Source organism: Lactuca saligna, chromosome 2, assembly GCF_052625555.1.
Source record: "Lactuca saligna cultivar CGN05327 chromosome 2, ASM5262555v1, whole genome shotgun sequence".
Lineage (NCBI taxonomy): Eukaryota > Viridiplantae > Streptophyta > Magnoliopsida > Asterales > Asteraceae > Lactuca > Lactuca saligna.
Window position 1 is genome coordinate 26,363,132 of NC_136418.1, and position 60,948 is coordinate 26,424,079.

The following is a 60,948-nucleotide window of genomic DNA, read 5'->3' on the forward strand; positions in this document are numbered from 1 at the left end:
TCTTAGGTAAATAGGGCAACTTCGTCTCCAATGCCCCTTCTTTTGGCAATAAAAGCAAATTGACTCTTTTTGGAACAACACATGGAACTACTTCAGACATCGCCTTTCTCTTATGATGAAACTTTTCGATTACTGCATATCTTTCATTGCCATTGTCTATATCCATAGAGGTGTTGAAGGCAGATTCACCAATCAACTTTGCTCTTCTATTGCGCCAAACCATTGCTGATTCAGCAGCAATAAGCATATAGGTGAGATCTATAAGGGTCACGTCGTAGCTCATCATATAGTACTCTCTTATGAACTTACTATATAAGTTGGGAAGTGACTGAAGAACCCAATCAACAGCCATCGCTTCACCGACAACGGATCCCATTATTCTTAATCTATCAATGTGTGACTTCATCCCTAAGACGTGTGCACACACCGACTTGCCCTCTTTATGTTTACTTGCCAAAAGGGCTTGAGTGATATTGAACCTTTCAATTTTACAATCTTGTGGGTTAGGGAGAATAATTGGAGGAGGAGGAGGAAGTGAAGCATGATTTCTTGTTCCTCGATCGAATCGTGGAATATCATCTTCATGTGGAATACTTGTTCCACGGGATTTGAGAAGACCATAGTTGTCGAACTTTGACATCGGGAGAAAAGAGAATTCAAGTTAGTTGATTGATTGAGTCCTTGGTAAATCACCCAAATGAAATTCCAAGGCTAGGACCCAACACAATATCCTACAACTCGGGAGAGGGATGCCGTAACCCAAATTGCAGAACATTTGAAGGTAAGTGAATGACGATTCACTAATTTCCACAATTGAAAAACGAAAAAAGAAATTTAAGTTTTAAATCTATGAAAACTCCTAGATCCTTTGAGATTCATTGAACATTTCAATGGCATGTTTAAATCTCGATATGCCCCTCTTGTTTGTGACTGGGATGCCGAGGATCACAAAGCGGGTGTGAATAACCATGCAAACTACATGGTGCCCTCACATGTTACAATCACCTATTCGATGTGCCGGTAAACCACACACGCTTCACCGAACTATGACAAACATTGAGTCACCCTTTGCTACCTTTGCTTAGAACCATTTAGTATGCCGGTAAACCACACACGCTCCACTAATGTCTTCACAAGGGCACAAAGTGTAATTTCATGGAATTGCATCAATTCACTTTTGCCTAAGTAACTAAGATTGGGAATTTTGAAAAACATTTAGTTACTTTGTATTTCATTATACTTATAATGGAAGGTTTCGTCCTATCCTACCCGTTCGGCTAACGACCCTCCACTAGTCAAGAGTGCGGTGGGTAAGAGTGGATACCCATTCAATCGCCATATTATAGGCAATTTCCTTAAACACCCCTTATAGACCAGCTTTGTGAATGAGGCCTACTAACGGTAAGACTGACTTTTACTCATACATATATATAATGTTAAACCTTTAATGTTATGTATATAGTATAGGGTGTATTTTACACTTTTAAAATACTATATGGTTAACTTTAACAATTACACTTTTAATTCAATTAAATGGTTAACCTAAACCTTTATGGATTTATTAAATCTCTTTTAATTATACTCCTTAATTAATTAATAAAACCATAAGGGTGTGATTTGAACTTTTCAAAACATTACTAGGGTTTTAGAATTTAACATTTCTAATTAAACTTTTAATCAACTTTTAAATTCCAAAACTTGAGGGCAAGTTTTGAAACATTTTTCAAAACATTAGGGTTTTATCTATTTAAATTTCAAAACTCCAAAACTTTTGGGTTCAAATTTAAACTATAAAACCTAAAGGGGAAAATATGAAACCTTTCATAACAACAAGGATCAAATAACAAATAATTTTAAATTAACATTTAATCACATAATTATCCATATTTGATTTGTTTAATGATTTCTTGCAAAACAATTTATCAATTTACCCAAAATAATTAATCAATTATCTTATAAGGAAACAATTATCTTGTTAATTGATAATTATCTTTAATTAGATCAAGAATATAGTCATATATATATATCATAAAATCGGATTTATATTGATCTAACATGATAAGGTAACTATCCATATGCAAAAATAGCAAGAAATCCCGAGATAAGCATTATCTGACGAGTTGACTCGTCGAGTCAGGCATGGACTCGTCGAGTCTGCATGGACTCGGCGAGTTCAGCCATGGACTCGGCGAGTCCAGCCTCCACAATCCAAAAAATTGAATTTTTTAGTTATACAATGCATCAATACAATTGAAACCATCCTAGGCTTTGATACCACTGATGGGTTTTGGTCATAAGACATCCTATGTGCTCATACAAACCCTAATGCTTGGATCTAGGTTTCTCTATTGTACATGCTTTGAATCCAAGACTATAAACCCTAATTCTAGCATACAAGTAATCATATTAATATGTAATTAGGTTTAAGATCATACCTTGATTGTTATGTAGCAATAACAATCCCAATTCCTCCTTGAATTGACTTTGGAAGGCTTAGAGTCACAAGTGTCACTCCTCTAATGGTTCACAAACACCATAAGCAAGAGGATGAAGAGGAGAGAGGTTGGAGGCTGCCAAAAACGTGTGTAAACCCTTACAAGAAACTTAGCCACGTTTTTGAGCCTTAAGGGGTCTTTATATAGTTGGGCTATTAGGGTTATCTAACAAGGAAACCCTAATTTTGATGCTTAAGCCCTAAGCAACCCATAGACTCCTTTTAATTAAGCCCTTGGACGATTTCCTTATGGGCTTCCCCATAGAATTCGTCCAACCCTTGATACAAGGCAATCCATGGCCCAAATTGCAATTATCCTATAATTACAATTCCAGTCCCTTAAATTTAATTAATCTATTTTAGTCACAAAACTAATTACCAATTAATTATTGACTAATATTAATTAAACAATATGATTTCTCCTTTAATATATTATTCTCATAATATATTAATAAATCATATTTAATCCTTACTCTCCATAAATCATCCTATCATGTTGCTTTGGTGAAGGCAACCCAAAAGGACCATGCACCATCGGGTCAAGTACATACCAAGATAGTTATGGACTTAGACACTAATCCAACAGAAGTTATGTGAAGCACCGATACTTTCTCTGCCCGATGGAGTTGAAGATTTCGCGGTTTACAGTGATGCATCTGGAGTCGGGCTGGGTTGTGTTCTGACCCAAAGAGAAAAGGTGATAGCATACGCATCTCGACAATTGAAAGAGCACGAAAAGAACTACCCCACCCATGATCTGAAGTTGGCAGCGGTAGTATTTGCCTTAAATATATGGAGGCATTACCTCTACGGCACGAAGTGCAAGCTCTTCACTGATCATAATAGTCTCCAGTATCTCTTTAATCAGAAGGAGTTGAACATGAGGCAGCGATGCTGGCTAGAACTACTCAAGGACTACGACTGTGAGATACTTTACCACCCAGGTAAAGCAAATATTGTTGCTGATGCTCTAAGTCGGAAAGTCAATCTTGAAAGGAAAAGGCCAAGAGCATTAAGAATTGAAGTCATCTCGACGATTGTGGAAAGTATCAGAAAAGCTCAAGAAGAAGCTTTAGAGAAGAATGATCGAAAGGAAGAACGTTTGGGCAAAACGTTAGTGTTCGGTACAAACAGTCAAGGACTGAGGGTATTCCAAGATCGAATTTGGGTACCTAAGACGGGAGGAATAAGAGACCTTCTGATGGAGGAAGCACATAAGACCATGTACTCAATTCATCCCGGTAGCACTAAGATGTGTAGGGACCTAAAACCCTACTACTGGTGGCCGAAGATGAAGCTCGATGTTGCAAAGTATGTGGCCGAGTGTGTGACATGTGCGAGAGTTAAGTCACAACATTAGAAACCGTATGGGAGTTTAGAACCCTTACCTGTTCCCATGGGTAATTGGGAAGACATCACCATGGATTTTGTGACTAAACTGCCCAGGACAAAGAGCGGACACGACATGATTTGGGTAGTCGTGGATCGTTTCACCAAGAGTGCACACTTTATAGCAGCCAGTGAGAAGTGGTCTATGGATAAGCTCGCAAATGCTTACGTGAAGGAAATTGTAAGATTTCACGGTGTCCCTCTTACGATTGTATCAGATCGTGATAGTCATTTCACGTCAAGGTTTTGGAGGAGTCTACAAGAGGAGTTGGGTACAAAGTTGTGTTTAAGTACTGCTTACCATCCGCAAACCGATGGTCAGAGCGAAAGAACGATTCAAACATTGGAATATATGCTGAGAGCATGTACCCTCGAATTCCAAGGGAATTGGGACGAGCACTTACCTCTGGTAGAATTTTCCTACAACAATAGTTTCCACTCAAGCATCAAGATGGCACCTTATCAAGTCTTGTATGGACAGAAGTGTCGTACGCCATCTTGTTGGCTTAAAGCCGGAGAGAAGCAGTTTATGGGCCCCGGGATAGTCCATGAGACTGCTGAGAAGTCGAAGGTGATTAGGGAAAGAATGTTAGCAGCCCAGGATCGTCAGAAGAGCTATGCTGACAAGAAAAGACGACCGATAACCTTCGAAGCTGGGGATTCCGTTTTGCTTAAAGTCTCACCGTGGAAGGGACTTATACGATTTGGGAAACGGGGAAAGTTGAGTCCAAGGTTTATTGGACCGTTCAAAGTTCTTCAGAAGATTGGGAACCAAGCATACAAGTTGGAATTGCCCGAAGAACTCAATGGTATTTTTAACACCTTCCATGTGTGTTATTTGAGGAAATTCACAGGAGATGATCCCGACATAATTCCAATCTCAGAGTTAAGGATGGATGAGAATAAGAGGCTGATCGAAGAGCCCGAGGTAATTGTTGACCGTAAGACTAAGAAGTTACGACGTAAGATGGTCAACTTAGTGCTAGTCCGATGGAAACATTCGAAGGGGCCGAATCTCACTTAGGAAACAGAGGATGACATGATGAGTCGCTATCCACATCTGTTTGCTGATGCATGATTCCGGGACGGAATCATCCTTAGGGGGAGAGAATTTTAACGCCCGGGTTTCAGGGCTAAGCATTTTTGTCAATGTAATAGTCTAGGTCAACTTTTGTAACTCTTTTTGAAGTAATAAAGATGAAATATTTGAGTATTATGTGAATTATGTGTGTTTATGTACTTATTATTTAATTATAAATGTATAATTAATAAAGAATAAAAATAAGTGTCAAAATTAAAGTGTGATATAAGCCCGATATCTCTACATAATGTTGTAGAATATGTCTCAAGGTTTCCGTACATATAAGGAACACCGAAATCCGAGTTATAACGAAGAAGTTATGACCCGTCGAAGTTTCGCGACAGAACCGGCACGATACCGGAAAGCGTAAATAGTGAATTTACGATAGAGTGAGATTTAGCCTCAACAATCTATACGAAAGTCGTAGAATATCTTAAACTAAGAACATCGATAAAAAGAACGCCCAAATCTGACTTCGTATGAAGAAGTTATGATTTTTCGAAGTTTCGGAATAGTAGCGTACAACCCGAAATTTGAATATTAGATTGGGTGATTTTTAGCCGACACGACCTAAATGAGAATCGAAGATCTCGTTGAGAGTAGCGTAACGAGAAAAAGATGGGCGAAAACGGATGTCAGATGAAGAAGTTATGGGGATTTAACGGACTAATCCTGTCCCGGCCTGTTAATAATATAAAATTTAAAATCGAGTCAAAATTAGCCGAGGGAGTCTAAACGAAAGTTGTAGAGTACGTTCCCACCTTCGCGTGGATATAAATAACGTCAAAAACGGAGCTCGTATGTGGAAGATACGAATTTTTGAAGTTAGGACTCGAAAATGCGAAACCTGGTGCGAGACTGATGATGTGGCACGATCCCAGCCGTCGCTTGCGGCCCACGGTCTGGTCTTCGGATTCGGACACCTGGCCTCGCTACGCCCCGCGTGCGAGAGGAACTCCCCGTATCCAAGGTACGCCCCGCGTGCGAGAAGGGAGCGCTACGCGTACCTTTTCTACTTGGTCCGAGGAGTGGCCACAACGCACCACCAGCGAGGCGACGCGTGTCATACGGAGCGAGCACTATGCCCAACGTAGGTCCAAGGTACGCCCAACATACCAAGGCCTCGCAGCCTATAAAAGGGGGGCCGAGGCAGCTTCATTTTTCACTCCAAATTTGTAACGCCCGGGTTTTCAGGGCTAAGCATTTTTGTCAATGTAATAGTCTAGGTCAACTATTGTAACTCTTTTTGAAGTAATAAATATGAAATATTTGAGTATTATGTGAATTATGTGTGTTTATGTGTTTATTATTTAATTATAAATGTATAATTAATAAAGAATAAAAATGAGCGTCAAAATTAAAGTGTGAGATAATCCCGATATCTCTACATAAAGTTGTAGAATATGTCTCAAGGTTTCCGTACATATAAAGAATGCCGAAATCCGAGCTATAACGAAGAAGTTATGGCCCGCCGAAGTTTTACGGCAAAACCGGCACGACACCGAGAGACGTAAATAGTGAATTTACGATAGAAGACTTTTTAGCCTTAGCAATCTAAACAAAAGTCGTAGAATATGTTAAACTAAGAACATCGATAAAAAGAACGCCCAAATCTGACTTCGTATGAAGAAGTTATGATTTTTCTAAGATTCGGCTTAGCAGTGCACGGCCTGAAACTCGAATTTTAGTTCGAGCGGTTTTTGGCTTACGCAACGTAAATAAGAGTTGAAGATCTCATTAATAGGAAATCAACGGTAAAAAGACAGACAAAAACAGAGTCCGTATGTAGAAGTTATTAATTTTACGCAGACGTTTAACAGTATAATCTCCTTGTACTGTTAAATTTAAGATCGGTCGAGAATTAGCTGACGGTGTCAAAATGAAAGTTGTAGATCTTATTATTACCTACGCGTGGATATAAAGAACGTCAAAAACGGAGGTTGTATGTGAAAGTTACGGATTTTAGAAGTCGGAAGTGTGCTGTGCGAAAATGGGTGATGTGGCACAATCTTGGCCATTGCTTTCTCCCCAAGGCTTGCCACCAGATGGTGACATGTGGCACCAAGTTCAGCCACATTTCACCCTATAAATACCACCTCTCCCACCCTCATTTTCTTCACACCTTTCCCATTCTTTCTTCTCTTTACTCTCTCTCTCTCTAGAACCTCTCTCTAGCCCCGAAATCCCCCGAAAAGCCTAGGGAACCTCCCTAGCACGAGGCGGAAGCCCCGGAGTGCTCGAAGGCTCTGAGAAGAAGAGCTTTTCGGTTCGGGAACGCTGTTCCAAGCAAAGCCCGGTTTTCTATAAAATCCGCTGTAAGTGAGCTACGCCTACGCTATTTTTAATATAACTTTTATTTAACTATAGTAACGTTATTAGGAACTTATAATAAATACTTGGGCTATTATTATGGGTTATATAAGTATTTTTTTGATGCTTATATAATAATAATAATAATAGCTAGACTATTAATTAGTCTCGACGAATTATAAACTAAACTCTTGTGGTAATAATACTAGGTTTCGTCGAAGAAAAAATTCTTTTTAAGAAGCGAAGCGCTGTCTGAGTTCGGAATCACCACCTTTTCCGGTGAGTGCATAGTTACTTTCAGCTTACACATAGATATGAAGTATTTTATATAAATTACGTGCTATGTGTGCATATTATCTGAATACTTGCTATCTACGTTAGATGAACGTTGTTATACATGTTTTCAATGATTTAAACTGTATATGTATTTTATATCTACGAAAATGTTGGGGTAAAACATGGGTAGATGTAATAGGTGATGTGTGATAAAATGATGAGAGGCCTCGATGTTGTTGTTGTTGATCCAGTCATCTAGCGGAGTATAGATGACGACCACGGACTCTTCTAGACAGTCCAGTGGAACACTAGCAGGCTCGCAACCTGTAGGTGTTGTGAACGATGTGTTCACCGGTGTACTCCATCCCCCACATGGTTGCCTATTAGGACATTTATTGCTGAGGAATCCCCTTAGCAGTAGTGTTCGTCCCGATGATGATCCTTAGGCTAGGTCCCTTATGATAGGTGTTTAGGGACGTAAAGTGAGGATAACGGGAACGGGTAATCGGGTTATTGTTGATTGATGAAATTAATAAACTTATTTATTGTGGGTTGAAAACCCTATGTGCTCACCAGGCTCCCAAGCCTGACCCACTCAGTTTTATGCATTACAGGTAGTGGCGCATGAGCATAGGTGTGATGTTTTGGACGAGGGATTACGGATATAGGCTTGTAGATATGAAATAATGTAGTAAGGCTTATATTGTACTGTTTATACTTTTGATCTGTACGAACATGACATCCCGAGTATTTTAATGAAATACATTTCTATGGAAATGCTTTTGATAAATCTTTATCATATTATTGTTTTGGGACAAATTCCGCAACCCTTTTATTAAAAGATAACTCTGATTTTGAAATAAAGTATAAACAAAACCGGTCTTTTCTGGCCGTGATTTTGGGGATGTCACAGTTGGTATCAGAGCATTAGTTTAAGCGAACTAGGAATTTGTAGGATTTCTAGACTTAAACTTAGAATGCTAAGCGATGATTGTGAGGTGTGAGTACTAGCTTATTTTAGGAATTGTGCCTAAAATGCTTTTATGTGCTAAATGCTTTATGCATGATATGCCGTTATTTTGTTCGGATCTATGGTCTGTTGACGACTGGATCTGGAAACCTTATGTGTTTAGGATTCTAAATGTACGACTACGATATTAGAACTAGCATGTAAACGTTTCGGAGTGATAAGGACGATTGAAAACGTCTCTCCTAAATAAAGATCTGAATTCACCTTATTCGGTGTATAGATCATGATGGCAAGGACCCGTAGTGGAAACGTGAACGCAAATGGAGGTAGGAACCAACCCCCAGTAGTTCAGCAAATACCTATTGTTGAAGAAGTTGCACCTGAGCCAGTTACCATGGCTGGAGTTCAAGCCATGATTCAGGCTATGCTAGCTGAACAAAGGGAAGAAATGAGACGGATGCTCCGCGAGAATAGAGACGAACCTACCATACATGTTGAACCGACGGAGCCAGTTCCCGAGCCATCTGAGGAAGGGAACTATAGCCGTCAAGTGAGTCAAATAGGGACTCAAGGTGAACAAAGGGATGGCCCAGAAGGAAGAAACAACAAGGATGGGCGGATGTACAAAAATTTCTTGGGTGCAAAACCACCAAGTCTCTCAGGAAGCCCAAAGCCTGTTGAGATTATGGACTGGATCTCCGAGATGGAGATGGTGTTTGAGAGCTGCGATTGCAACGAAAAGCAGAAGACTGTCTTCGCTGTGAGACAATTGAAAACTGGAGTCTTGAGTTGGTGGAAGCTATTGGCAGATACGATGCCACGAGGAAAAGCCCCGAAAATGTCATGGGATGAGTTCTTGGAACAACTAAAGGCGCAGTACTGTTCAGAGATAGACCTGATTGATCTGAACAATGAGTTCCAAAATTTGAAGAAGGGGAGAATGAGCATCGATGACTATGCTGCTGCATTTACGGAAAAGATGAAGTTGTTTCCATACCTAGTACCAACCGAACTTTCTAAAATTGAGAAATTCGCAAACGGACTGCCGGCTGACTTTGGCCCAACAGTCAAGATGGCAACCACTCTGAAATCAGTTGTTCGAGCAGCTAAGAATGTGGAGACCCAACAAAAGGAAAGAGGTTTGGAAAGGGCTGAGGTCGGTGAGAAACGGAAGTTCGATGGATCCTCAAAGTCCAACAAGAAGAGTAGATTCTCGAAACCTGGTTCGAGAGGAAGAGGATCAGAAGCAAAGTGGTGTGACAAGTGCAAGAAGAAGCACTTTGGGAAGTGTGATGGAGGGGTCACTTGTTACAAATGCGGAAAGCCTGGGCACTATGCCAATGAATGCACCCTTAACCAGAAGGCCTGTTATGGGTGTAATGAAGAAGGGCACATTTTGAAGGACTGCCCGAAGAAAAAGGAGGCAGGAAGACCCAACATACCACCAAAGCCGAAGGCGAGAGCCTTCCAGATGACGCTCGAGGCTGCAAAGGAGGCAGCAGACGTCGCTTCAGGTACCTTTCTTGTAAATGGTTTGCCTGCAAATATACTGTTTGATTCCTGAGCCAACTACTCCTTTGTGTCGCATAAATTTAGTGCGAAATTAGCATTACCTGTAGAAAAACTTGATAACGCCCTAATTGTAGAAGTTGCCAGTGGCAAATTCGTACCTGTTAGTAATTGTATTAGGAACATCGTCATTGACCTAAACGGAAACGAATTCCAGGAGGAACTATTACCCATAGAGTTAAACGGTTTCGACATCGTTTTGGGTATGGATTGGCTTAGCGCCAACGATGCCGAGATATTATGCCGAAAGAAGATAGTTAGGATAAACCCACCCGGAAAGGAATCATTTATGGTGTACGGGGACAAATGCAGAGTGAGTTCTGAAATCATCTCCTTGATGAAAGCCAAGAAATGTTTGTCCAAGGGATGTGCATCGTACTTGGCATTCGTAATCGATGCTAAGAAAGAAAAGAAAGAGGTGCAGAATATACCGGTTGTGTGCGATTATCCGGAAGTCTTTCCCGAAGATCTTCCCGGATTACCACCTGATAGGCAAGTAGAATTTCATATATACTTATTACCAGGAACAACACTGATAGCAAAGGCACCTTACCGATTAGCACCGACGGAGATGAAGGAGCTCATGACGCAACTTCAGAAGCTGTTGGACAACGGTTTCATTCGACCTAGTTCATCACCCTGGGGAGCTCCGGTGTTATTTGTGAAGAAGAAGGACGGAAGCATGAGGATGTGCATAGACTACCGAGAGTTGAATAAGGCAACGGTGAAGAACAAGTATCCATTGCCGAGGATTGATGATCTATTCGATCAGCTGCAAGGTTCGAGCTACTTCTCAAAGATCGATCTTAGGTCAGGATATCATCAGTTGAAGGTGAGAGAGCAGGATATTGAGAAGACTGCATTCAGAACAAGATATGGACACTACGAGTTCTTGGTTATGTCATTCGGACTAACCAATGCTCCCGCAGCATTCATGGATTTGATGAATAGGGTTTGTAAACCAATTCTCGATAAATCTGTGATAGTGTTCATAGACGACATTCTCATTTACTCGAAAAGCCAGGAGGAGCATGGCAAGCATCTACGAGAAGTGTTGGAGGTGTTAAAGAAGGAGAAGCTTTTTGCAAAGTTCTCCAAATGCGACTTTTGGATACGGGAAGTCCAATTCTTGGGTCATGTTGTTAACCAGGAGGGAATAATGGTTGACCCCGCCAAGATCGAGGCTGTAATGAAGTGGGAACGTCCGAAGAGTCCCACGGAGATTCGAAGCTTTCTAGGATTAGCTGGATATTACCGACGATTTATCCAAGGCTTTTCTTCGATAGCTGCTCCATTAACAGCTTTGACCCATAAAGGAGCTACGTATACATGGAGTGAGAAACACGATGAGGCGTTCGAGAAGCTAAAAAAAGAAGTTATGTGAAGCACCGATACTTTCTCTACCCGATGGAGTCGAAGATTTTGCAGTTTATAGTGATGTATCTGGAGTCGGGTTGGGTTGTGTTCTGACCCAAAGAGAAAAGGTGATAGCATACGCATCTCGAAAATTGAAAGAGCACGAAAAGAACTACCCCACTCATGATCTGGAGTTGGCAGCGGTAGTATTTGCCTTAAAGATATGGAGGCATTACCTCTACGACACGAAGTGCAAGCTCTTCACTGATCATAAGAGCCTCCAATATCTCTTTAATCAGAAGGAGTTGAACATGAGGCAACGACGCTGGCTAGAACTTCTCAAGGACTACGACTGTTAGATACTTTACCACCCAGGTAAAGCAAATATTGTTGCTGATGCTCTCAGTCGGAAAGTCAATCTTGAAAGAAAAAGGCCAAGAGCGTTAAGAATTGAAGCCATCTCGATGATTGTGGAAAGTATCAGGAAAGCTCAAGAAGAAGCCTTAGAAAAGAATGACCGAAAGGAAGAACGTTTGGGAAAAACGTTAGTGTTCGGTACGAACAGTTGAGGACTGAAGGTATTCCAAGATTGAATTTGGGTACCTAAGACGGGAGAAATAAGAGATCTTCTAATGGAAGAAGCACACAAGACCATGTACTCGATTCATCCCGGTAGCACTAAAATGTATAGGGACCTAAAACCCTACTACTGGTGGCCGACGATGAAGCTCGATGTTGCGAAGTATGTGGCTGAGTGCGTAACATGTGCGAGGGTTAAGGCACAACATCAAAAACCGTATGGGAGTTTAGAACCCTTACCTGTACCCATGGGAAAATGGGAAGACATCACCATGGATTTTGTGACTAAACTGCCCAGAACGAAGAATGGTCACGACATGATTTGGGTAGTCGTGGATCGTTTCACCAAGAGTGCACACTTCATAGCAGCCAACGAGAAGTGGTCTATGGATAAGCTCGCAAATGCTTACGTGAAGGAAATTGTAAGACTTTACGGTGTCCCTCTTACTATTGTGTCAGATCGTGATAGTCGTTTCACATCGAGGTTTTGGAGGAGTCTACAAGAGGAGTTGGGTACAAAGTTGTGTTTGAGTACTGCTTACCATCCGCAAACCGATGGTCAGAGTGAAAGAACGATTCAGACGTTGGAAGATATGCTGAGAGCATGTACCCTCGAATTCCAAGGGAATTGGGATGAGCACTTACCTCTGGTAGAATTTTCCTACAACAATAGTTTTCACTCGAGCATCAAGATGGCTCCTTATCAAGCCTTGTATGGGCAGAAGTGTCGTACGCCGTCTTGTTGGCTTGAAGCCGGAGAGAAGCAATTTATGGGCCCCGAGATAGTCCATGAGACTGCTGAGAAATTGAAGGTGATTAGGGAAAGAATGTTAGCAGCTCAGGATCGTCAGAAGAGCTATGCCGACAAGAAAAGACGACCGATAACCTTCGAAGTTGGGGATTCCGTTTTACTTAAAGTCTCACCGTGGAAGGGACTTATACGATTTGGGAAACGAGGAAAGTTGAGTCCAAGGTTTATTGGACCATTCAAAGTTCTTCAGAGGATTGGGAACCAAGCTTACAAGCTGGAATTGCCCGAAGAACTCAATGGTATTCATAACACCTTCCATGTGTGTTATTTGAGGAAATTCATGGGAGATGTTCCCGACATAATTCCAATCTCGGAATTAAGGATGGATGAGAATAAAAGGCTGATCGAAGAGCCTGAGGCAATTATTGACTGTAAGACTAAGAAGTTACGACGCAAGATGGTCGACTTGGTGCTAGTCCGATGGAAACATTCGAATGGGCCGAATCTCACTTGGGAAACAGAGGATGACATGATGAGTCGCTATCCACATCTGTTTGCTGATGCATGATTCCGGGACGGAATCATCCTAAGGGGGTGAGAATTGTAACGCCCGGGTTTTCAGGGCTAAGCATTTTTGTCAATGTAATAGTCTAGGTCAACTATTGTAACTCTTTTTGAAGTAATAAATATGAAATATTTGAGTATTATGTGAATTATGTGTGTTTATGTGTTTATTATTTAATTATAAATGTATAATTAATAAAGAATAAAAATGAGCGTCAAAATTAAAGTGTGAGATAATCCCGATATCTCTACATAAAGTTTTAGAATATGTCTCAAGGTTTCCGTACATATAAAGAATGCCGAAATCCGAGCTATAACGAAGAAGTTATGGCCCGCCGAAGTTTTACGGCAAAACCGGCACGACACCGGGAGACGTAAATAGTGAATTTACGATAGAAGACTTTTTAGCCTTATCAATCTAAACAAAAGTCGTAGAATATGTTAAACTAAGAACATCGATAAAAAGAACGCCCAAATCTGACTTCGTATGAAGAAGTTATGATTTTTCTAAGATTCGGCTTAGCAGTGCACGGCCTGAAACTCGAATTTTAGTTCGAGCGGTTTTTGGCTTACGCAACGTAAATGAGAGTTGAAGATCTCATTAATAGGAAATCAACGGTAAAAAGACAGACAAAAACAGAGTCAGTATGTAGAAGTTATTAATTTTACGCAGATGTTTAACAGTATAATCTCCTTGTACTGTTAAATTTAAGATCGGTCGAGAATTAGCTGACGGTGTCAAAATGAAAGTTGTAGATCTTATTATTACCTACGCGTGGATATAAAGAACGTCAAAAACGGAGGTTGTATGTGAAAGTTACGGATTTTAGAAGTCGGAAGTGTGCTGTGCGAAAATGGGTGATGTGGCACAATCTTGGCCATTGCTTTCTCCCCAAGGCTTGCCACCAGATGGTGACATGTGGCACCAAGTTCAGCCACATTTCACCCTATAAATACCACCTCTCCCACCCTCATTTTCTTCACACCTTTCCCATTCTTTCTTCTCTTTACTCTCTCTCTCTCTAGAACCTCTCTCTAGCCCCGAAATCCCCCGAAAAGCCTAGGGAACCTCCCTAGCACGAGGCGGAAGCCCCAGAGTGCTCGAAGGCTCTGAGAAGAAGAGCTTTTCGGTTCGGGAACGCTGTTCCAAGCAAAGCCCGGTTTTCTATAAAATCCGCTGTAAGTGAGCTACGCCTACGCTATTTTTAATATAACTTTTATTTAACTATAGTAACGTTATTAGGAACTTATAATAAATACTTGGGCTATTATTATGGGTTATATAAGTATTTTTTTGATGCTTATATAATAATAATAATAATAGCTAGACTATTAATTAGTCTCGACGAATTATAAACTAAACTCTTGTGGTAATAATACTAGGTTTCGTCGAAGAAAAAATTCTTTTTAAGAAGCGAAGCGCTGTCTGAGTTCGGAATCACCACCTTTTCCGGTGAGTGCATAGTTACTTTCAGCTTACACATAGATATGAAGTATTTTATATAAATTACGTGCTATGTGTGCATATTATCTGAATACTTGCTATCTACGTTAGATGAACGTTGTTATACATGTTTTCAATGATTTAAACTGTATATGTATTTTATATCTACGAAAATGTTGGGGTAAAACATGGGTAGATGTAATAGGTGATGTGTGATAAAATGATGAGAGGCCTCGATGTTGTTGTTGTTGATCCAGTCATCTAGCGGAGTATAGATGACGACCACGGACTCTTCTAGACAGTCCAGTGGAACACTAGCAGGCTCGCAACCTGTAGGTGTTGTGAACGATGTGTTCACCGGTGTACTCCATCCCCCACATGGTTGCCTATTAGGACATTTATTGCTGAGGAATCCCCTTAGCAGTAGTGTTCGTCCCGATGATGATCCTTAGGCTAGGTCCCTTATGATAGGTGTTTAGGGATGTAAAGTGAGGATAACGGGAACGGGTAATCGGGTTATTGTTGATTGATGAAATTAATAAACTTATTTATTGTGGGTTGAAAACCCTATGTGCTCACCAGGCTCCCAAGCCTGACCCACTCAGTTTTATGCATTACAGGTAGTGGCGCATGAGCATAGGTGTGATGTTTTGGACGAGGGATTACGGATATAGGCCTGTAGATATGAAATAATGTAGTAAGGCTTATATTGTACTGTTTATACTTTTGATCTGTACGAACATGACATCCCGAGTATTTTAATGAAATACATTTCTATGGAAATGCTTTTGATAAATCTTTATCATATTATTGTTTTGGGACAAATTCCGCAACCCTTTTATTAAAAGATAACTCTGATTTTGAAATAAAGTATAAACAAAACCGGTCTTTTCTGGCCGTGATTTTGGGGATGTCACAAAATTCCACTCTCTCTAGCTTCTTTCTCTCCCTAAGTGCCCTAAACCCCCCTAAGCCCTAGATAAAACCCCTAGCACACTAAGGAAGCCCCGAGGCTCCCGGAGTCCCAAGAAAAAGGAGTCTTTCGGTTACGAAACACTGCTCCAATTAAGTTCCAGTTTTTGATAAAATTCGTTGTAAGTGTGCTACGCTTACGCAATTTTTAATATACCTTTCAAATAATTATAGGAATGTTATTAGGTCCTTAAAATAATTATTTGGGCTATTATTATGAGTTATATTGAGTGTTATTAACGCTTATATAATAATAATAATAGTCAGACAATTAATTTGTCGCGGTTATCATTAGACTAAACCCTAGTGGTATCGATACTAGGTTTTATCGAAGGAAAATCGTTGTGAGAGTATCGAAGCGCTATCCGAGTGCTGAGTCACGACCTTTCAGGTGAGTGCATAGTTACTTTCAGCTTACACATAGATATGAAGTATTTTATATAAATTACATGCTATGTGTGCATATTATCTGAATGCTTGCTATCTATGCTGGATGAACGATTTATACATGTTTTAAATGATTTAAACTGTATATGTATTTTATATCTACAAAATGTGTTGGGTAAAATATGGGTAGATGTAATAGTTGCTGTGTGACAAAATAAAATAATGAGAGGCCTCGTTATAGATGTTATTGATGATCCAGTCATCTAGCGGAGTATAGATGACAACCACGGACTATTCTAGACAGTGCAGTGGAACATTAGCACGCTCGCAACCTGTAGGTGTTTATTCGAACTGTATGTTTATTTGAATTGTGTGCTCACCAGATGTACTCCATCCCCCACATGGTTGCCTTAAGGACATTTATTGCTAAGGAATCCCCTTAGCAGTAGTGTCCGTCCCGATGATAATCCTTAGGATAGGTCCCTTATGATAGATGCTTAGGGACGTAATGTGAGGATAACGGAAACGGGTAATCGGGTTCGTATAATTTAATGAAGTTAATAAACTTATTTATTGTGGGTTGAAAACCCTATGTGCTCACCAGGCTCCCAAGCTTGACCCACTCGGTTTTATGTATTACAGGTAGTGGCGCTTGAGCATTGATATGATGTTTGGACGAGGGATTAGGGATATAGGCCTGTAGATATGAAATAATGTAGTAAGACTTATATTGTATTGTTTATGCTTTTGATCTGTACGAACATGACATCCCAAGTCTTTTAATGAAATACATTTCCATGGAAATGCTTTTGATAAATCTTTATCATATTTTGTTTTGGGACAAATTCCGCAACACTTTTATTTAAAATGTTACTCTGATTTTTAAACAAAGCATAAACAAACCGGTCTTTTCTGGCCGTGATTTTGTGGATGTCACACGCCTTAACCCAACTACAACATGTTGGCATATACACATAACAATAACAAGCAAACACAATTTATCATAACAAAATCTTCCTTCCTAACAAATCATTACAACATATCAACATCCTAACAACACAAAGGATACATACTACATTATAAAGTATAGTGAGAAGACTCACTTGAGCTAAACAACAGAAGCTCCACAACAATCTCATCAACAGAACCAACCACCTAAGCTACCTAAAGCCAAACCGGAGCTATTCCTACGTCAAACACTCAGTTCTACCCAAGTTTGACCAAAAGCCAAACCGGTCAAAAGTCAATGGTCAATGTCAACAGTCAAAGTCATCTTAACAGGTCACCACGTAGTGGCAAACTGTTGGATGTTGTTGTTACCAAACGATAAAACAGTCACGATGAGTCCTGCCACCATGTCGTGGGCCTTCCTTGGCCATGTTATGGTTATAGATTGAAAGCCTTTTTCTTCATTAAAAGCTTAATCCATAAAGACCAAGACTCATAACATCAGATCTGGTACCTAATAACTTCTTAATGGATAAAGTTTTGTACTTTATCTATTAGGATTGTCTAAACAATCAAGATCTAGACTTAAAGTCTAAAGTGGACCAAGAATGTATCTTTCTCAACTTAGTCCATTAACTCCAAGTCTCCAACCTTCATATCTGAATTAACATGATGTTTAGATGAATAAAGTTTCCAACTTTATCCATAATAATGTCACAAATTTTTAAGATCTAAACTATAATACACCAAAATGACCTAAAGGACCAAGATAACTTGCATGAATTAAAAGGAAGGGAAAAGATCATAACTTACCTAGCCCATGAGGTCCCATAATTATTTTAAACTTATCAAAAGATGTTGGAGTCCACTTAACTACAAGATCACCCATAAAATGGACTAAAAGTTCCAAAATCCATATATGACAAGATCTAAACAACTAAAGACTCAAATATAAATTTTATACTCACAATAATCCAAAAATGAAGTGACTTTGATGGATCCAAACTGGAAACAACATTCCTTGCAACCAAAAGAACTTTATTGATCTTCAAGCTACATCAAATAACCACCAAAAGCACTCAAAAGAGGTTCAAGGAGTGATGAGGAGCTCAAATCATGAAGAGGGAGGCTAGGGTTGCTCCCAAGGAACTCTAGATATGATGGAGGCTGATAAAATGATCTAAAACATGAAACCTTCCCTTTAAATATATTGAAAACCCTACAATTTATGGGCTTGGGCTGCACAACGACCACTATGTGGTGACCACCACGTCGTGGTGACATGCTCTTTAATTTGTGGTGTGGTTTTTCATCCATTTCATTCCAAATTAAAACAACCATAATTTCTTCATTCTAAGTCCGTTTTCAGTGATCTTTATATGCACACGGAGGTATTAAAAAGACTTATAGCCCAATCTAATTACTTTACACTTAATATATATCGAACTAAAACCATTGATCCATGCAAGAAGCCCAAAATATCATTTTTCTCATTTTACCCTTTGGTTCCAAAGCACATATAACACCCTTTTTCCGCTTTCAGTAGGATTCAATATAAACCGTCATTTATAAAATTCATGTAACAAAACAAATTTTAAAAGAAAATTTTCATTTTTAGTTAATAAAACACATTTGCATAAACCATGAAATCACAAGATAATTGTTTCAAATCCACATTCATTACAACTTTATTTAAAAAAATCAGAGTGTCCCATAACATATCATTGAGAGAGAGAGAGTGTGTGTGTGTATGTGTGTGTGTGTGCACGTCACGCCATCATGCCTTGCTCTTGCCCTTGGGCTCAGATGTACCTAAAACAAATCCATAAACGGTAAACTGAAAGCTTAGTGATTTCCCCAGAGCATACCCACACACAAACCACATACAACATATCATACCAGCTAAGATTGCTATACATAAACCATGCATGCAACATATAAGGAAGCCATGGAAACCTTCCAAGGTCTTACTCCAAACGCCACGGGAAACCCCCACGTGGTCTTGACTAGCCGCCTCTAGAACCCCCACGTGGTCTTGGCTAATTGCCGCGGGAACCCCCACACGGTCTACACAAGTCATGCAATATCATACGGGCTAACAAACTAACATTCTAAGAATCCCCGGAAACCCTCCACGGACTTATACTAGATGCCATGGGAACCTCCACATGGTCTTAATTATGCTCCCTCTGAAACCCCTGGGGTCTTTCATACAAATATCCTAACGACATATCACATAACCAACTATCAATCCATACAACAATAAATGGGCCGACCTTAGTTCCTTAGACCCATTGGTATGGTGAGAAGACTCACCTCTATCTGTTGAATGCGAAAACTGCTCTCCTAACAGTCCGTAACCTCTCGTGCTGAATAATAATATTAATCAATGTTAGGACTTTACTTAATCAAAGGGAACCCAACCCCAAGTCCTTCCAAAAAGGCCCAATTATCCTTTCTTTGTTAATGGGCCCAAACTCCATGTCCAAAATCATTAATGGGCCTTTTGGCTCAATAAGACCATACCATAACACCAATGGCCCAATACAGATACAATGGCCTACTATTCTCAGAATTCAACCAAGTCCAGTAACCAAATGAGGCCGAACAGCTCAAAGGCCCAAAACAGATCCAAGCCTATCTGTGATGTGTACGCTTAGCGTACCACCCTGGTACACGCAACGTACTGGGGTTTGAGGACTTATGTGCAACGAACACTGGCTTACGCCCCACGTACAAACAAATTAAGCACTTTTCCCATTAAGTGCTTAATACTCGATTCTTTTACGTCCAAAAGCCAGATCTAAGCTTATTAAGACGACATAGGGCATAAAGTTGGCAACTTTATGCCTTTGCATGCTTCATATGTTCCCAACACCCCCATTAAGACCTTCCTAAGGTTCTAATCCCATGCATGAGGCCAAAACATTCACCAAAACTCCATTTTTATGTTGACAAAAGACCAAGGGACCTCATATATGTCATTTCCATCCTCTGGAGTTGCTTAACTCATAAGAGGAGGTCCAAAATCAACGAAAGGGACAAAGCTAGAAAACCCTAGCTAAATCAAATGAATAAGATGGCAAGGTCCAAGATTTATACCTCCAGAAGTTTCTCAAGGTCAACTATATGAAGATTCTTGAAGCCAAAAGCTTCGTTGACAACTTATCCTCCTTGAATGAACACTAAAAAGGACCACAAAGCACTCTTAAAGCTCAAAATGCACTCAAAAATGGTATTAGGGTTTCCAGAGACGTTTGAAGGTGAAGGAGGTTGTTTACAGTGAGGCTCAAATGAGTTAAGGATGTATATATATGTCTTAAGTCCGAAAATTGGGGTTTTAGCCCTCTGTTGTGTACGCCTGATGTACCCTTACGTACGCTCCGCATACGCAAGGTTATTTTGCTATTCTTCTCCCATAGTACGCTAAGTGTACCCTTAGGTACGCCCAACGTATGAGAGGGAATATTGTTGCCAATTAATTCATTTTCAAGGGTTTCAAAGGTGTATCTGATTTGTAGTGTTACAACTCTCCCCACTTGAACTAGACTTCATCCTCTAAGTCTGTAGCTGCGAATAGATCGCGATAATGCTCCCACATCTCCTCCTCTGGCTCCCAAGTCCATTCGGAGCCTCTTCGGTGCCGCCATTGCACCTTTACCTCCTTATTCCGAAGACCCTTCGTCTTCCTATCTAAGATGGCCACCGGCCTCTCGATGTAGCTCAGGCCCTCATCCACCTGAATATCATCTAATGAAATGACTGCGGACTCGTCAGTGACACACTTCCGAAGCTGAGACACGTGGAAGGTGTTGTGAATCTGGCTAAGCTCCTATGGCAGATCCAAGTGACATGCCACCTTGCCCACCCGGTCCGTGATCCTGAACAGGCCTATGAACCGAGGCCCCAATTTTCCCCTCTTCTGAAACCTGATAATTCCCTTCTAGGGCGACACCTTCGGTAACACAAAATTCCCCACCTGAAATTCTAGATCTGATCATTGTCGGTCAGCATAATTTTCTGACGGCTTTGTGCGACCCGCAGCCGGTTGCACACCTGCTGAATCAGCCCGGTGGTCTTGAGCACTATTTCAGTGCTCCCCATGACCCAATGCCCAACCTCGTACCAACAAACCGGGGTCCGACACCTATAACCATATAACATCTTGAATAGAGATCGGTCAATACTGGCATGGTAACTGTTATTCTACAAAAACTCTGCCAATAGGAGATACGTGTCCCAACTACCTCCAAAATCCAACAGGCATACTTGTGTGCATGACGCGCCCTGATAAGAAGCACGACACGCTCTGAAAGACCAAAAAAATATCACCATGTGTCACATTTTCATAGGAGCCACATCATCCAGCCGATCGCGTGCACGATGCGTGAACACATCCCAAAAAAACAATCCAAAAATTTTGTTTTGAATTCGTTAATAAACCATAAATAACATCATCAAGTGAACATCATAAAACGTGTATCTCAAAAACATGATATCAACTGTAAAAATATCAAGTATTATCTCAAATATCAGAGTAAAATATCCCAGGCTATAAAACTGTGGTGTGTGCCATGCGATCACCCCGAGCCATTTCCTTTGCTAGCAGAAGTACCTGACACCAAAACTGAAAAATGTAAGCACGAAGCTTAGTGAGCTCGCCTAAACTACAACATAACATACATTAAACACATAATAGCAAATATTGGGCCTTGCTCATTGCATCGAGCCTCGCCCGAGATCGGACGAATCCAACATCGGTCCCCGCCCAGCTTTCAGCCGAAGTTCGGCATCGGGCCCCGCCGGGCATCGGGCCGAGGCCCGGTATACATATATTATAAAAACATACACATAACACATAACCATATAACATATAACATATAAAGCTTCCTCGGGCTTGCCCTGACATTAGACCGAAGTCCGTAACACATAACACATGACATATAACCTAAAACTACATCGGGCTTGCCCTGACATCAGACCGGGGTCCGGAACATACAAACAAACACATGCAGGAATCACCAAGACATCCAGCATACAACATTCCTCAGGCTTGCGCTGACATCGGACCACAGTCTGGAACATATAAGTTGTATCGAGCTATCCCCGACATCGGACCTAAGTCCGACATACACTAACCAACATAAACGGGTCGACATTGGCGCCTTCAACCCGTTCCCACCGGAGGAAAACTCACCTCTAATACTGGATGCTGATCTTGTGTGTGAGGAATCTTTACTGGCTGCTCCCACAACTCCCTGGCTAACTCTATACAATAATACTTAGTCCGAAAGCTGAAAATCCATCTAAGGGTAAAATGACAATTTTACCCCTGGTCAAAGTCAATGCTCTGGTCAAATTCAACATTCTAGGTTGACCAACTCGCCGAGTTCTATAACTCATAAATCCTGGAATCACGACTCAACTCGCTGAGTCATCCTCCGACTCGTCGAGTCCTATCAAGCTACTCATAGTTGCGACTTGGCGATTCAACTCGTCGAGTCCCTATATAGACTCGTCGAGTTCTAGTATAAACTAGAATGAGACAACATGACCCGACTCATCGAGTTCCCTCATGGACTCGACGAGTCCTTCTATTTGAATTGGCCATCTTAACAGAGTAAGCCCTTATTTTCTAGATCTAAAGCCCATACTTTTATTGCTCATTGGAAATGACCTTTCTAAGGGTAAAGTTTCCAACTTTACCCGTTTATAGCCCTTTTTGAAGGTTTATCTAAAAAACCTAATTCCTTTAGGACATAGATCTTGTCCCAACAGCCTTAGAATCTCAAACTAAAGCATGCTAACCAAGATCTAGGGCCTAGATACCAGTTAACCACGAAAAATCTCAAGCTTGCATCCTTGCATGGCCTTTTAAGCTTAAAAGGCCATCATAACACCCTTAACACTTGCATGGGGACTCTAGGGGCATAAAATTTGCACCTTTATGTCCTCATAGCCCTTCTAGACACTAGATCTAGAAGAATACCCACCAAGGTCGATCCTTTCCCAAAAACTATCAATAGTGGACTAAAACCCACATAAAAATGGAAATGAATAGATCTAAGAAAAGAATGATCAAGTTTGAAGCTTTATTACCAGAAACTGCAGCTAAAGGGATGAAGCTTCTGGATCTACTCCTTCTCTCTTGAGTCCTCTACCTTCCTCCTCTTTCACAAGCTTCAAAAGGCACAAAGAACACTCAAAATGGCTATCACACTCTAAGAACACTCTAGGGTTTCGTGGATGAGGGTTTGGGACAAGGAGGATATAAATGAGGCCAATGGGCGGGGATTAGGATGCTTAAATAAGGTGTAAGACCCCGAAATTAGGGTTTTACCCTGGCCAGGATACTCCCCAAGTCAGGGACTCGACTCGATGAGTCGATAACTTAACCTCGCGCATAGACTGCTCTCTACTCGACAAGTTAGGGCCACCAACTCATCGAGGCCTTCTTTCAAAAATAAATAAATAATTAAATTAAATGCGTACCAGGGAACCGGGCATTACAATTCCCCCTACTTGTCTTAGACTTCCTCCTTGAAGTCTGTTGCATCTGGAAACAACTTTGACTAGTGCTCCCTCATCTCCTCCTTGGGGTCCTATATCCACTCCGAACCCTTACGGTGCTGCCACTGCACCTTCACTAGCTTAACCCTCTTGTTCCTCAGCTCATTCATCTTGTGATCCAGAATCGTCATTGGTCTCTCAATGTAATGCAGGCTGTCATCAACCTGAATATCCTCTAAGGGAACAACTGTTGTGTCATCCACTAAGCACTTCCGTAGTTGGGAAACCTAGAAAGTGTTGTGGATTTGGATGAGCTCTGCGGGAAGATCCAATCGGTGCACCACCTTACCCACCCGAGAAATAACTATGAAGGGGCCAATATACCTGGGGCCCAGCTTTCCCCGCTTCCGGAACCTGATAATACTCTGCCGTACTCCGCCCCAGTACGGTACCCAGTCTCTCCTATACAGGGTCAACAATGGACGACTATCGTAATCAATGGAGGCCATCTAGCCTATGATCCGCTCGCACTTACGGTGCTCCTCCTTCAGGCCCTCAAGTCGCGCCTATCAGATATGCTCTAGCAATGGGGTGATCACCATCATCCTCATGTAGATATCTCAAATCAGGGCCGCTACCGTGTTGTGACTCAAGGCATCGACCACCACATTGGCCTTGCCCAGGTGGTAAAGGATCTCACAATTGTAGTCATTCACCACATCTAACCACTGACGCTGCCTCGTGTTCATGTTCTGCTGATCGATAAGGTACCTCAAACTCTTGTGGTCTGTGTAAATGGTACAACGAACCCCGTAGAGGTAATGCCATCAAATCTTGAGGGTGAACACCACAACCCCCAACTCTAAATCGTGCGTCGGATAGTTAGCCTCGTGAGGCTTCAGCTTCCTCGACGCATAATCTATCACATGACCCTGTTGCGTCAACACTGCTCTCATGACTATGATTGAAGCATCACAGTAAACTACAAAATCATCTACACCCTCTGGAATAGTGAGAATCGGTGCCTCACACAACCGCTGCTAGAGCGTCTCGAAGGCTGTTTGCTGCTCAGTTCCCCAGTGAAAAACCACCGACTTCTTGGTTAGTCGGGTCAAAGGAACTGTAATTTTGGAGAAGTCCTGAATAAATCTCTTGTAATACCCTGCCAGACCCAGGAAACTCTGAATGTCAGTTGGAGACCTCAGAACCTACCACTGCATCACAACCTCTATCTTGGCCGGATTGACCAGAATACCCTTCTTGTTGACAAGATGCCCAAAGAACTACACCTCGCGCAACCAGAACTCACACTTGGAGAACTTTCAAAAATTCTCTCCCTCCTCAGTGTCTCCAGCACCTCCCTCACCTCCCTCAGGTGCTCTTCATGCTGCTCCCGAGTCTTGGAGTAAACCAAGATGTCATCGATGAAGACTATTACAGACCGATCCAACATCGGTCTGTACACGCGGTTCATGAGGTCCATGAATACGGCTGGAGCATTGGTGAGCCTAAATGGCATCACCATAAACTCATAATGACCATAGAGAGTCCTAAAAGTTGTTTTCTGCACATCATCGTCCCTGACTCACAGCTGGTGATATCCTTACCATAGATCAATCTTGGAGACCAAGATGCTCCCTGAAGTTGGTCAAACAAATCATCTATCATTGGAAGTGGGTAATGGTTCTTCACTTTCACCTTGTTCATCTCCCAGTAGTCTATACACGTGCGATGTGACCCCTCATTCTTCTTCACAAACAGAATTTGGGCTCCCCATGGTGAACTGCTTGGCCTGATAAAACCCTTGTCTAGCAGCTCTTGCATCTACGTAGACAATTCCTGCATCTTGGGAGGAGCCAACTAATATGTTGCCTTGGCTATCGGAGCCGTACCAGGGACTAGGTCAATCCTAAACTCAACTTGTCTCTCTCGAGGTATCCTAGGTAAATATTTCGGGAATACATCCGGGTACTCTCACACTACTGGTACATCATCAACTGTTGCCTTACCCTTATCCCGGGTTTCCATGATGTAGGCGACGTATGCTGCGCAACCGTGCTAAAGGTGGCGCCTTCACCTCGCTGCTGAACAGAGAACCGATTTACGTCTTGGTCTCTCACCTTGGATCACTAACCCTCCTCACTAGGTGTGCGAACCCTTAGTAGTTGCTACTCGCAGTCAATCACTGCCCCGTTGGGCTTAACCAATCCATACCCACTATAACCTTGTTCCCTCGCAGGGGAATAGGAACCAGATCCACTGAAAACTGCTCATCGAATAACTCTAGAGTACATCCTCGGTGAACCCTAGCATCATGGACGGTCCTGTTATTTGTTATCTCCACATCCAGTGGGTAATCCAGCTCCCCTGTAGGTCTTACAAATCACTTGTTGAGCGCGAGCGACACAAAAGATCGGGTGGCACCCGTATCAAACAGTACCAAAGCTGATATACCATTCACTAAGAACGATCCTATAAAAAAACATATAAACATAAGTAACAAACAATATCAATAAAGAGATAAGAGAAAGATACATACCCGTCACGACGTCGGGAGCTGCTCGTGCCTCCTCGGATGTCAATTGAAAGGCCTTGCTCTTCATCACATGTGCCTCACCCCAGCCTTAACGGCCATCCGTAATCCTCAATATAGCAGGGGCGGGTGTTGCTACTTGCTAAACTCGAGCACTGGGATCGCTTCTGTCCCCTATGATTGCACTGAAAGCAAATCAAATCTGATGTTGTGGTGGTGGTGGTAGTTGTTGTACAATCGCTTCTCATATGCCCAGTTTGGCTGCACTTGAAGCAGCTTGAACTCCCTGCCTTGCACGTCCCCTCATGAAACTTACTGCATTTGCCACAATGGTTGCGACTGTGCTGGCTCCTTGGTCTGTGGTCTGATACCTTGGGCTTCTTGCCCGAACTCCTTGACTGAACCCCCTCGGGCTTCCTCTTCCTCTCCATCTCTAAATCCAACTCCATCTCTCAAGCCCTCACAATCATGTCCTCCAGCATCTTACAGCCGGAGCGGCTCACAAATTGGCGGATATCACTCTGCAACATCTCATGGTATCGAGCATTTTTCATCTCTTTGTCTGCCACATATTGCGGAACAAGAAGGGCCCTCTCCCTGAAGATTATGGTGATCTCAGTTTCCGTCTGGGGCATCTGTTGGAGATCTTGGAACTCCCTGGCCAACTGTTGAACCTCTATTACGGGTGCAAACTCGGCCCTGAACCTGTTCGTAAATTCATTCTAAATTATCGCATCAAGAGCTGCATCATCACCAATGGCATGTCCGACCTCCTCTCACCAGTCGCGTGCCATGTCCTTCAGAAGACAGGATGTAAGTCGAACCTTGTCCCCCTCGGGACATCTGCTAGCACGGAATGTGTTAGTAACATCCACCAACCATCTGGTGCTCGCAATGGAGTCCTGATCCCTATGGTAGTCGGGAGCTCTACAAGCTCTGAACTCCCTGAAAGTCAGTGTGTGCGACCCCATCATAGTCGCCACCTTAGTGCGGAAAGCACTCAACCTCTCATCCAAAAGCTCAAGAATGCCCTCCTTGATTATGCCAAAGATCACATTAGTCTGATCCATGATACTGTGTGTGATCTCAGAAGAAATAAACTCCCTAGTCTGGTCGTCTAGTTGCACGACTCCTGAGTCTGAGTCTGATCCCTCATCGGCGCTTGAACTGCCGACTGGTCTGTTGCGTAAAATCGCCATTCTGAAAAACACATCATAACAAACATCAGAATACTAATCAATTCTCGAGGGATCAAATACAATACAATTTCCTTGGATTCATCTCAACCTTCCTTGACTCGAGTACGGATCCTCTGCTTTCAGTAGTACGGGACCATACTACCTTCCATATATATCCGTACTTTTCCTCAAGAATTGCCTTGATTCCACCAAGTCCCTTCTACTACTACTACCGCTTCACACTCTACTCTCATCCTAGATTTTCCCTAAGGTAATCACCATCCCAATCTCCGCTATCAGCTGCATAAGAAATCCCGATTGTCTTTCCCTAACTAGCTCACGAATACTATTACACATCACTCAGACTAGATAATTCATTGAATGAGAGATCCTACCCTAAAACGGTTGGAATCAAACAAGAGCTGCGAAATAGAGCTAGACCTAACCTTATGAAATTATTTAGTCCTTGCAATATGTAACTTAACATATTCGTTTACTAGTTAGTAAAAGACAACTAGTTAGTAAAAGACAACTAGAACTCCTAAAAGGGAATTTTCAATCAATCAACAAAAAAATGATGATCGATGGTACACTCACTATCAGAAATTTAGACATCGATTGAGGGTTGCTTTGAACTTTTTGGTTATCTAGAATTTTGGACACCCATAGGAAACAAAAAACACAAAAACAAAGCCAAAAAGGCATGCAAGAATCACGAAGAGATCCAGCATACAACATTCCTCGGGCTTGCCCCGACATCATACCGAAGTCCAAAACATATAAGCTGCATCGGGCTATCCCCGACATCAGACCTAAGTCCAGCATACACTAACATATATAAACGGGCTGACATTGGTGCCTTCGACCCATTCCTACTGGAGGAAAACTCACCTCTCAAACTGGATGCTGATCTCGTGCGTGAGGTATCTCTGTTGTCTGCTACCACGACTCCTCGGCTAACTCTATACAATAATACTTAGTCAGAAAGCTGAAAATCCATCTAAGGGTTGCATGACCATTTTACCCCTGGTCAAAGTCAATGATATAGTCAAAGTCAACATTCTGGGTTAACCAACTCGCCGAGTTCTATAACTTAGAAATCCTGGAATCGCGATTCAACTTGTTGAGTCGTCCTTCGAATCGTTGAGTCCTATCGAGCTACTCATAGTAGAGTTCTACTATAGATTGGAACAGGGCAACACGACCCGACTCGTCGAGTTCCCTCATGGACTCAATGAGTCCTTCTGTCTGAATTGGCCATCTTAACAAACTAAGCTCTTATTTTCTAGATCTAAAGCCCATACTTCCATTGCTCATTGGAAATGACCTTTCTAAGGGTAAAGTTTCCAAATTTACCCGTTTATAGCCCTTTTTGAAGGTTTAGCTAAAAACCCTAATTCATTTAGGACATAGATCTTGTCCCAACAGACTTAGAATCTCAAACCAAAACATGCAAACCTAGATCTAGGGCCTAGATACCAATTAACCACGAAAACTCTAAATCTTGCATCCATGCATGGCCTTTTAAGCTCAAAAGGCCTTCATAACATCGTTAACACTTGCATGGGGACTCTAGGGGCATAAAGTTTGCACCTTTATGTCCTCATAGCCCCTCTAGACACTAGATCTTGAAGAATACCCACCAGGGTTGATCCTTTCCCAAAAGCTATCAATCTTGGACTAAAACCCACATAAAAATGGAAATGAATAGATCTACGAGAAGAATGATCAAGTTTGAAGCTTTATTAACAGAAACTGCAGCTAAAATGATGAAGCTTCTGGATCTACTCCTTCTCTCTTGAGTCATCGACCTTCCTCTTCTTTCACAAGCTTCAAAAGGCACAAAGAACACTCAAAATGGCTCTCACACTCAAAGAGCACTCTAGGTTTTCGTGGATGAGGGTTTGGGATAAGGAGGTTGTATATGAGGCCAAGGGGTAGGGATTAGGATGCTTAAATAGGGTGCAAAACCCTGAAATTAAGGTTTCACCCTGGCTGGGCTACTCTCCGAGTTGATAACTTAAACCCCGTGCATAGACTGTCCTCTACTTGACAAGTTAGGGCCACCAACTCGTCGACTCCTTCTTTCAAAAATAAATAAATAATTAAATTAAATGCGTATTAGGGAATCAGGCGTTGCAATGCGCCTCGACCATATGCACGACGTGCATGCTGGAATTTCGCCTACAAATTGCTTCAAACCTCCTCACTTTTCTCCACACCAAAACTTTGTCTCTATTCTGTCTCTGGACCGATTTACAAAGTTTTTGGGAGTTTAGGAAGATTTCACCTTAGTGAAACTTTGGAGCATCATATGGTTTGGGAATTAGAAGCCCTTAGAGTCGAAGTTCTGCCAGTGTAATCTTCTTGTTTCGCTAGAAACGTTGTGTAAGTTAGACTATAGTTACTATACTTTAAGTGTAGCTTATATTTATATTGATAGTCTTTGATTGAATTATTAAATATGATTTATTAGTAATTCCATTCATAATTCTGATGGATCTACTTATCAGAGAGGTGTCTAAAATGGTCGTGTTGGCTTGGTTATTGGATTTCAGAAAACCTATATGTCGAAATGATCATGCCTCCTAACTGTCATGCTTGGCTGATCCTTATTTGATAGAACTATCAACATTAATTGGGATTAGTGAAGGATCTAGCCTTCATTACTAGATTCACACAGGAACTAATGAACTATAGTATTATAGGTTGATCCTCGTTAGGTACGTTCCCACCACCGGGACCGCTAGATAGCTGTTAATCTTCTAAGAAATTATCCAGGTGAGTTATCTCACTATACTATATGCTACAAATATATATATATATATATATATATATATATATATATATATATATATATATATATCCATGTATGTTAGGACATATAAGCTAGTAGAGTAGAACCGATAGTATAAGCTTCTATTTGTTTGTATCAGAAGAACTTAAAGTGTAGTCTCTATGCATGGTTAATTGGTTATGTAAGTTAGGCGAGGGCTTGTCATATATTTTGGGTGGGGCTTGTTACATATGTTGGGTGGGGCCCATTAAGTAGTTTGGGTGGGGGGTCATTATATAGTTTGAGTGTGGTCTGTTTGTATACATCTATAAGCATTATGGTATATGGTATTTTAGAAAACTCACTAAGCTTCGTGCTTACCCAGTTGGTTATAAATGTTATTCAAGTTCTTCAGTGATTTGTGAGAAGGGCAAGGTTCGACTATACACGTGCATTCACAACATGTTTCCACACAATATAATCATACTTTGATATATTTTAATAAAAAGAATGAAAAATTTAGGTTGAATTTGGGATGTTACAAAACAAATCAAGGGCTTAAGTCACTTAACCAATATTACCAACATCCAATAGGGTCTAAAATTTATTCCATTGAGGCCCAAGACCTTTACTTGATCAAATTACGGTCTGGTATCCTGAGATTAGAAACATTTTGAAACTGGATCTTACACATAAGCCCCACACCTACTTGCATTTGTCGTGGTTGCTCCTGTGACATGTCTAAATAGTTTGCAATGATTAGGGAAAAAGCAATATTATATGACTTCTTGATGGGTTTGAATGATGAATATTTGGCATTCAGGACAAAAATATATAGCACTACTCCCTTGCCTAGCTTAGGAATCACATATCACTTGGTTATACTAGATGAACATGAAATTCAAATTGGTATGTTTCGTGCTTCTAACAATGATTCAACAGCCTTCCAAGTTTATAGAAAATTCAATTCGAAAGCCACATGAAAAGGGAATTTTCAATCAATCAACAAAAAAATGATGATCGATGGTACACTCACTATCAAAAATTTGGACATCGATTGAGGGTTGCTTTGAACTTGTTGGTTATCTAGAATTTTGGACACCCAAAGGAAACAAAAATCACAAAAACAAAGCCAAAAAGCCATCACGTTCAGCCATGTCCACTACCAATGATATACAAATGCCAAATTTGAAAAAAAATAAGATTATAACAAATTGCTCAGTCTTTTGTGTATCACCTAAGTTAGCGACAACAATAAAAAAGGGATCTCCACTACAAACATGAAAACTAAGATTTCTAACTTTAATGGTCCTTGGATTATAGATTCGGGAGCTAGTGATCACATATCATATCATGAGAATTGGTTAGATAGTTTGAAAAATAAAATTGATTGTACATCGGCCACCATACCAAATGGTGAAAACATGGCTGTTAAGAAAGTTGGAAACATTTACATGCCAGATAAATTTGAGTTAAAAGATGCATTGGGTGTACCAGATTTCAACTGCAATTTGTTGTCAATAAGCAAAATTGTTCGTGATTTGAATTACTTTTTAACTTTTTACCTGGATAAATGCTTTGTTTAGGACTTACCTTTGAGGGACCTGACTGGGACAGGTAAAGAAAAAAAATGGTTTATAATACTTGGAATCATTTCAACATAAAGATGTGGTTATAACAGGGCAAGATACACATGAAGTTTAACATAAAAGGTTAGGACGTGAATATGATGGTGTCCTTAAGAAAATACAACAATTAGGAAAAATAGGTTCTAGTGGAACACCTAAAAATTCAGGCTATGCAATGAAGTTATTATAAGCCATAATAATGATTTTTAAATAGGAGGTTATTTAGTACATATAATCTTAACCAAGTCGTAATATATGGGATAATGATTCTGGAGGTATAAGGAGCGCTCAAAACGGACTTATAACGTATAAGTTATGACCAGTTGAAGTTTCACATTCAAACCGGTGCGTCAACGATATCGTAAATAGAAAATCGGAGTTAGGAAAATTATTAGGTATAGTAATCTAAAAAAATTGTTGATATCGTAAAAGCGAATTTGTGCGTAGAGGTACCGTCTAGATTTGAATTTGTAAGAGGAAGTTAGGATTTTTAGAAGTTTCAACATAGCAGTATACATCTCAGAAACCGAACTAGAAATTGCTTGATTGTTAGGAAAAACAATCTAAACGAGGGTTAAAGATCTCCTCCATATGGTTTCGTCGATATAAAGACAGTCGAGAACAGATATCATATGAGGAAGTTATGAAATTTTAGTGGACTTTAACAGTCTAATCTTGTTAAAAATATAACTTTAAAAATAATGTCAAAATTAGCCAACAGAGTCTAAACGAAAGTTGTAGATCTCGTCAAGAGATTTTTGTGGATATAAAGAACATCGAAAACGGTGCTCATATGAAGAAAATATGATTTTATATAATTTTCCGAGAAGCGTCACGTACAAGTGAGTTGCACGACGTACATTCTAAAAGGTGGGGTATGAACCGCCATATTTGCGACACATGGCAGAAAATAGGATGAGCAACATATTAGGTGTGCGTGGCATGTACACTAAGCGTGACGCGTAGTTTTTCTATAAATAGGCTTCGACTGATCATTAGTTTCCTCACCCCCATCCTCATATCTCTCTCGAATTTCTCTCAATTTTGGCCTTTGTTAGTTTTAGGCTTCCGTGAAGCTTTGCGATCCTTAAGTAGTAGTAGTAGCTATCAAGTAAAAGCCTTGCAATGTTAGATAGTCGGCGAATAGAAGCTCCCGGATCAGAGTTCTACATGTATAATTCCTAGCTTTTCGCTAAATCCTCTGTAAGTTAAGCTACACTCTATAGTCTTTTCAGTGTAAATTATCTTTATGGTTATAAGTCGTTATTATGCACCTATAAATAAGATTTATCAGTAATTCCATGTCATTATACTAATTAATATACTTACGGGAGAGGTGTCTAGAATAGTCTGGTTGTTGAATTTCATAAAAGTTATTATACTGAAATGGTTCTGCCTCCCAATTGTGCTACCTGGTTGTTACTTATATGATAGAACTATCGGTATTCATTGGAATGATTGATAGGTCTATATTATGTTCAATCTCATAGGATTGTAGAGTTAGTCATAGTGTTAATGATCTGTAACACCCGGTTCCTGGTACATATTTAAATTCAAGTAATTTTGTAATTTACTCTTGGACTCGGTGAGTTGGAGGCCCAACTCGTCGAGTAGACTCGACATTATGCAGGGGTTTTAGTGATCTACTTGACGAGTCGGGAGACTGACTCGACAAGTAGGAGTTGTCTGGACAAAACCCTAATGTTTAGGGTTTGCACCCTATTTAAACACTTTATCTCGTCCCAAACTAGCCTCAATCACCCCAACTCAGAGAAGCCCTAGATTCAAACCCTAAACCCTTATTGAGTGTTCTTGAGCCTTTTGGTGCATTTTGTGTGTGTTTAAAGTTGGAGAAGAAGAAGGAAGCTTGGAAGTTCAAGTAGAAGCAAGAAGATCTAGAAGTTTTACTCCATTCTCAGCTCATTCAAGGTAAAAGTTGGAACCTTGACCATTCTCTTAGATTTTTATTTGGGGCTATTTCTATACTTTTTATGAATATAGAGAAGCTAAAATCGGATTATGTTGGTGTGCTTGGAGTTGCACTTCGGATCTAGAACTATTGGGGGTCCTTATGGCATAAAGGTGCCAACTTTGTCGCCAGCACCCCATGCATCTTGTAGAACTCTTTTTTTTTTAGCTTTTTGAGCCAAAGGCCCCATGCATGTCATCAAGTTTGTAGCTTTACATATAAAATGGACCCTAGGAAATATTATGTGATACATATGTAAGTTTATTAATTAAACTAATATCTATTTATTGTTACATTTATTATAATTATTACATTAAAATATTATGTGAAATTTAATAAAATATAAAACTTATAAACTTACATGTGGAAAAAAATTAATTCAAAATAACCATAAAATGACATTTGACAAATTGAATGAGAGTGTGACAAGTGGCAAAAAAAATCTTCATTTGTTAGAGACGATGAGTAGAATAATATTAAAAATAGAGAAATTAAATGTCCTCCTACTTTTGTTCCTAAAAATCCTTCTATCCAATTAAATGATACATATGTTATTTTAGTATACTTAAATATCATTAAATGTAACACATGTCATCATTTAATTTTGTAGGAAGATTTGAAGCAACAAAAAATAGAAGGATACTTAATTTCTCTTAGAGCATCCGGTACGGGTCCAAACGAGAAGAAACGCGGGTGAGGTGGCACCCCTCAACGACGTCATGACGGGGGGAACACCGCCCCCTATTCGTTTTTGCTCGTCATGGGTGAATCTCGTGGCCAAAGCGACTGGATGTGACAAGTAAAATTTAAACGTTTAATAACGTTTAAATGCAACGGTTTAAAAAAAATGAACTATTAAAAAAAACCATTTACCCTATAAATACCTACCATTTTATAAAAAAATTTACACACTTTCTCTTCTCATCTCTACATACTTTCAATTATCTACAAAAAAAAAATATGGATCCTTTTGACTCGTCCGATGATTCAGATGACGATATTTTCTTTAGGATGATGTATCATTATTATACTACCGACCTGCTACACCCAGACCCAACCCCGCTACTAACAAGACATACGATGTTAAACATAAATCGCGATGAAGGACACGAACATCTATATCATAATTACTTTGCGGATAATTGTGTATACAGGGCGAAAAACTTCAAAAGAAGATTTCGTTTGAGTAGGGATGTGTTCTTACGAATCGCCAACGCCTTGGAAAACCGGTATCGCTTATTTACTATACTTTTATACAAAATAAATAAAAATGTACTACATGTTTCTTTAATTTTACAACATATGCAATATATTTTTAAACTATAGTTAATTTATGTTTAGGTACAATTTTTTCAATTAAGATACGATGCTAGAGGTAGACGAAGGTTTACAACGTTGCAGAAATGTGCTGCGGCCATTCGTTTGATGGTTATGGGGGACTCACCCGACACCATGGACGACTATATGAGAATGTCCGAAAGAACTGCAAGATTTGCAAGAATTGTATACACTGTCAAGGGGTGTTGTTGAAAATTTTGGAGACGTGTATTTGCAGAAACCTTAGTTGCATGATTTGCAAGAATTGTATGCAGCGCATGAAGAACGCCATGGGTTTCCCGGAATGACCGGAAACATTGATTGCACACACTAGAAATGAAAAAAATTGTCCGGTAGCATGGAAAGGGCAATATGCAAGTGGTCATCACGGATCGCCTTCGTTGGTTTTAGATGATGTCACTTCTCAAGATTTATGGATTTGGCATGCATTTTTTGGGGTTGCGGGTTCCAACAACGACGTCAACGTTCTTGATCAGTCGCCAATATTCGACAATCTTTTGAATGGAAAAGCCCCGAATGCTCCTTTCACGGTGAATGTAAACGAATACAAATATGGATATTACCTTACAGATGTAAAATATTCTCAGTATTCCACATTCGTGAAGGCATTCCATCACCCGGTTGAAGAACGAGATAAATTTTTTAAGAGAAGACAAGAAGGAGCACGTAAGGATGTGGAACGTGCTTTTGGAGTGTTGAAGGCGAGGTGGCATATAGTCGAACATGCAGCACGACCATTGGATTTAGAAACTCTACGATATATCATGTATGCATGCATCGTAATGCATAACATGATAGTAGAAGATAAAGGGCGAAATATTGCACACTATATTCCAACGGAGCCCAGACACGTTCAGTTTCAACCAGGAACAATAGATTATTTGCATCGCGTTGTTGACATTCAGGACGCAAATAAACACAGACAACTTCGAGAGGACTTGGCGGATTATATCTTCTATGGTAACAATAACTAACGAATAGCGTTGTATTTTTTTTTTTTTTTTTAATTTGGATGTTATTTCTTTTTTTGTTTTTGGATATTATGTGTAATTTAGTATCTATGTTAATTTTAATCTTTAAAAATTTTTATATGTTATTTATAATTTTAAACATTATGTTTTATTTATTATGTTATATTTAAAAAATATTTGTCTATATTTAAAAAAAAATTGAAAAAAATAAAAAATAAATTATAAAATGGAAAAAAAAAGTTGGTGTCATAACAAGATACAACATGGTGACCATTTTCCTACTTGGTGTTATAACACCATTGATGATGTGATATGTGATGTGGTACCAACATAGTATTACATCTAGTTGCCCACAGCTAATGCTCTTATAAAAATAAGACTATTCTACAATTAATGTGAAAAAGTTTTGAAAGAAAAATGTTTCAATATACCTTTTTCAATTTTCTGTTACTTATGTATCCCAGTAAATTAGATTTCTTTATAAAAATAAATTGCGATAAAAATAAACATTACATTAGTTTTTCTTTTATTTTCTATTTTTTTTAATGGTAATAGTGGTTAATAAAAAAAATCCATTCCCCCCAAAGCACAAATAAATGCCAGATTATCATATGATTGTAAATTTGTATGGATGATGCCATAATTTATTAAAACTAAAATCTCCAAAATAAAATTACGCATTTTGTTATTATTATTATTATTTTGAACGGCAAATACATTTATTGATCGTGAGATTCTAGAATCCCTAAGATTCCTCAACGGATACACCTAGATATATATATAAATCCATAAAACCTCGAAGTTATTTGTAGATAAAGATTTGGAGAGAGATTAAAAGAAGGCATGGAGAACGAAAACAATTCAGGTAAGTACCATGAATGTGAATCTCTTGCGAAGACAACGTGGTCGAGATATGAAGACAAACTTTTTGAGACGGCTTTGGTCGATGTTCCGGAGAATATCGAAGAGCGGTGGCAAAAGATAGCTGACGCCGTTCCAGGTAAGACGGTGGAAGAGGCGAAGGTTCGCTATGCTGAGTTATTGCATGATTTAGATGAGATTGAATCAGGTCGGGTTGAGTTGCCCAAGTATCCAGAAGATTATGATGTAATTAAGGAATCGTTTGTGAGTTCGGATTCTGAGTTTAGAAGTAGAAAAGTCGAACAGAGAAAGAAAGGGACTTCCTGGACTGAAGAAGAACACAGGTACGTAAAGAAATAATAAACTTCCATGCATGCATGCATGCCATACGTCAAGGAAATTGTATTCTGCATGCATGTGTTTAGGGTTAAATCTTTATTAATCAAATAATAATGGCATCAATATTACATTTACATCTCACCTGATTCCATTTGCATAGTTTGACCTACTAGGCTACTAGTGAAATTGCTGGTTGACTCTTGATTATCGAATTGACTTAATAATTTGTTGGGTTTTGGCTTTAGCAGGAAATTCTTGGAGGGGTTGAGGGAATATGGAAAAGGTGATTGGCGAAGTATATCAAGAAACTGCGTGATCACAAGGACGCCCACACAAGTGGCAAGCCATGCACAGAAGTATTTCCTCCGGCAGAGTAATTCGCAGACAAAAGAGAGGAAGAGAGCAAGCATTCATGACATAACCACCATAGATACCACCACAATGGTGGTGCAGCCACCGCAGCCCGCTAACATGTATGGTGGCCAGGGTGGAGCACCACCCCAAATTGGGTATGAATATCAAAATAACTTTGGGTTCCCTAATTAATTGAAGACCAAAATCTAGATGACCAATTTAGTACAAATTAATATACCCCTCCCTTATTGAGTTATTGAAAAAATAAAAAATAAATAAATAAATAAAAAGATTTCCCCTTAGATTAGTATCCTGCAAGGCTGCAACTGTAAAGTTTTATTCTCGTACATGACGTGGAGGTTTTGGATAGTGCCATAGAATTTAGTTTGGTTTTCTATTTATTTTTCTCAAAGCATTATAAATATGTGATGAAAATATCGGTGTTAAATTTGTATGTATCTATGGTTGTTATTGTATCGGGTTAATTTGTAACCGGTTTGTTCTGTAATCTATCCGGTTTAAACGGTTTTCCGACTTCCAAAATATAACCAAAAGCAAAACGAATAAGGCGCCGTATAATTAGTTTGATTTATGTGGTTTGGTTTACGATTAAAGTTTTATTTATTTTAGAATTTTTTTTTTTTAAAGTTCTATGTACATCTATATTGCTTACATGATTAATCATAGGGTTAATGTCACTTTTCAAATTGAACTTTAGTATTTGTTAGTTCGATTTATTTGGTTTGGTTTAAGATTAAAGTTTTATGTATTTTAGGTTTTTCCTTTTTAAACTTCTACATCTATATTTTGCTTATATGATTAATTATAAGATTAATGTCACTTTTCAGATTGAACTTTAGTATTTGTTTTAATTGGTCCTTCATTTTTTTTTTCTAAAGGAATAAACTTGATTTAACCGGCTATTTTATTTGGATCACCCAACCTTTATATAACATCCATGTAGGTATTATTTATTAACTTAATTTTTTTAATCTAATTATTATCATTATTTTTGATATTCTTTTAAGCTAAAATCAGTAACGGAACCAGAAACTTTTGCAAGAGGTAGCACAAAAAAAAATCCCGATAAAATATACTAATATAATTTTTTTAATTACAGTTTCACTAGAAATAACAAATTAGTGCAAAAGTCTTACATAATTACATTTTTTAAAGTTGTCCTCTACGATTACTCATTTTCTGAAAGCGCTTTATCACTCGTTTAGTCTTAACATCTATAAGTGCTTCTTTTTCTACACTACAAATTAAAGCATTATTCAAAAAAATCATTGCCCATTTTGTTACGTAAGTCGGTCTTCAAAAGTTCATTGCGGAAAAACATCTTTCAACGGTTGCGGTTGCGACGGACAAAACCAAAATCAACTTTAATAACCGATAAACCAAAGGAAAAGAAAGATGTTTCCCGGTTTCCACCATCAAACGAGAAATGTCCGCAATTTCCTTCAAATTAGAAAATCTATCATCATCAATCAAAGAGTGATAATAAGTTTCAAGTTGACCATCAAGATACACCCTTTCCGAATCATTAAAATCAGTTTTGTACAACTCACTTAGCTTCACTAACTTTGATTTGTCAAACATAGAAAAAACATTGCAATAACTCAAAGCCGCCATGTATTCAAGCAAATCGGTGCTCACTTCACTAAAACGGTCCCCAAATTCTTGAATTTACATATCCAAAACCGTATTGAAAATATCAACTTGAAAGTGATATTGATTAGTAACATTGGTTCTACGGTTTCTTTGAGTAACATAAAATTCGGACATTTCCACAAATTTAATTTTATGTTTATGACAAAAAGAAAATACCTTCTCCAACATTGAAGGAAACTCATTATTTCTAAAAGCTTAAACGTTTTCAACGTCACTTTTACTAAAGAAGTCGCTTCCAAAATATTTTGATCCTTTCTTTGAAGATTTTTGGACAAGGTATTCGTGAGACCAAAAATCTCCAACATCAAGTGTAAATAAATCGCAAAATCAAGAGTCTTGAAATACGACCAAATACCGTACGCTCGATTTCGGTTATTTTAACTAGAACCCTCCTCTTCAACATATTTAAGAACCTTGATAACCTCCGGAAACAAATTCTTCAAACTTATTATGGTTTTATAATCTGACCATCTTGTCTCCCCAGCTCGAACAAGAGAAGTCTCTTGATTTAACCCTCTTCCGGTCTCAATTTCACCATTACCAATTTCTTTTTGAACCCTTTCCTTGTAACTATCGTGTATTATATCTTTTCTTTTACAAGAAACACACACCACATTAACCACCAAAACTAATTGCTCAAAGAAATCATCAACACCATCATTGTTTTTTTCTACAGTCACAACCATTAATTGAAGTTGGTGTGCAAAACAGTATAAATAATATGCCGAAGGATTATCTTTCAATATCAATGTTTTCAAACCTTAAATACACTCCGCATATTACTTGCTCTATCGTATCCTTACCCTCTTACCTATATCAAAAAAGTTATATATAAAAAATAAAATAGATAACGATTAAAATACATAAAAAATCATAATTTCTTACCTGAGATATACTCAAGTTATTGTTGATAAATGCCGAATCAATGACTTCTTTTAGAGTTAAAGAAGTTGTATCCTTCACGTGAACAATTCCAACAAATCTTTCTTTCACTAATCCAAGGCTATTAACATATCGTGAAACCATAGCCAGTTGTTCCTTTTTGGATACATCACTAGACTCGTCTACTAATATAGTAAACACATCATTACCAATTTCTTCACAAATGGACTTTATTATCTCTTTTGAAAAGCATTGAACAATCTCTTTTGGAATCATTGGAGACGTCAACTTTTCATTTTTGGACCATTTTCTAAAGTAACATTATAAATGCTTTCATTATGGTCCCGAATGAATGATAATTCTTCAATGAAAAGGCCTTTAGAAATTGACTCATCCGACTCGTCATGACCACGAAATAGTAACGCATTCTTCAATAAAAATCTACATGTATCATTTGTAGCACGTAATTGAATTTGATAGTTACTTGCTTCAACTTCAGTTTTCTTATGAAAAGCTTCACTAATAGATTGGTTTTTCTTTACTAGATTTTCATATTTTTGTTTTACTTTGTTGTGATGACTGTCAACTTTACCTTCATGATCTTTCAATGGTTTCTTTTTACTCCAAGTATCAAAGCCTCTTGTCACAAATACATCTATCCCCCTTGTTGCCCCCACAATATCTCCAAACAAGTAACAACATAAACAATAAGTTTTGCTCTCTTTAATGCTATACTCTAACCAATTAAATTCATCAAACAATTCCTTTACTAAACGTCTGTTCTTACCACCAATTTTTATTAATGGAAAATCATGGCATTTTGGTTGAGAAGGTCCTTTAATCCAATATGATCTCCTTATTTCATCCCTTTGATTTGGATGATATGATGTAATTCTTGGTCTATCCGTCGGGTCCAAAGGAAGATAATTAATATCAAAACTAGGTGGAATATGTTGTGGTTGTGGTTGTGATTGTGATTGAGGTTGTGGTTGTGGTTGAGTTTGAGGTATTTTTCTTCCACCACTTTCATCACTATTACCAACATCCAATGTTCTTTTAAAAAAAATCCAATTAAACCCTGCAAATACAATTAAAGATCTAAAATTCACAATTGAAGATTTAAACATAATACAAGTGAGCTACTAGTTGGCTAATTAGGTTTTCAATTTGAACAAATAAATTAAATTAAATCATTAAACATTAAATCATAAATCATTTAAGATGGAAAATTAATATTACATGTTTCGTATTCCGTAAGTGAGCCAATAGCGAAATCGGTGAATAAGCTTTGCCAAGGAAAGTTGTGGTGAAGAAGGAAGCAGCGGTGGGTAAAACGATGATCATATGAATCAAAAAAATATATCAATTTCTTTTTTCCCCTATATCCTTTCGTAATTTAGGTGTTAACAAAAAAACACATGTTTAAATGGGCTAAGCCTTTTAAATTAATGGACTAACTAATTGGGCTTCTATTTTATAGAAAAAAACACATGTTTAAATGGGCTAAGCCTTTTAAATTAATGGACTAACTAATTGGGTATCTATTTTATAATAGAACATGTAATATGACTTTGAGTGGTTCAAAAAGCATATCATAACTAAGGTTGGTATATAACAGATACTTTCAGAACAGGGTGTTACAGGGTAAAGAAAAACAATCTTTATAATCCTTTGAGTCCCCAAGGAGAGGCTTGATAGTTTATAAAGAAGGCAAAGATCTAAAGGAGAATCTCTTTATATGTATCCACCAAAACAAGTCACCAAACCACCAATGGATGTTATTCCTTCACTTATATGTAGTTAATCTTAAGCCTCAAAGACTTATATCAAACGGGTCTTCAAAGGAGAAGTAACTAGAACACCACAAACTACACAACACATTTGCTAGAGAGAGGAGAGGGAATAGAGACTTGTTCTCTTCTTTTGTAAAGGAAACGAAAGAAGCAATCAAACTAGTTTATGTCTCTTATCCTTTATGTACTTCTACACCTAAATGAAAGCTCATGCTTTCGTTAAATGATTTGAAGTCTTGCAAGCAACATCATAGCGTAAGAAGGAGTCAAAAGGGAGCAACTAACCATGCATATCACATGACATGAATGTTAGAAGAGATAAGAGAGAGAGAGAGAGAGAAAGAGAGAGAGAAAGAGAGAGAGAAAGAGATCATTCCACATCATCATTTCTTATATTATTTACACAACATATTCTAATGGTCTTCTATAGGTCCATAATGTTGTGATATCTTTTATTATTATTTTCTCAAAAAAAATATTGAATTAAATACAAGTGGTGATTTAATATATTAACAATCATATTACTTAATAAATAATCAATTATTGTTTACTTGTTATATGGTGTTACCCTATATGATCGTAGGTTATTAGCAAATATCATTTTGTAATGATCGTAGAGCATAAAGATCTTTCAATCTCTCACGTACACAAGTGTTATTATGAATTGATATAGATAGTGGTGAACATCTAACAACATTTCACTACCCCCAATAACATACAGAGAAGTATCATTCATTAACATTTAATTCCTACCAGCTCAACACTATAATTGATGTATCAAGTAAGTAATCAGTTATCCCTTTGTCACAAACATCATGTTGAACATGAGATATGAATCACAATCAATCTCATTTAATGTTCAACTGATAGTAAGGCCATAAATGTCTAACTCTCAATGAATAAGAGGAATAAATACCATCTCGACTACAAACGCCTCTTGCATGGTTCACATCATACCTAATAATATCCTTTATATTTTACTGATAAAAAGAACAACATTTAACTACATTAAAGCACAACATTCCCCATACTTAAGTCCCAAATATGTATCTCATGTATTAAGGATACATGGGTGTTACCTTTATCAAGTATCACTCATGACAACAATTCATGAAGTGATCTTTAATGAGTCATATCCAATACTTGTTCTCTAGAAAGTACCTATGATATTGATTACAACACTTTATCCCGGTTTATCAACCATTCCAATTCATATTTGTCTTACTTCATTATTGCTCCCACAATAATAACTGAGTATGAATTTTGGAGTGAATAAATTACTCAAGGATTAAACATGTTAATAAAGAATGCAACAAATATTTAATGAAAAGATCATATTCCATATGTATCATATTCACTACAATAGATGGTGTTTTATAATCTACTTCAATACTAAAACATCAATCAAATCCAACCACTAAAATAGTGAAGTCTGATTCCTCGAGCAAGACCTTCAAACATTTTCTTAAGGAAGGGGCTTCGTGAATGGTTCCACCAAATTTTGATCAATGTATACTTTGAAAATACTTACTTAACCCATTCCAACTTGATCTCAAACGTAGTTGAACTTTTGGTTAACGTGTTTGGTCTTCTTATGTGATATAGGTTCTTTAGCTAAAGCAATAGCACCCACGTTGTCACAAAATATTTCTAGGGGATCCTAAATGGAAGGAACAACCCCTAAATATCTAATGAACTTTTTCATCCAAGCAGCTTTTGAAGCAGCGATGTATTCTGATTCTATAGTAGATTACGCTACAACACTCTTCTTTGAGCTCTTCCAAGATATTGCACCCCCATTTATAATGAACACATATCGTGATTGTGACTTACAATCATCTTTATCTATTATGAAAGAAGAATCATTGTAACACTTTACACTTAATTCTTTTTCCATACCTCTATACATAAGTAATATATATCCTTAGTTCTTCTTAAGTACTTTAGGATGTTTTTCACAGCCATTCAGTGACTTTATTCTGAATTTTGTTGATACTTACTTATCATGCTTATATTAAAAGCAAGATCGGGTCTAGTACAATTCATAACATATATGATGGATCCAACCATTGAAGCATATGGAATATCTTTCATATTCTCTCGCTCAACCTTTATGCTAGGACATTGATATGAACTTAATATTGTGTCATCTTCCATTTGTACATATCCTTTCTTAGAGTTTCCCATATTGAACCACTTTAAGATTTTGTCAATGTATGTACTTTGGCTCAAACCTAATATTCATTTTTATCTATCTCTATAGATCTTTATACCAAGAATGTATGTTGCCTCATCTAGATCCTTCATTGAAAAACACTTTCCTAGCCAAGACTTTACATCTTGTAAAGTCAGAATGTGATTACCCATGATAAGTATGTCATCCACATATAGGACTAGGAAGGTCTCCGAGCTCCCACTAGTTTTCATATAAACACAAGATTTATCTTCAATTTTTATGAAACCATACTTTATGATTTCATCATCGAAACGATTATTCCAATTTAAATATGCTTACTTTAACCCATAAATTCATCTCTTGAGCTTACACACTTTAGTAGGGTGTTTATGATCAACAAAATCTTCAGGTTGAACCATATAAACATCTTCTTGCAAGTGTCCATTTAGAAAATGTGGTTTTGAAATCCATTTGTCATATCTCATAGTGATGATATGCGACTATGGAAAATAGTATCATAATAGATTTAATCATAGCAACCGGAGAAAAAGTGTGACAACCCGAAATTTCTATTTGTACAAACCCTATAGTCAATCAATTCAATAAAAATTCAAACTCATTTCTGCTAATTTTTAACTCGGTTTTAAGTCTGTTTGGTTGTTTTAATCTTAATTCATCAAAAGAACAAATGAAAGGAAGTACCTTCTATGGTTTGTGAGTAACAATCAAGCATATAACACCTTAATAGGGATTTCACGGCCAAACTTTAAGAGTTTGGGTCGTAAACTCCTTTATAGATTTGAACTCATGCTTAAAGCATGAGTTTACTCCTTTCCTCCTTCATTTCTTAACTTCCAAGTTCAAGAATCCTTCATTTCTCTCAAGTATCATAAGATATTCATCCAAATCATCCAAAAATGTAAGTATTTCTTCTCTTGATTTGTTGTTACAACTCTTCATCTAGTAGTTATACATGATTTCATCCATGAAATCCTTTCATTTTGATAAATCTTCAAGTGTTCTTCATTTAACCAAGAACACCAAGAACACACACTAGTGTTCTTGGACCTTAAACACTCTTACAAGCTTCCTATAAGTAAGTACACTCCTCTTAACTAGTTATATACATAGATTACTTGTTAAACCGTTGAAAACACCAAGAATGCCCAAGAACACATGGGTTTATTGTGACATCCCCAAAATCACGGCCAGAAAAGACCGGTTTTGTTTATAATTTACTTCAAAATCAAAGTAACCTTTTAATAAAAGAGTTGCGGAATTTGTCCCAAAGCAATAATATGATAAAGATTTATAAATAGCATTTCCTTAGAATTGTATTTAATTAAAAGACTCGAGATGTCATGTTCGATACAGTACATAAGTATAAACAATACAATATAAGTCTTACTACATTATTTCATATCTACAGGCCTATATCTATAATCCCTCATCCCAACACATCACAACTATGCTCGAGCATCACTACCTATAATACATAAAACTGAGTGGGTCAGGCTTGGGAGCCTGGTGAGCACATAGGGTTTTCAACCCACAATAAATAAGTTTATTAATTTCATCAACCAACAATAAACCGATTACCCTTTCCCGTTATCCTCACATTACGTCCCTAAACACCTATCATAAGGGACCTATCCTAAGGATCATCATTGGGATGGACACTACTGCTAAGGGGGTTCCTTAGCAATAAATGTCCTAAAGGCAACCATGTCACACCCCCAAACCAAGGATGGCGGAAACGTCCGGGGGTGGAGGACTTCATGTATAGTATCATAACCACAATTTCAATAGTAATTTAAGCAAACACAACCAACATATATATAATTGAAAAAGTTACATCACTTGTATGAATTACATGTTTCAAAATCAATTATAATATGTTGACAAAATATGAAAAGTTTGACGCCTTAACGTCCCATCCTCAAAAACACTTGATTACCTGTTTAGTGATTTCCTGAGAATACAAGTTGTTTGAAAAGTGTCAACACAAAGGTTGGTGAGTTCATAAGCTTTTATTATAAAACTTAGTAGAAGTCTTTCACATGTAAATGTCGCGTTTGTTTCAAAAAAATCCGATATTTTCCTTAAAATCCGTATAATGTAGCCTTATAACCAAAGACCAAAATGTATATGAAATCATCCTTACTTAGTAGAAATGTCGTGAGTTTGAAATGATATGGAAAGTAAATTTTTAAATCAACCTAAAACCTACTTAGGTTTTATGAAATCCCGTAAACTTTATGAATTGTTATCTCCCTAGGTGAGTCGCTATAATCATACTGTGACTATGTGAACCTGCCACAACGTTTCTCAGGCGTCGCAAAAATGAAATGACATTTGTCACCCGTAGACCTGCAGGTCCCACTGTAGCTAGCAGCGAGGTGTGGGGTGTCAAACCCAATATAGATCTATATACAAGTATCACGTTCTCCCTCAAGGAGATTCTGATTATAACTACCAGGAATTATATCCCGCACTCGGACGTACGGGGAGAGAGAGAGAGTCTCACAATATAGGTTAACAATTTTACGTGAAATGTGTGTGAATATAAATCTTTCTTGTATGAATGTACCCTTTTTGTACGAGTGTGTTGAGTGATGTATCATAAACTATACCTATTATAGTTTATCTAAAATGTATGTAATATGTATGAACTCTTTTATGAAAATGTATTAGTGTTATGAATTAGTCAAACTATACCTTTATAGTTTAATATACGTGTTCTAAAATGAATGATTAATATTTATTATGAATTACTTAGTTTCAATTCATGATGACAAACTAACAAGGAAACACATTCAATAATTAGAACTTATGATTATACACTTTGCTCAACACAATACAAAGTGTTATGATATTTACATGCTGTTGGCTAACTTTAGCCATTCTGCCCTGTTTTGGAAAAATCATAGAAAAATCATACGAAGTCGAAAACTAGTTCCGTAAATTCTGAGAGTTCGAAAAATGTGTCTAGTTTACTCATAATTTTTATCACGATTTTTAATGACCTCCAACTTGGGTGAATAAGTCCAAAATCACAGACTGGTCCGGATTGTTGTTTGAAATGATAGGCAGTTTTGTAAAAATCACCATAAATTGTAGAAAAATCGCATGGAGATGTTCAAGTAGTCATTTTAAAGGTAAAAACTTGAACTATTTGCACCTTGTACAGTTTTGAAAACAAAAATGTTTAAGATGCCCAAAACAGTCCGTGAATGGAGTTGAACTTTTCTGATGAAGGCTGTTAGAAAATTTTAGTTATGTTCTTAGTGTTTTAACTTGTATTCCCCCCCCCCCCCCCCCCCTTGAAACTTGAGAAAACATGAAAATGTAGGGGTATGAACTCACCTTAAGTGATTTCAATAGATGATTGTTGAAGAATGGAAGTGTTTAATTCAAGAACACTTGGAGATGCCTTGAAGATTTTCGAGAATCTAACATTATAGTTATGGAGTTTGTGTAAGAAATCAATGATTTGAGTAGAATGAAGTGAAATAATCATAAGGAGGATGAATTTTACTTACTAAGAGTGGAAGAACACTTGAAAATCAGCCTTGAATCTCAAAATTTAGGTAGAAAAAGTTTGAGAGAAAAGTGGTGTTTGATACTTAGTGAAATGAGAGCAAATGAGAGAATATGAGGAGAGATGATGTTTGTTCCAGCTCTAAAAACGTGGGAATGAGTGTAATTTGAGTGCAAGGGACATTGAAGTGACCTAGGTAAGGTGGGGAGGTATGGCTAGTCATAGAGTGGGTGTGGGGTGGTTGCTTGTGTCATAAGTTAAGGTAAAGTCAACACTCCACCTTAAATAAATCCCCCATTAGATCTTTATTATTTAGATAATGATTTTCATCAAAATATGTTTAAATTATGAATATTTAGGGTTTATTATGTTAAAATATAATTTCTGGAGAAAATCCCGCTTTAAAATCACGAAAAACGGGCTTAAAATGTTAAAAATATCAAAAAGTGACAAAATTCTGAAATCTGGCCGAGGTTCGGCCTTCTGATGCTGAAACCGAGAGAAGAGAGGGTAGAAACCGAGAGGGGAGAAGAGAGAGAGTAAGAACTGAGAGGGGAGAAGAGGGAACAGAGAGGCGCGAGGAGACAGAGAGGAGAGAAGGAGCAGAGAGGCGAGAAGACAGAGACCGACAGAAGAGAAGAGAAGAGACAGAGAGGCGAGAAGACAGAGACCGAGAGAAGAGAAGAGAACAGAGACAGAGAGGCGAGAAGACAGAGACCGAGAGACCGAGTAGAGACAGAGAGTGAGAAGCGACCGAGAGAAGGCGACAGAGACCGAGAGAAGAGAAGAGAACAGAGAGGAGAGAAGGAGCAGAGACCGAGGCTCGGTCTCGCATGCCTCAGCCAACAGAGGCTCGGTTCTGGTCCTAAGAGGCCTCTCTTCTTGGTTTCGGTTCCTAAAGCCTATTTTTCTCGTTTTCGCCCCGTTTTAAGCCGTTTTAGACCCGGTTAAGGGTCGGAATGACCCGAATGATTCTAAAAAGTTACGGGAACTTTTGAGAGAGATTTGGGAGAGATTTCACATACTTGGAGAGATTTGCGAGAGATTTGACATTCTTGGAGAGATTTCTCATACAAAGAGATATTTGAGAGAGATTTCACATACTTGGAGAGATTTGGGAGAGATTTGACATTCTTGGAGAGATTTCTCATACACAGAGATATTTGAGAGAGATTTGGGAGAGATTTCACATACTTGGAGAGATTTGACATTCTTGGAGAGATTTCTCCTACGAAGAGATATCTGAGAGAGATTTCACATACTTGGAGAGATTTGGGAGAGATTTGACATTCTTGGAGAGATTTCTCATACAAAGAGATATTTGAGAGAGATTTCACATACTTGGAGAGATTTGGGAGAGATTTGACATTCTTGGAGAGATTTCTCATACACAGAGATATTTGAGAGAGATTTCAAGTGTGGCATTTGTGAGTGTTTGGCTCTGCAATGCAAGGTTCTTGAGCCCCGTTAAGTCATGATTAAGGATCCCACACACTCCCGATGAGTATGCAACATGGTTTTTATCAGTTTAGTTCATTGATTAGCACTAGGGCTTAGGAAATTTTAACACAAGACTTTTCCCAAGTGATGTTTTCCCATTAATATAGCAAGTTATACAGTATGAACATAACACAAACCCTAATACACAAGGTTTAATCGAGTTGACCGGTTTGACTTGATGACTTGACTTGACTCAAGATTGACGATTATCACATCATCCCCCCGTTAGAGGGAATTTCGTCCCGAAATTTAAATTCGGCTGGGACTTCAAGGGTTTGGGAAAAGATGCGGATACTTTTGATTCATTTGATCTTCGCGTTCCCAGGTAAACTCAGGCCCTCGTTTCGCGTTCCAACAAACCTTCACTATAGGAATGCGACTATGTTTTGTTTTCTTGATCTCTCGATCCATGATCTCAACGGGTTCCTCCACAAAGTGGAGATTTTTGTTAACTTCGATTTCATCGAGCGGTATTACGAGTGTCTCGTCAGACAGACACTTCTTTAAGTTGGATACGTGGAAGGTAGGGTGTACATTACTAAGTTCTTGTGGTAGTCGGAGTTTGTACGCAACAGGACCAATCCTAGCAAGGATTTCGAACGGTCCGATGTACCTTGGGTTTAGTTTCCCTCGTTTACCGAAACGTATCATCCCTTTCCAGGGGGAAACTTTTAGTAGTACCCGGTCTCCGACCTGGAATTCTAAAGGTTTGCGTCGCTTATCCGCGTAACTCGATCACGAGACGCCTTCAGTCTTTCCCGAATTTGAATGATCTTTTCCGTGGTTTCCCTTATGATTTCAGGCCCAGTAAGGGTGCTATCAGGGATTTGCCCTCTGGCTAGCTGAGTATCCCCGACTTCGGCCCAACACAGAGGTGATCTACACTTTCGACCATAGAGAGCTTCGAATGGAGCGACTCCAATGCTAGTGTGATAGTTGTTATTATAAGAGAATTCGATAAGCGGAAGATGGGTATCCCATGCCTTACCAAAATCTATCACATAGGCTCTCAGCATGTCTTCCAATGTCTGGATGGTTCTCTCGCTTTGTCCGTCAGTTTGTGGATGGTAGGTCGTGCTCATGTCAAGCCTAGTTCCCAGAGACTTCTGTAGGGACTGCCAGAATCGCGAGGTGAATCTACTATCTCGATCAGAGATAATGGATGTTGGTAAACCATGCAGTCGCACGATCTCTTTAATGTACGTCCTGGTTAATTTCTCCATCTTGTCTGTTTCCTTTATTGGCAGAAAGTGCGCGGACTTGGTCAATCTGTCCAGAACAACCCATATGGTATCCATCCCACCTGATGTCTTAGTCAGTTTGGTTATGAAGTCCATGGTTATTCGGTCCCACTTCCACTCGGGTATATCCGGTTGTTGAAGTAGTCCTGATGGTTTCTGATATTCCACCTTGACCTTGGCGCAAGTGAGGCACTTGCTCACATAAGTAGCAATTTCAGCCTTCATGTTTGGCCACCAGTATAACCTTTTGAGGTCTAGATACATCTTATCTGACCCAAGGTGAATGGAGTATCGAGTCTTGTGGGCCTCGTTCATTACAACGTCTCGGTACCCACCGAACTTCGGTGTCCAGATTCGATTCATGAGATAACGAGTTCCATCCCCTTTGACTTCCAAGTTCTTGTCCATCCCTCTTAGTGCTTCGCTTGACACGTTTTCTGGTTTCAAGGCTTCTAATTGGGCATCCTTGATCTGGGTGGCCAGTTGGGAGTGGATGGTCATGGCTAGGGATTTTACTCAGCGACCCGAGTATTCTTTCCTGCTTAAGGCATCGGCTACTACATTGGCCTTGCCCGGGTGGTAGCGAATTTCACATTCGTAGTCATTCAGTAATTCCACCCATCTTCTTTGGCGCATGTTAAGTTCTTTCTGATTGAGAATGTGCTGAAGACTTTTGTGATCAGTGAAGATGGTGCACTTGGTGCCGTAGTGGTAGTGCCTCCAGATCTTCAGGGCGAACACCACCGCTCCGAGTTCAAGGTCGTGGGTTGTATAATTAACTTCATGTGTCTTCAGTTGCCTTGATGCATAAGCGATGACTTTTCCCCTTTGCATGAGCACACATCCGAGGCCTTGATTCGAAGCATCGCAATACACCACAAAATCATCGGTCCCTTCTGGGAGAGACAAGACTGGTGCGCTGCATAGGGCTTGCTTTAGTGTATGGAAGGCAGCTTCTTGTTTATCTTCCCATTCGAACACCACACCTTTCTGAGTCAAGGTGGTGAGAGGCTTAGCAATCTTGGAGAAGTTTTGTATGAATCTTTGATAGTAGCCTGCGAGTCCCAGAAACTATCGGATTTCTGTTAGCGTTGTAGGTGTTGACCAATCTTCGATTGCTTTGATCTTTGAGGGATCCACATGTATTCCTTCCTTGCTTACTACGTGTCCAAGGAATCCTACTTCACGGAGCCAAATTTCACACTTTGAGAACTTGGCGTAAAGCTTCTCGGTTCTTAAAATCTCCAGAACTAGTCGTAGGTGTTGTCTGTGCTCTTCTTCGCTTCTCGAATAGACCAAGATATCATCGATGAATACGATGACGAATTTATCCAAGAAGGGTCGACACACTCGATTCATCAAATCCATGAACACCGCAGGCGCGTTTGTTAACCCGAATGGCATCACTATAAATTCGTAGTGCCCATAGTGAGTTCTGAATTCCGTCTTGGGGATATCCTCTTCCTGAACTCGTAGTTGATGATAACCCGACCTCAGGTCGATTTTTGAAAAGTAGTTGGCTCCTTGGAGCTGGTCAAAGAGGTCATCGATTCGGGGTAGGGGATAACAGTTCTTGATAGTGAGTTTGTTTAGTTCTCGGTAGTCTATGCACATGCGAAAAGACCCATCCTTCTTCTTTACAAATAAGACTGGTGCTCCCCAGGGCGAGAAGCTTGGCCTGATGAACCCTTTGCTCAATAGTTCATTCAACTGGCTGGATAGTTCTTGCATTTCTGCCGGTGCTAAGCGATATGGAGCCCTGGCGACGGGGGTAGCTCCTGGGATTAAGTCGATCCGAAATTCGACTTGTCGTGCGAGTGGTACACCTGGCAGATCGTCTGGGAAAACATCAGGGAAGTTGCATACTTCTGGAATTTCTTTGATGTCCTTCACCTCTTGTTTCTTGTCTACGACGTGGGCTAAGAATGCATGGTATTGCTTTCGGAGGTACTTTTGGGTTTTAACACAAGAGATGATTTGTAGGTTCGCACTAGGTTTATTGCCATAAACGGTGAGAATGTTGCCATTCGGCAGATTGAGGCGGACGGCCCTTTCGTAACATAGAATGTCGGCACGATGAAGGCTTAACCAATCCATACCAATGATTATGTCGAAACTTTTTATGGTGACCGGCATAAGGTCAATTTTGAACAAATGGTTGTCTAGAGTGAGAGTACACCCTATGTAAATATCGTTAGCGCGCTCAACCTTTCCATTTGCCATTTCTACGACGTAAGAATCTTCTAGTGGTTGGGAATTTTGCTTAAGTATATGTTTGAATTGGTGACTTATGAAACTTCTTTCTGCCCCACTATCGAAAAGTACGCATGCATAAGAGTTATTGAGGAGGAACGTACCAGTAACCACAGAGGGATCCTTGACTACTTCTCCTTGCCCTAAAGTTAGGACTCTCCCTACACCCCCAGTATTAGGGGCTCATGCCTTGGGGCAGTTCCTCCTGAAGTGTCCCGTTTCACCACATCCATAGCAGGTTTGGCTTGCTCCGGTGTTGGCGGTCGTAGCGACTTGAGCGGCGGGTTAGGTAGTCATCGTGCGGTGTGTCCCTTCTTGTTGCAGTTATTGCAGTGTAACTATCGACAAGCACCATTATGGTGGTAGTTACACTTGTTGCACTTGGGAAGAGTTCTCGTGTACTGTTTCGGCGGTGCTGGAGTGACAGCAGTAGTGGCGGCACGGATAGCAACAATCTGTTGCTTTTTGGCGGGGTCCTGCATTGGTTGTTTCTTTTTATTGCCCCAGAACTTCCTCTTGTTGTTCCCTCCTTTTTTTTCGGTCGGTGGTGGTTATCACGGTACCACGGCTAGCCCTGTGATCTATGAGTTGTTGTGCCAATTCCTTGGCACTCTCAAAGGTAGTGGGTTTCGAGGCCAATACACTATCTTGAATCTGGGATGACAGCCCCCAGAGGTATCGTTCCACCTTCTTCTCTTCTGGAGTGACCATTGTTGGACAGAGAAGTGCTAGGTCGTTGAAACGGGCAGTATAAGTTTCAAGATCAGTGCCTGTCATTCTGAGGTTCCAAAGTTCTTCTTCAAGTTTTTGTATTTCGCCCCTCGGGCAGTATTCCTTTAACATTAAGGCTTTCAAATCCTCCCAGCTGATTGCATTAGCTACTGCAGGAGTAAGTGATTTAACTCGGCCATTCCACCAAGTAAGTGCTTTTCCAGTCAAAGTGAATGTCGCATACTTGACCTTGCTCGCTTCGGGACAAGCGCAGATTTCAAAAACTGCCTCGGTCCTTTCGAACCATTGCACCAGCGTGATGACGCCCCCGCTTCCATTGAAAGGGTCGGGTTTGCCATTCATGAAGTCTTTGTAAGAGCACTCCCTCGTACGCCCCGTGCTGTCCCCATGAATGGAATTTGTAGCTCCGGATCCAGAACCGCCAGAACCATTGGTACCCATTTGCGACATTACTGCTGCCACGGCTGTCGTTACTGCAGCCTGAAACATCACAGGATCAAACTGCGGGTGGTGGTGGAGGCGGCACCGTGTTGTCAGAAGGTCTTGGTCTTCTCCTTGGTGGCATGGTTCTGTCATAAAAAAAATGACCAGTCGGTAAGACTTCAATAGTGATAACGAGTCGAGTGTTACTGGTTTCATCCCTTTTGTATTTTATCAAAACTTTATTATTCGTAAACTGTTTGGTGTGATCAGGTTATGATGTCTAGTGCCAAACATTCAATAAATAAAACGCATGCCAAATTTCATTGATAACATTTAGTACATAACGTTTAGAGGGAAAAGTTTGACCACATAAGGGTCTACATTATACCGCTACAAAAGATAGACTTGGCATTACAAAAGCCCTTTGAATAGTGTAATCACTTAGTCGCAGGGTCGACCTACATACAAAGAGTAGCACCAACACGTACTCATAAAATTTTATTACCAAGACGTGAGAATAGTAACGAGTTCTAATCACTGTGACCCTTCTTTGACGGAGGCTGCGATGATGTCGATGCGCCCTGTAGTTCCGCCAATCTGCGTTCGGCTGCAACCATTCTCTCTTCGAGTGCCATGTATCTTTCCCGATACTCTATTGTTTCTGCTTGAGCAGCGAGAAGGTCTTGTATGAGTTGGTCTCTGTGGTGAGAGTCTCGTTCCAGGTCTCTAGTACGATCAGTAGTAGACTGTACGATGTCGCTTAGCTCCCGGACCTGATCGGTCGTCGTCCTACCACGATCATCCATACTTGCTATTCGTTGTATCGTGATGGGGAGAGCTCTGTCAGTCGGTCCACCATGAGTGAGATCATTGTAACCTCGTTGGTAGCCATATGGTGACCGCTGGTGTTGTTGTCGGCTCCACCTTTCGATCGTTGTTACCCAAGGGGGTTCAGGTCCGTTGTATCTAAAACGGTGCGCGGGTACCCTCGCGATGTAGGGAGGGTTGAATACTTCTGGTGGTTCCTCCGCTTCGTTCCCAAACATGACTATCTCATCACCTCCCTCTTCTTCCTCTTCGTCTTCCTCTTCTTCTTGGTCGTCTTCCTCTTCTTCTTCTTGTTCGTCTTCCCCCTCGGGCTCCTCCTCGGGATCCTCCTCGGGATCCTCTTCGGGATACTCCTCGGGCTCATCATCGATCCATCCCGCGTTTCCCTGATTGGGAAAATATGGGTCCCCGGGTATATGAAATCCTGCCATGTCGTCTGCACGAGAAACGGGGGTTAAGAAGTACATATCGAAAAATAATAACTTGGCGCTATAGAAACATACAAATACTCCTATAGTATTTTTAAATGTTTATATTTGGTTCTTAGCATGTTCTTTATGGAGTGTAGTTAGGTTATCAGATTTGTCGCTCATTACGACTATTCCTTAATGTGTGTAAGTTACTTCTCGGACGGATATAGTTGATCAAGCTATATCCTTCCCAGAACTGATTACACATGCTAAGGCGTACTAATAATGTTCGACTCCTCCTCTTTCAATTTATGTTCTCCTAAGTTATGACACCATGCGAGTATAGCATGCATGTAAGTATACTTTAAAACAAGAATTTATTTGTTTTCTAAAAGTACAACTCGTTAAAGCATTTTAAGAATCAGAGACTTTTAGTCCCAAATGTGTTTATAGTTTGTATATCTTATGTGGTTTGACATACTTAATTCACTATAAACCGCGCTCTGATACCAATCTGTCACACCCCCAAACCAAGGATGGCGGAAACGTCCGGGGGTGGAGGACTTCATGTATAGTATCATAACCACAATTTCAATAGTAATTTAAGCAAACACAACCAACATATATATAATTGAAAAAGTTACATCACTTGTATGAATTACATGTTTCAAAATCAATTATAATATGTTGACAAAATATGAAAAGTTTGACGCCTTAACGTCCCATCCTCAAAAACACTTGATTACCTGTTTAGTGATTTCCTGAGAATACAAGTTGTTTGAAAAGTGTCAACACAAAGGTTGGTGAGTTCATAAGCTTTTATTATAAAACTTAGTAGAAGTCTTTCACATGTAAATGTCGCGTTTGTTTCAAAAAAATCCGATATTTTCCTTAAAATCCGTATAATGTAGCCTTATAACCAAAGACCAAAATGTATATGAAATCATCCTTACTTAGTAGAAATGTCGTGAGTTTGAAATGATATGGAAAGTAAATTTTTAAATCAACCTAAAACCTACTTAGGTTTTATGAAATCCCGTAAACTTTATGAATTGTTATCTCCCTAGGTGAGTCGCTATAATCATACTGTGACTATGTGAACCTGCCACAACGTTTCTCAGGCGTCGCAAAAATGAAATGACATTTGTCACCCGTAGACCTGCAGGTCCCACTGTAGCTAGCAGCGAGGTGTGGGGTGTCAAACCCAATATAGATCTATATACAAGTATCACGTTCTCCCTCAAGGAGATTCTGATTATAACTACCAGGAATTATATCCCGCACTCGGACGTACGGGGAGAGAGAGAGAGTCTCACAATATAGGTTAACAATTTTACGTGAAATGTGTGTGAATATAAATCTTTCTTGTATGAATGTACCCTTTTTGTACGAGTGTGTTGAGTGATGTATCATAAACTATACCTATTATAGTTTATCTAAAATGTATGTAATATGTATGAACTCTTTTATGAAAATGTATTAGTGTTATGAATTAGTCAAACTATACCTTTATAGTTTAATATACGTGTTCTAAAATGAATGATTAATATTTATTATGAATTACTTAGTTTCAGTTCATGATGACAAACTAACAAGGAAACACATTCAATAATTAGAACTTATGATTATACACTTTGCTCAACACAATACAAAGTGTTATGATATTTACATGCTGTTGGCTAACTTTAGCCATTCTGACCTGTTTTGGAAAAATCATAGAAAAATCATACGAAGTCGAAAACTAGTTCCGTAAATTCTGAGAGTTCGCAAAATGTGTCTAGTTTACTCATAATTTTTATCACGATTTTTAATGACCTCCAACTTGGGTGAATAAGTCCAAAATCACAGACTGGTCCGGATTGTTGTTTGAAATGATAGGCAGTTTTGTAAAAATCACCATAAATTGTAGAAAAATCGCATGGAGATGTTCAAGTAGTCATTTTAAAGGTAAAAACTTGAACTATTTGCACCTTGTACAGTTTTGAAAACAAAAATGTTTAAGATGCCCAAAACAGTCCGTGAATGGAGTTGAACTTTTCTGATGAAGGCTGTTAGAAAACATGTATTCCCCCCCCCCCCCTGAAACTTGAGAAAACATGAAAATGTAGGGGTATGAACTCACCTTAAGTGATTTCAATAGATGATTGTTGAAGAATGGAAGTGTTTAATTCAAGAACACTTGGAGATGCCTTGAAGATTTTCGAGAATCTAACATTATAGTTATGGAGTTTGTGTAAGAAATCAATGATTTGAGTAGAATGAAGTGAAATAATCATAAGGAGGATGAATTTTACTTACTAAGAGTGGAAGAACACTTGAAAATCAGCCTTGAATCTCAAAATTTAGGTAGAAAAAGTTTGAGAGAAAAGTGGTGTTTGATACTTAGTGAAATGAGAGCAAATGAGAGAATATGAGGAGAGATGATGTTTGTTCCAGCTCTAAAAACGTGGGAATGAGTGTAATTTGAGTGCAAGGGACATTGAAGTGACCTAGGTAAGGTGGGGAGGTATGGCTAGTCATAGAGTGGGTGTGGGGTGGTTGCTTGTGTCATAAGTTAAGGTAAAGTCAACACTCCACCTTAAATAAATCCCCCATTAGATCTTTATTATTTAGATAATGATTTTCATCAAAATATGTTTAAATTATGAATATTTAGGGTTTATTATGTTAAAATATAATTTCTGGAGAAAATCCCGCTTTAAAATCACGAAAAACGGGCTTAAAATGTTAAAAATATCAAAAAGTGACAAAATTCTGAAATCTGGCCGAGGTTCGGCCTTCTGATGCTGAAACCGAGAGAAGAGAGGGTAGAAACCGAGAGGGGAGAAGAGAGAGAGTAAGAACTGAGAGGGGAGAAGAGGGAACAGAGAGGCGCGAGGAGACAGAGAGGAGAGAAGGAGCAGAGAGGCGAGAAGACAGAGACCGACAGAAGAGAAGAGAAGAGACAGAGAGGCGAGAAGACAGAGACCGAGAGAAGAGAAGAGAACAGAGACAGAGAGGCGAGAAGACAGAGACCGAGAGACCGAGTAGAGACAGAGAGTGAGAAGCGACCGAGAGAAGGCGACAGAGACCGAGAGAAGAGAAGAGAACAGAGAGGAGAGAAGGAGCAGAGACCGAGAGGGGCAGAGACCGAGGCTCGGTCTCGCATGCCTCAGCCAACAGAGGCTCGGTTCTGGTCCTAAGAGGCCTCTCTTCTTGGTTTCGGTTCCTAAAGCCTATTTTTCTCGTTTTCGCCCCGTTTTAAGCCGTTTTAGACCCGGTTAAGGGTCGGAATGACCCGAATGATTCTAAAAAGTTACGGGAACTTTTGAGAGAGATTTGGGAGAGATTTCACATACTTGGAGAGATTTGCGAGAGATTTGACATTCTTGGAGAGATTTCTCATACAAAGAGATATTTGAGAGAGATTTCACATACTTGGAGAGATTTGGGAGAGATTTGACATTCTTGGAGAGATTTCTCATACACAGAGATATTTGAGAGAGATTTGGGAGAGATTTCACATACTTGGAGAGATTTGACATTCTTGGAGAGATTTCTCCTACGAAGAGATATCTGAGAGAGATTTCACATACTTGGAGAGATTTGGGAGAGATTTGACATTCTTGGAGAGATTTCTCATACAAAGAGATATTTGAGAGAGATTTCACATACTTGGAGAGATTTGGGAGAGATTTGACATTCTTGGAGAGATTTCTCATACACAGAGATATTTGAGAGAGATTTCAAGTGTGGCATTTGTGAGTGTTTGGCTCTGCAATGCAAGGTTCTTGAGCCCCGTTAAGTCATGATTAAGGATCCCACACACTCCCGATGAGTATGCAACATGGTTTTTATCAGTTTAGTTCATTGATTAGCACTAGGGCTTAGGAAATTTTAACACAAGACTTTTCCCAAGTGATGTTTTCCCATTAATATAGCAAGTTATACAGTATGAACATAACACAAACCCTAATACACAAGGTTTAATCGAGTTGACTGGTTTGACTTGATGACTTGACATGACTCAAGATTGACGATTGTCACAACATTGAGGCCTCTCATCATTTTATCACACATCACCTATTACATCTACCCATGTTTTACCCCAACATTTTCATAAATATAAAACATATTTAAAGTTTAAATCATTTAAAACTTGTACAAAAACATTCATCCAACATAGATAGCAAGTATACACATAATATGCACACATAGCATGTAATATATAAAATATTTCATATCAATGTGTAAGATGAAAGTAACTATGCACTCACCTGAAAGGTGGTGACTCAGCACTCGGACAACACTTCGATACTCTCAAAACAATTTTCCTTCGATAAAACCTAGTATCAATACCACCAGGGTTTAGTCTAACGTCAACCGAACCTAATTAATAGTCTAGCTATTACTATTATTATATAAGCGTTAAATAACACTCAATATAACTCATAATAATAGCCCAAATAATTATTTTAAGGACCTAATAACATTACTATAATTATTTGAAAGCTATATTAAAAATTGCGTAAGCGTAGCTCATTTACAATGGATTTTAAAGAAAATCGGGCTTTGCTCGAAGCAACGTTTCCGAAACCGAAAGACCCTTTTTTTCTCGGGAATCCGGGAGTCTCGGGGCTTCCTTCGGGTGCTAGGGATCACCTAGGCTGAGGGGTGGGTTCAAAACCCTAGAGAGAGAAAGATATTAGAGAGAGTGAACAAAGGTGTGAAAAATCGGGAGACCCTCGCCCATTTTTATAGTTTGCGAGGCCTCGGACTATGCTGGGCATAATCCTTGGCTACGCGGTGCGTATCTTCGGATGAGGTTCCCAGCGAGCCTCCAGTTGTCTTGCACTCGGATCGGATAAGAGCGAGGGTACGCGGGGCGTACCGACTTCGGACATGGGGCATAGGCGAGGAGCAATGTTTCCGAATCCGAAGCGACCGTTGATCTGCATTGGACAGTCTAGATCACTGCCACGTTATCGATACTTCATCATGTCTCGCAATTTCATGCTTCAGCTTTAAATATTCATAACTTTTGTGTACAAGATCCGTTTTCGACGTTCTTTATATCCACGCGACGGTGGGAATGTACTCTACAACTTTCGCTTAGACTCCGTCGGCTAATTTTGACTTTATTTTAAAAGTTATATTATTAACAGGTCCGGACAGGATTGGTCCGTTAAAAATTCAAAACTTCATCTGACGCCCGTTTTCACCCATCTTTTTCTTGTTACGCTACTCTTAACGAGATCTTCGATTCTCGTTTAGGTTGTGTCGGCTAAAAATCGCTTGATCTAATATTCGAATTTCGGGTTGTACACTTCTAAGCCGAAACTTCGAAAAATCATAACTTCTTCCTACGAAGTCAGATTTGGGTGTTCTTTTTATGGACACTCTCGGTTTAATGTATTCTATGACTTTTGTTGAGGTTGCTAAGGCTAAATCTTGCTCTATCATAAATTCACTATTTACGCTTTCCGGTATCGTGTCGGTTTCGTCGCGAAACTTCGATGGGTCATAACTTCTTCGTTATAACTCGGATTTTGGTGTTCTTTATATCCCCATAATCCTTGTTTTGACCACTACAACTTTATGTAGAGATATCGGGCTTATCTCACACTTTAATTCTGATGCTTGTTTTTATTCTATACATTTATAATTAAATAATAAACACATAAATACACATAATTCACATAATACTCAAATATTTCATCTTTATTACTTCAAAAAGAGTTACAATAGTTGACCTAGACTATTACATCATCTAAAATGTTTAGCCCCGAAACCCAGGCGTTACAATTCTCTCCCCCTTAGGGTGATTCCGTTCCGGAATCATGCATTAGCAGACATATGTGGATAGCGACTCATCATGTCATCCTTTGTTTCCTAAGTGAGATTTGGCCCATTTGAATGTTTCCATCTGACTAGCACTAAGTCGTCCATATTGCATCGTAACTTCTTAG

The 60,948-nt window shown here is 39.2% G+C and overlaps 1 protein-coding gene and 1 pseudogene across 1 annotated transcript; both read left to right on the plus strand.

Annotated features, from left to right (window-relative positions):
- Nucleotides 1-31,511: 31,511 nt before the first annotated feature.
- Nucleotides 31,512-35,996, plus strand: LOC145029618 (uncharacterized). The gene is made up of 3 exons (XM_078978113.1): nucleotides 31,512-31,619; nucleotides 31,674-31,704; nucleotides 35,359-35,996. Exons 1-3 carry the CDS (start codon nucleotides 31,512-31,514, stop codon nucleotides 35,994-35,996), a joined length of 777 nt encoding a protein of 258 aa, XP_078834239.1.
- An 840-nt stretch (nucleotides 35,997-36,836) lies between these two features.
- On the plus strand, nucleotides 36,837-37,739 carry LOC145029619 (transcription factor DIVARICATA pseudogene; annotated as a pseudogene).
- Nucleotides 37,740-60,948: the final 23,209 nt, after the last annotated feature.

Bases quoted from the DNA above. Each gene is read 5' to 3' on its own strand.
- LOC145029618 (XM_078978113.1), top strand. From the start codon at position 31,512: ATGGCTGTTAAGAAAGTTGGAAACATTTACATGCCAGATAAATTTGAG. The intron at 31,620-31,673 runs GTTCGTGATTTG...TGCTTTGTTTAG, and splicing joins TGTTGTCAATAAGCAAAATT to GACTTACCTTTGAGGGACCT. The intron at 31,705-35,358 runs GTAAAGAAAAAA...ATTGTCCGGTAG, and splicing joins GAGGGACCTGACTGGGACAG to CATGGAAAGGGCAATATGCA.